The sequence below is a fragment of the Arachis stenosperma genome, chromosome 9, assembly GCF_014773155.1.
Source record: "Arachis stenosperma cultivar V10309 chromosome 9, arast.V10309.gnm1.PFL2, whole genome shotgun sequence".
In the NCBI taxonomy this organism is placed as follows: domain Eukaryota; kingdom Viridiplantae; phylum Streptophyta; class Magnoliopsida; order Fabales; family Fabaceae; genus Arachis; species Arachis stenosperma.
In genome coordinates, this window is record NC_080385.1 from 157978273 (window position 1) to 158039220 (window position 60948).

The window sequence follows — 60948 nt, forward strand, 5'->3', positions numbered from 1 at the left end:
TCAAAGAGAATCTTGAAAAATATAAAAGAGAACTTTAATTCGCCACTATTTTTTCTATGTACTATAGCAAGCACCATAAATAGTATCTATATATTCATCTACTTGTTTTATTAACAATCTTATTAAATATATAAAAAAAACGATTATCAAATCAACCATTCGTATAAAATATTTTTAAAAATATAAAATATAAAAAAATAAATTAATATATATTTATATATAAATATATAATAACTAATTTTATAATTAATTTTTAGTATGTATATAATATTATTATTTAATTAAGTGGCCTTACATTTAAATTTTAGAAATACTAAAATTATTTTGTATTTATATATATATATATATATATATATATATATATATATATATATATATAAAAGTCAAGTTTTATTTCTCTTTTTTTTTTTAATTTTCTTAATAGCTTTGTTAATAATATATTTTTTTTCTATTATATATATATATATATATATATATATATATATATATATATATATATATATATGAAAACAAGAATATTTCAAGTATACAACAATCTGCCTTATGCCAATGAGTTATAAGTTTATAACAGCGGCGATGAAGAGTAGCGGCGCTTTCTCTTTCTTTTCCCACCTTTTCTTTTTTGAAATCTCTTTATGAAGTGTGATTTCCTCTTTTTTCAGTTTTTTTTATTAGGAGTATTTTTAGAATAAAAATTAAAAATTTAGTAAAAAAATGATTTTAAAACTAAGTTAAATTTTTGGGACTATTTTGTAGAAAAAAAAGTCAAAAACAAAAATATTTTCAGTTTTTACTTTAGAGACAAAAATCGTACTTAACCCTTATTTTTATTGATATTATAATATGTAATTAAATATAATATAAAATTATTTTATAATGACAATGCATCAAATTTAGATTTATCATGCATATTGATTTATAACATTTTTTTAATTAAATAACCAACTAACAAAATAATCAAATATATAATAGATGAGTAATCAAATTTATATACAATAGTATAATAAAAAATTTATGAGAGTTAAATACATAATTCTAATAGAATGACTGATTATTTAGTATATATATATATATATATATATATATTATATGATTGAAATAAAAAAATTATATTTAAAGAAAAAAATATGCACTAAATTATATCTAAAGAAAAAAAATGTGCACTGATATTTTAATGTCTCACCAAAGTATTTAAGGCACTAAGATCTTTTTTAATTTTTTTGGACGGTAAAATTTGTTATTTTATAATCAATAATTATGGGTTTAAATTGATAAAAGCAAAAATATATATATATATATATATATATATATATATATATTAAGAATGTTATGTACACAAAAAAATTGTCACTAAATTACATTATATATTTGTATTTTGTCGATTTTTAGCAAATCGATGGTGGTTCGATATCTAGTGGTTTGGGAGCGAAACCTACTCCTCTGTGTGAGTACCAGTTTTCTAAAAGTGCATCAAAGTGTTCTTCGATTAGACAAGTGTTGAAAATAAAATAAAGAAAATTTGCAAATTGATAAACGAAATATAAAAATTAAAATTTTTAAAGAGTAAATGTACGGAAAGTAGAAAGGCTTGCATTGAGATTTAAAATGCTGAAAAATAAATTGAACGATAAGAATAGAAAATACTGTGAATAATAAAATTACTTGAAATGTGAAATTTACAGAAAAGTAAATTGAAAAAAATGAAGAAGATGAAATGAACCCTACAGAAAAGTTACTCGATTGCAGACTCGGAAAATCGCTGGGATGTGAGTGTGCTTGAGTGTTTTTCTGAATAAAAGTTTCAACCCCTATTCACTAATATTTCCTAGTATTTATAATCTATCTAACGTAACTGACAATTAATTACAATCAATTGCAAAATTAAAGCTTTGAATGTAATTACTCTTGGTAACCGTTCCCGCCGCTTGATTGTAATCGTTTCCCATGATTTTCTCACGTGATGAAAGTCATTAACTGCTTCACTATCATAACTCTTCGACTCACCTATCGAATGTCTCATTCAATTTACTTATCTCGAATCTCTTACTCGATTAGACTTATCCGATTCCAAAGTCAATCGAAATCCCAAATTGCGCCAGTCACTTACAACTTCACGCTTACGCGTACATCTTCTCGAGAAACTGCCTCTGACTTGCTCCGAATCAATTTACTCTTTATCGAATACATTTTTCGATCAACAAATTGCCCCATTGGATTAATGTGCTTGTATTCGATAATATTTATCGGAAGATAAAGCACTTAATCTAAAATTGAAAACGTCAGTTTTCAAATCAGTAATAATTATCTATTAAAACTCCCAATTAATACTGACCCACTCGGCACATCTCCTGAAACAGGCGCTTTCTCTTTCTACCACTTCATCTTCCCCACGAAGTTACCTCTATTCGCTTCATTTTCACAGTAACGGCTACAACATCATTTTAAATTCATCACTCTCATTCTCGCCCAAATCTTCCGAAACTCATTTTTCTTTGAAACTTCCTTATGCTGAGAATTTCCTCACCAAAAAATCTTCAATCTTCAATCTTCAATATCCCTTTTTTCTAACCATCAATAGCCAACTCCTCCTCTCAAGCTACTACCCAAGATAAGGGTAAAGGTCTTGCGGTTGTACCACCATCTCCACCAGCCCTTCGCATTTTCAATCAAGTCAATGATGAATTCATTGACGATCCCATTTGCAAAATAATGACACCAGAATCCTAATCCCCTTCACAATCGGCGCAAACACACATTGCTTCCTCGGCCCAATTGAACCTCTTGAGAGAGTAAACAAAAAACTTTCTTTCTTCCCAAGTGCTAAAGGAGAAGATTTGCTGATAAACCAGGCTTTTAATATCTCTCATTTCATCAGTCAAAAGTCTTTCAGGAATAATCCAAAATTCAATCCTCGAGGATATGATTTTACAGCTTGGTCCCAACGCCTTGAACCCACAAAAAGTGTTGACTGGGGTGCTTTGGGAATTCATGAACTACTAAGGCTCTCACATTTCTCACTCACAACCTATCCTTGGATGATTGGGGCCGTGAATTGCTTCTGGAACAGGACAACCAACAACTTCCATCTTCCTTGCAGAATGATCGGAATGTCTCTCCTTGATGTAGCTGTTATTACAAGACTCCCAATAAATTCTCCAGACTGTACCCCTGACATGCAACGCAAGCGTTAGTACAATATTGTTTTAACCAACTCCTATAGTGACTTCATTGCCCATAACATGGGTGCAGAAGGTACAAAAGTCACAGATAATGAACATGTAGCCTTCTTGTTTTACTGGTTAAACATAGTCCTATTCTGCTCTCGAAGCGTACAAATGTCGAAATTTTTCCTTCCATTAGCTACTCTTCTTCATGAAGGAAAATTTCTCAAGTTGGCCAAACTTCTTCTAGGACATATTTTTGAAGAGCTTGGCCAATTTGTTTGTGACCTCCGAGACAATAAGATAATCAGCACCAGAGGCCCTTTATGGCTTCTTCAATTATGGCTCAATGCCATTTTTAAAAATTTCATGACAAAACCTGAAGGTGCTAGAACTGACAAGCAGCACATTGAAGGCTTTCGATTATATAATTTCAAGCCCAATTTTCTGAACACCCAATCAAATGAAGACAGATTCTGGACTGTTTGTTCTATCTTCCACTCCTGCAAAGATTTTGAAAATGACCAACTCAATTTCACCCCATTTCTGCATCGCAATCGTGGCCCTGCCTGGCTAGATCATTTACTCTTTCCCAACACTAATGAGGAAAGTGAACTTGCAAATCGAAGTTGGGCAAACCTGCTGGCTGTTCAAGTAATTTCGATAGGGCTGCCTTTACATAAAAAGGAAAGATTCAAGATAAACCTATATGCTCCCCATTTGACAGCTAGACAATTGGGGTTTTCTCAAGCCATCCCAACACCACAGCCTCGAAACGATGACCCTTTTTGCCACATTGCTTTGACAACTCAAGAAGATTTTAATACCTGCCTCCAGAAAAATCAACAGCGTAGGGATATTCAATTTCTTAACCTACGAACGTAGTTCCTACATCACCAAATCTTGTTTCGAATGGTGGGCTGCTTACTATTCAAGGTACACACGTACCTTGGAAGAAATCCAACAAACTGCCATTCGAACCATCCATGTTGCTGAGAGTTCCCCAAAAAGGACTCACAAAAGAAAAGCTAATACTGCTCGACCACCACCATACAAAAGTAGAAGAACTGCTACCAGAACTTCTCGAAAGGTAACTACCTTTCTCACAACTTTTTTTTTTAACTTGGAATGTTCTTCAAATTGTATTTTCTTTACCATACTCAATTATGAATTTCTTACCAGTTAATACTGCCATCATCAACTGAGAGTTCTAATGATAGTGAACCAACCAATAAAGATACGCCTACTGTTTCTTCCTAATAGGAGGACATGGCTGATTCAGAACTTGGTCCTTAACCAATTCAGCAACAAAGATCAACTCTGGTAACACTTAACATTTATATCCGCATCTAATTTCATATTGAAATAGTTTTTTTTATTAACAATTACATACCTTTCATGTCAACTGATAACCACTGCTTATTTAATTACATCTTCTGTGATATTCAATCAGCCAATTCTCCAACAGCAACCTGATCAATGGCACTCTTCATCCCATGATTCCATTCAAGCCACAGAAAATATTCAACCACTTAACACTGTTTTTTCGCCTTCTCATGTAACACCAATAGTTGATTTGACGAAAGATCTCCCACAGCCTTCTCCGACTCAAACTCTTTAACTCGAGTCAACTTCACCCAACAACCAGGCTGCACTTTATGTAGAAAATCAAGCAGCTCTAGATTCCAATTTCCCTTCTCGAGTTGTTGAGACATCAAATTCAGACTCATCTAGGTCTAGGATCTTAGAAAGCCCTCCAAAACTGCCCAGTCCTACTTGCCGAGTTGACCTTCAAACTCTTCCTGGACCAAAAATTGGAACATCGAGTGCTTCTACCACCCCTACAAGTGCTACCTTGGCCAACTTGATTTCTGTTTTAAACCAAGTGATCTAAGAAAATGCAGTACCTGTGCCAGTGCCAATGCTCTCAAGATCTGCTACATCAAGGCCTTCATTTGAATTAAGCACTGATACTCGAAAGCAACTTCGATCGCTCATAAAGCTCTTAGATCATCCTCCTACCACATAGGTCAATGACACAATTCTTAACCAACTCCTGGCTGACCTCTTGAATTCTTCCTTTGAACTCCCGGCTAACACACCAAATTTTGCCTCGATACAAGAATTCAAGCAACTTCTCAACGAGAGCGTTGCTTCTCAATTTCAACTCCAGAAAATTGAAACTGAGGAAACTGAAATCAAAACTAATATTAAAAGTAGTTTTGCAGCCGCTCAACCAATTCAAACTTCCCGTGAGGAGTTTGATCTGAAAATTTTCCATGCTATTTCTGTTCAAGCTTTTCATGACAAAGAACAAGCAAAACTTGAAGCAGAACTGGCTCTAATCAATGAGAAGCTTGCCAAAGTATGCCAAACTCGAGCTCTTCTAGCCAAGCCTCTTGCAGCTGCTCAACAAGAACAACAACACCTCATTCAAGAACTTGTTTCGATTGACACCAAGCGGGAAGAATACGAAAAGCAACTTGAGAAAGTTCAATTTAACAAGTTCAAACAACTCAAGGCACTTTCGATTTTGGAAAACAAAAGGGCAAAGCTACGCTCTGATTTAACCAAACTAGTAGCTCCTTGAATTTCTTTTCATTTCAAATTTTACTTCTTGTAATGATTTCCATCTTTCCTGGACTTATGCATGTTGAATTTCTACTTTTGCCAACAATAGAAATGTTTTAAGTATTTCCCATTAATCGAGTTAACCACCGTCCCTGACTCAATATCTTTAATCTGATAAGCATTCCCAGAATACGTCCCTACAACTTGAAAAGGACCTTCCCAAGCAAGGGACCATTTTCCTAGAAACCTCGATTTCTTTTCCATAGGCAAAATAACTTTCAAGACTAATTCACCTATCCCAAAAGATTTTCCTTTGATTCAACGATTATAACTTCGTGCAATGCTTTCTTTTTGTTGAATAATATTATCTAGTGCCAAGATTCGTTCCGAATCTAATTCATTTAACTCATCAAACACTACATTCCAATAGTCATCAACTAGAAAATCATTCTGTTTTGATACTCTTAAAGTATTCAAATTAATTTCTAACGGTAACATTTCATCATAGCCATATACCAACTTATAAGGTGAAGTTCCCGTCGAACCTCTTGGCGAATTTCGATAAGCCCATAATACTTGACTTAAAGTTTCATGCCACGTTCGAGGCTTATTTCCGATATGCTTTTTGATCAAACTTATCAAGATCTTATTCGCTGCCTCCACTTGCCCATTAGCCTGCGCATAATAAGGAGTTGAAGTAACCATACTAATATTCCTCGAAGCCGCAAAATTTTTAATTTGCTGACCAGTAAACATAGTTCCTTGATTAGTACTTAATGTCTGAGAAATTCGAAATCAATGGATAATATGTTGCTCGACAAAGTCTATTATTTTGCTTTGACCAGCTTCTATTAGGGGAACTGCTTCAACCCATTTTGTGAAATAATCGATTGCTACTAAGATAAACTTGTGTTATTTTTATGAAGGGGGGTGAATCAACCCAATCAAATCTAAAGCCCAACCTCTAAATGGCCATGGCTTTATTATCGAATGCAGTTTAGCCGCTGGAATCTGTTGTACCGAACCATGTTTCTGACATTCTTGACATGCTTTCGCATAATCAATACAATCTTTTATCATAGATGGCCAATACACATGATTGCGATATAACACCCATCTCATCTTTTTCCCTGCCTGATGAGCTCCACATATTTCATTATGGACTTCACCTAAAGCAATGTTCTGGTGATTTCGACTTAGGCATCTTAACAAACTCCCATCAATCCCTTTTTTATACAATTCATAAGCCATTAAGACAAAATTCATTGCTTGTAACTTTATCTTTCTATCAACTACAATATTGGAATTTTTTAAATAATGAGAAATAGGCCTTCTCCAATCAGAATCCTCCCATTCATCTATACATAAAACTTCTCTTTTATTTGCCGGCACTAAGATTTGATGAATACTAGATAATTTCTTAATAGTTTCTGGACCGATCCGATACCTCGAAGCAATTTGGGCTAACTCATTAGCAATTTCATTATGAATCCTATTGATATGCACCAAAGACAATTTTCGAAAAGACGTTAATAATCCCCAAGCAGTTACTAAATATTTTTGTAACGTCTCATTATTACACTTAAACTCCTTCGATAACTACTTTAAAACCAACTATAAATCCCCCAAAATTTGAACCTCTGAAGCTCCTTTGCTAATTAAAATTTCAAGACCCAAAATTAAAGCCTCATATTCGGCCACATTATTAGAACAAGGATACTTCAATTCAAACAAAAATTCTAATGGAATACCTTTCGGCGAAACAACAAGGATTACAACCCCTACACCATGTTTATGCTTTGATCCGTCAAAATATAACTTCCAATAATTGATTTCCACATCAATTATATTTTCCCCCTGGTCATGCAGGTCTTTCGAATTATCCACAAGAAAGTCTGCAATGACCTGTCCTTTAACAGCCTTAGCCAGCACATACTGTAAATCGAACTTTGTTAATGCTAACATCCATTTTCCTAAACATCTCCTTAACATAGGAAAACTCAATATATATTTAACAAGATCAGTCTGTGTTATAACTTTTACCGATTTAGCAACCATATAACACTTTAATTTCATACAAGCATGATACAGAGACAAACACAACTTCTCGATCGGAGAATACCTCGTTACAATATCAGTCAAAACTCAACTAAGGTAATAAACTACCTGCTCATGCCCGTTTTCATCGTCTTGGGCTAACATACATCCTATAGTATCTTTAGACGCTGCAATATATAATTTCAAAGTCTCAGATGGACGAACATTCGCCATAATTGGGGCTTTAGACAAATAATTTTTAATCGAATCAAACGCCAACTGATGTTCCATTGTCCATTCAAATTGTGAGTTATTGTTCAACTTTACTAGAGGTGCAAATACTCTAGTTCGATCTGAAAGATTTGAAATAAATCTACAAAGATAATTTACCTTACCTAAAAAAGATTGTACTTCTTTCTTCAATTTGGGTGCTGACAACGACAATAACGCATCTGCTTTATTTTTGTCGATAGCAATCCCTTTTTTATGAACAACAGAAAATCCAAGAAATTTCTAGCCGATACACCAAAAGCACACTTCAAATGGTTCATTTTTAACCCTTTCTTTCTCATAGTAAGAAATGCTCTCTTTAAATGATCGATGTGTTGACTTACTGAAATCAATTTGACCATAACATCATCGATATATACTTCCATGAATTTCCCAATAAACTCATGGAAAATAGCATTCATTGCTCGCTGATATGTTGACCCAGCATTCTTCAAACCAAAAGGCATAACTACCCATTCATAAGTACCTAATGCCCCTGGACAACGAAAGGCAGTTTTCGCCACATCGTCTTCTGCAATGAAAATCTGGTTATATCCAGAGTAACCATCTATAAAACTAAGGATTTCATTTTATGTCGCAGAATCGATTAACATATCTGTGATAGGCATAAAATATTCATCTTTTGGAGTAGCATTATTCAAATCTCAAAAATTGATGCATACTCTTAACTTTCCATTCTTCTTCATAACAGGAACAATATTCGATACCCACTCAACATAACCTGTAATTCAAATAAATCTTGCTTTGATCAAGCGTTCTATCTCTTCTTTATTTTTCATATTAATTTCAGGAGTAAAACATCTTGGAGTCTGTTTCACAGGTCGAGCATTGGGTTTCAGTGCTAATCGATGTTCTACTAGGAAACGATCAAGACCAGTCATCTCATGATAATCCCAAGCAAAACAATCTTTAAACTCATGTAAAAGATTGAAGAGTTCAGTTCGAAAAGGATCAACAAGATCTTTACAAATATATGTAATTCGAACATCATCAGGAGTCCCTAGATTAATCTCCTCTAAAGGATCTTGAGACTTAAACCCTTTATAATAATCATCATCTTTTATTGAGTATTTTTCAAAACCCAATGGTTCTAAATCATAGATGCAATCAAAAGTGAAATCAATAGAATCATTAGAAACAGAAGAAACTTAATCATTAATTGAATCTTTATTACTTTTATTTTCTACACAATGAGCCTTTGCTATTAAATTGGCAGTCCGGCTTACATCGTTAGTTTCATTACGAGAAATAGGGAAATCAGAACTAAATTCGACTAAAGATGTCGAATCGAACATATTACAACTAATAAGATTACTAACCCTATCGGATTCAACTTCATCAGAAGAATCATTTTTATTTTCTAAAAACTGAAAATTATTTAGATAATTATGCAATGTTACCAGGTAATCGGAAACTTCCTCAACCCGGTCTATAGAGCAATTTCTTTAGGACCCTCAATTAAGACAGTCCCAACCCGTCGGTTTGAAGCCCAAGTCTGGATAACGCAACTTCATCGAAAGACCTTCCGAAATTAAATAGCACCCTTCACAATTATAAGGATTTAGTGATCGATCAATATTTAAGGGATTTAACTTACGACTATATATCCTGAAATCGACATGTATTTGTTCGACATACAGACTCGAATCTGCTTTGACAATTTCAGGTTTACCCTCTTTAGTCCACAGAAGCACGCTCTGATGCACAGTAGAAGGTACGACTCCCACGTCGTGAATCCAATCTCGCCCCAACAAGGCATTGTAACTTGCCTTCGATGGTACTACCACAAACACCGAATGTCTTTCTAATGACCCCACCTTTACAGTCAAGGTGACCAACCCTTTCGCTGGTGTAGAAGTCCCACTAAAATCAGTCACAACAATGTTAGTAGGAACCAGATAATCAGGATGCTTCCCTACTTTTCCCAACATCCTTTCAGGCAAAAGACTAATTGCTGCCCCTCCATCAATCAACACCTTGTTTATTTTAAATCCATTCAGTATGGCAATAATATGAAGTGGGCGTAAATGAGACATTTGCCTTTCAATAGGTAGAGGAAAGTATCTCGGCTCATCTTCAATTCAAATAAAGGAGAAAGCTCCCTCATCTTTCTGATCATAATCCTCATCGGGATTACTCTCACATTCTCCAAGGTATTCAGTTGGGATGATTGAAATCGTTCCAATCATGTCATCATCTCCTTCATCAAAATACTCTTCATCGACATCAACATCTTTACTTTTGTTGACCCCTGAGAACTGGGCCACAGCTTTGCCTTTTTCCAACTTTGCAGGCGATGGAATCTCCTTATGATAAGTCTCTCCATCAGAAGGAAAGACAATTTGAGAGTGCACAGAAGGCGTTGCCTCCTTGCTTATCTCCTTGCCTGTTTCTGGCTGAAGTTTCTTACTCTGATTGAAACTTCTCCTTCCATCTCTTCCTCTTGGATAACCCATGGCCCGGCCTCGATAGTATGAATATTGATTTCGAGAAGGTGCTCGATGCCCCCATTGAAGATTACATCGATACAAATGATCACGCCTCTGGAATTCCTGACAATTCCTAATCTACTGAACACCAATAGCCTGGGATCGGCTTAAAGGTGTAGTTACATCAAGCTGAGGGATCTTTGAACTTGAACCCTCCACACGTCGAATTGGCTGCCTCTGGCGTGCTTGCTCTTCCCTATGAGCCAATTCTTTCTTCATCCTTTCCTTTTCAAAGATTACTGTCGCTTCAGCATCAAAGACAGCATTGCACTGTGGACACAGAGATACGTCCCGGTCTTTGATCTTCTGCTAAACCAAGAAATCCAGTAAACCATCCCTTGTTTTGGGATATACAGATCTCACTTGTGACTCAAAATCATCCAGAGCCACATCAAAATTATAGGACATGCCAACCATGTTCACTCCTAGACAAGGTTTGACATAACTAGCATCAACTTCGAAGGGATCTACATCAACCTTCATCTCTTTCTTGCCATCATCGAATTTCAGCCATCCTTCCATTATTGCTTCTTGAATAAAGTCCCTGAAACGGACACAACTGTTAGTCGAATGACTTGTTGCTTAGTGAAATTTACAGTAAGACTTTCCTTTCAAATCTTTCATGGAAAGCAAAATTCTACCTTCAGGTAAAACTAATTGTTTATCTTTAAGCAACACATTGAAAATCTGATCAGATTTCGAAATATCAAAACTATATTTCTTTCCACTTTATAGTTTTGAATCATTCGACTTTTCACCACTCGGGAGTTTTTTCAGTAAAGAACAAACGTATGGAGGACATTTCTTAAGCTCGGCCAAATTGACTTCAGTTTTGAAATCACATTCCTCCTCTAAGGACTCCATGTTTACATAAGCAACCTTTTCCTTTCGAGTAAAAGGTTTACCCTTTGACCTATGCTCATTTCTATACTTTTCTTTTTCTTTTTTCATGAGTTCGGTTTGTCGAACCTTTTCAGCCAAATGGGCCAAATCAGAAATATGCACATTAAGCAATTTTCTGCGTATATAGAATCCTAGCCCCATGGTCGCTATTTTCACTAGCTCATTTTCGGGTAATGTCACATAGCATCTGCTTCTAGCATTTTTGAAACGTATTAAATAATCGTCAATGGTTTCACCATTTTCACGTTTCAAAGCCACTAAATTAGTAACTGCTACATTCATTTTCCCTCGATAAAACTGAGCGTGAAAAGCAGTTTCTAACTGATTTCATGTTGTGATTGAATTTGGCCTGAGATTTCAAAACCAAGTAAATACATTCTTCGTCAATGAAGAAGGAAAAAACTTCATTTTCAAATTTTCATCATTAGCTAGGTTCCCAATCTCGACCAAATAACAAGCAACATGTTCAGTAGTCGATTCCCCAACTTCGCCAGCAAATTTTGTGACTATTTTTTTATTCTTCACCCCTCTTGGCACTTCAGCCATTTGAACAATTTGGGAAAAAGCTGACACAAAATGTGGTCGTTTCATAAAACCAACATTCAACCCAACCCAATTTAATACTTCTTCCATAATTCTAGTAACTTGATAACGCTAACCGCCACGATTAGCACGTAATCTGGCTAAAACATCATCAACATTTTGACCTCGGGGAACCACGTAAGGATTTTCTTAATTTAAAACATTATTTTCATTTAGAAAAATATTTTCTGCTCCTTCGTTATTTCCCTTGGCATTATGCCTATCACCTTCATCATAATCGACAATTCGAGCAATTCTTTCGACTTGTCTAGCAAGACGCTCAAATTTTGATTCATGATCAACCATCATAGGATTCAGAATTGTAATCATTTGTTGGGTCAACAAATTAACCAAGTCATGATGACTTTCCTCCCCTTGTTGTCGATATACTGCCATCGAATTAGCAGCATTCGAAGTGGAGCCCACATTATAATCACAAGAATACTCTGAATGTTGTTGTGGGTTTTGAGTATTATTCACTCCATTTACATTCTCAAATTGGATAGGTGGAATGAAACTACCCACCGGCGGGGTGTAACTATGAGGAAGACCGTAAGGAGGCCACCCAGCGGTTAATGGAGGTTGATATGGTGGCACAGGACCGCGTGGACGAATATTACGTCCCACATTTCCAGTTTGAACAGTCGTAACTGCAATACTTTCAGTTCCGATTGCAGCCTCCGATCGTGAAGACACGTCGACCTGTTGCACAGATACTGGTATGCTTTCATTAGTGGATGAACCACCATTCACAATCGATATTTTATCAGCCATGTGAATGATTTTTTCACTCCATAATCACATACACTAAATAACACTGGAAAAAATTATTTCACACACTTCGATTTAAAAACTGTCCCACCGGGCGTGCCAATTTGTTTTGTTGATTTTTAGCAAATCGATGGTGGTTCGATATCTAGTGGTTTAGGAGCGAAACCTACTCCTCTGTGCGAGTACTAGTTTTCTAAAAGTGCATCAAAGTGTTCTTCGATTAGACAAGTGTTGAAAATAAAATAAAGAAAATTTGCAAATTGATAAACGAAATATAAAAATTAAAATTTTCAAAGAGTAAATGTACGGAAAGTAGAAAGACTTGCATTGAGATTTGAAATGCTGAAAAATAAATTGAACGATAAGAATAGAAAATACTGTGAATAATAAAATTACTTGAAATGTGAAATTTACAGAAAAGTAAATTGAAAGAAATGAAGAAGATGGAAGGAACCCTACAAAAAAGTTACTCGATAATCGCTGGGGTGTGAGTGTGCTTGAATGTTTTTCTAAATAAAAGTTTCAACCCTTATTCACTAATGTTTCCTAGTATTTATAATATATCTAACATAACTGACAATTAATTACAATCAATTGCAAAATTAAAGCTTTGAATGTAATTACTCTTGGTAACCATTTTTCGCCGCTTGATTGTAATCGTTTCCCATGATTTTCTCACGTGATGAAAGTCATTAACTGCTCCACTATCATGACTCTTCGACTCACGTATCGAATATCTCATTCGATTTACTTATCTCGAATCTCTTACTCGATTAGATTTATCCAATTCCAAAGTCAATCGAAATCCCAAATTGCGCCAGTCACTTACAACTTCATGCATACGCGTACATCTTCTCGAGAAACTGCCTTTGACTTGTTCCAAATCAATTTACTCTTTATCGAATACATTTTTCGATCAACAATTTGTTTATAAATATATGTGTTATTTAAGTATTTTTAATATGTATTTTATATTTTATATAGATAATTGATTTTTTTACATGTACATAATATAATTATTTTTCTTCTGATAAAATACATTTTTGTCCCTAATATTTATGATTTTTTTAAAAAAATATTTATAACATTTAATTTTATTCAACTTTGTCCTAAGGTGTTCAATTTTGTAAACTATTCTTTGACTTTAATTCTATCTAAAACAGTAAAGGCAAAACTGGAATTCTCTAGAGATAATTTTGACACAAATAAAAAATATTAAAAATAAAATTAAATAAGTAAAAAACATTAAGAACGTTCCAAATCAATTTACTCTTTATCGAATACATTTTTCGATCAACAATTTGTTTATAAATATATGTGTTATTTAAGTATTTTTAATATGTATTTTATATTTTATATAGATAATTGATTTTTTTACATGTACATAATATAATTATTTTTCTTCTGATAAAATACATTTTTGTCCCTAATATTTATGATTTTTTAAAAAAATATTTATAACATTTAATTTTATTCAACTTTGTCCTAAGGTGTTCAATTTTGTAAACTATTCTTTGACTTTAATTCTATCTAAAACAGTAAGGGAAAACTGGAATTCTCTAGAGATAATTTTGACACAAATAAAAAATATTAAAAATAAAATTAAATAAGTAAAAAATATTAAGAACATAATTAAATGTTAAGAGTATTTTTTTTTTACACTATCATATAATCTAGTAGGTTAAGAATTAATTCATGATAAATTGTTGCAGAAATTTAAACTTTTGACACTTATTTGATTGGACGAATAGACTAACAGTTTTACTAATCAAATTAATTACGTTAGGATATTTCTAAAAAAAATGACAAACTTAAAAAAAAAGTAATTATTTTATTAATTTTTATAATTTTACCAAATTTTTAATTAAATTCTTATATTTTTTAATACATTATTTTTACTTATAATTAAGTCTTTCTTAAGTTAAAAATAATTAGTTAACCAAAATATTGTATGGACAAAAACAAAACCCCTTTCTTTGCAGTCTCTGTGGAGACCAAAAAAGTTATGATTTCCAGTTGCCGGTTGACCCGAGTCCATCAAATAATAAAAAACGGGTAAATCCAACTCGATCCTACACAAGCAGAACGAAAGTCGCTTTTCGCCAAATTTGAATTCGGAGAAGCGCCAACACCAAACCCACCCCTAACACATCTCCGCCGTCCATCCAAATCTGAAACGAATCTCTCTCTCTCTTCTCTCTCGCTCTGTCTCTGGATGGATGAACGAAGATCGAAGAAATGAAATGGAGGGTGAAGTGTGAAGTGTGTGAAATTGAATTGTGAATTGCGAAGGAGGAAGGAAGGTTTGAAGAATGTCGGCGAAGGAGAAGCAAGTGGCGCAGATCTTCGAGAGGAAGAGGTGGATAATCGAGCAGGCTCGTCAGCAGTACTTTGCGTGGGAGCACCACCTTTACCCCAACCTCATCCTCCACGGAATTCCCCCTCCTCCCTGGCTTTCCAACTACTCACTTCCCAAAGGTGCCTATCACTCCTTCTTCGTGCACTTGCCATTTATCTTGCTATTCTAGATTTTACTCTGTTTCCCTTTTAGCGCACCTTATGTTTGTTTAAATGTTTTGTTGTTAAGTTCTGAACTCGTTTAGTGGATTCACTTAGTTCTAATAAGTGATATGCTGTTACAAACTGCAATTTGCTGTCCTCAATGGTAGTTCCCTCTCCTTAAAACTATAGATGTTCCCACTTACTTCACTTAGTAGGTTAACTTCGTTTTTTATTTTAAAACACAACTTCTCTCAGTTCTCACTTAGCTAATTTTCTTTTAGGAATTTTGTTCCTGATTTATTAGATTTTATTCCCCTTGCAGATTTGAACAAGGATGATCTTGTCTCTGAAGTTCTATTTTCTCAGCCACCGTTTGGGGTTCCTTTCTCTAGTCATCGTTACAGTCTATATAGCAATCTCGGTGTTGTATCAGAGGCTGCTCTGTATCAGAGTGGTTCACAGAATGAAGTCCATGCTCCGAGGGAAGACTATAACAAAGGAGACAGGCTTTCAAATTTGCTAGATTGCTCTGTCAACAATGATGGATGTGCCTCAAGTGGTCCTGCCGAACTGGATTCTTGTGCGATATCTCCTCAGAATCAAATGGAACCAAGAGTTTCAGATAGTTACCTTGACCCAGCTTTGTCACTGGCAAAGTTACAAAGATCTAAATCAAGGCAGAGGGCTCTCGAGCTACGTACCAGTGCTCAACCACCCAAACGCAGGTCAGAAGATGATAACAATGCTAGCATCTGTGCTGGGACAGTTACAGGTTCTGGATTTCCAAGAGTACAGGCAGACGGTAGTGAGGAGCCAGAATTGATCAAGGATTTTAATTCCAACATCCAAGGTTGTTCCACCAAAGAAGTAAGAAGTTACCGTCAGACTCAAACAAGTGACAAGCATAATTTCTCTCGTCGAATAACAAGATCTACGAGCATAGCTCAGAAATCTAACTCTTTCAATGTTGCTAACTCTTCGATTATGAAGGCAGATGGTGCACCTAATAAATTGGGTGAGCCATTGGAGCTAGTTGACCAACCTTTATTTACAAATGAAAGATGTGAAGCTAAGGAAATAATCCAACAAGAGCATCAAATGAAGGAAGCTAGAAGCAGTGCTTATCATACAACAAAATCCAGAAGTTCCAGACAGTCAAGATACAATAGTGAAATCATGAAGATTGACAGCACCATAGACAGAGGCAAAGGAGTCGAAGTTCATGGTTTGATGCAATCATTAGCTCCCGTTGAGTTAACCAATTTAAGCAAATCGTCTGATCACAACAATGGAGGTAGGACAAATATAGTCGAAGATGGCAATTTTTGCAATAATAAAGAAAGCCAAAGTTGTGCTAGGATAGATTCACTTAGAAATTCCACTTCATCACCCTCTGATGACCTTTTGATGACTGGTTGTCAGGGCAATTCTATTAATAAGTCAGTGCAATCATTTCAACCTTTAGTTTCACAGCATTCACAAGATTGTGCAGTGTCTGTTGTTGGTGCCTTGTGTAGTCAAAAGGATCCTGACTTTTGTGTTGTAAAATCAAAAGAAAGTTTGAGCAGAAGTGGTAGTGGAATGGTAAACCTAACCACAGATTCAAAGTCACAGAATCACATTGAAGATATATCAAAGCCTCTTAGCTCAAACTTTCGTAACCAAATTGGCAACTGCTCTGAGTTTGCTGGTGAGAAGTCTCAGAATCAACAGCTTCCTGAACTAGATGCTAGAAGGTTGTCTTCTAGTGACAAGGATTCTGTTTCCAATGCAGAAATGATCATGAATCCTGCAGAGAAAGAGAATATTGAATCTGCTTCTGGAAATACAACAGATGTGACTACTTTTGCAGCTGAAGGATTTTCAAGACCTGTGGGTGCTTCCAATTTAGATGGTGGGTCTTTACTTGTCAAGTCCCTATACTGTGAAACAGCTGTGGCTGGGAAAATTTTGGATGGCCAAGAAATTGTACCATCTGGTGCCATTCCCAATGGAGATATCAAGGACAGATCAAATGCAACTTTTGTCAAAGTTTATGCTGATTTGGATGGCTTAGTTGGAAAAGATCCTTCTTGTTTAGGCACTAGAGTCACTGTTGTTAGCCCTGGGGCTGGGATGGATGTTTCGGTCTTGGGGGTGCCTTCTGGTACTGTTATGTTGCCCAAGCAACTTAAATTTGATCATGTAGAAGAGTCAAGTATGAAAGGAATTTCTAGTCCTGATACTGAAGAAGGACAGAAGGATATGTCACCAGAAGAACCTCAGAATTTGTTGGAACCAGTGAATGAGCTTGATGACAAAATTTCTCCTGGTTGCCAAGTTAACTGTAAATCTTTGGAGAAGATGCATGTGCTGGAAACAGAGGAAACTCTGATCAGAGAAGGGCCTCAGATGGAATACTGTGCAAGCCACTTTGAGGAGGCAGATGTAGCTAGGAAAGCAAAGAATGTTGTGTCACCAAAGAAAAAGTTAACTGTAGTTCAGCAGGAATCCTGCATTCTTACTTCTTCCTTGATGAATTCTTCAAGTCCTTTGAAAGTTGCCTGTCAAAATTCATCAGGAAATTTGTCAAAGGAAGTTAAGGCATCAAAATCTGGTTCTGTAAGAAGTAAACTGGAATTTGATGAAAGTGATGTTGAGTTGGGTGATTCTTTTTCTGCAGTTGATACTGGAGATATTCTGCATAAATACACAGATGAAACAGTTTCAAACTTTACAGTTGGGATGTCATCTCCTGCTCTTATAGACCAAGTGATTGTTGAGGCCCCAAACAACATTTCCTTAAGCAAAAAAGTTGACTTATTGAGGCAGAAACGGCTCAGCGATGGAAAGAATACTATTTCAACTGAGCTCCAGATTTTTAAATCTTCCGAAGAGAGTTATGATGTGAATCATTTGTGCTCTCAGCATAAAAGAAGAAAGATGGAAATTGAAGGAGTGGAGTTTCTACCTTCCTCTTCAAAGTTTCTTGAAAAGCCACTTAATTCTATTGACCAAAAGTCTGTAGGTAGAGACCTGAGTACTGAAGAAGATAATCCTGAAGCTTTCCAAGATCAGCATTTGACATTTGATCAGGAGGATGGTACAGGACGTCCATATGTTTGTAACAGCCTATCAGAAGAGTTGCAATGTACCCAGCCCTGTGAAACAATGAAAGGGTCCTCAGTTAAAGTGAGCATAGCAGAGGTAAATATTATTTCTGTTTTACAATCTGAAAAGATTATATTGATTGTCTAAGTTGATACCACTGAATATTCCATGTCATTTTTATGTACAATCAGAGTAATGAACGTGTCATACAGTGGGGAGAGATTAGTTACTTAAAAATCCCAGATTCACAACTCAATATACAATACATGCACACCGGAATAGCAGATTAGCCTTGGTTACTAATTAAAAAAAAAAACATTGAGTTATATAGAATGATACAAATCTTATGACGTAATAATAGATCATATAGAATAACCGTTCATGTATATTTCTGTTTTATTACATCTTTCTTAATCAACTCTATTTCAATGGTTTTCCTGTTGGGCAGAAACTTCTTTTTGATGGAAGGCACAGAAGCACAGAGAAACTTATTTTGGAAGATAAGAGGGATGATTCATGGCATCCTCCGTTAAATGGTGGACAGGAAAGTGCCCAACGTCTAACCTGTGTTGAAGATGGCACCTCGGAAGGAAGAATTTATCTGGAAGGAAATGCTAGGTTCTCAAATGTTTATTCTGTTTCTCCAGCGATCGAATGCGCGGATTTGATTGACGCAGATGTTACTGTACCAGAGTTTGATGGGTTCATTATGCCGACCGATAATATACAGCCATGTACTACTGGAGATCAGATAGAATTCGAGAAAATGAATCCACTGAGCAACTCGGTAGATTATTCGTCCCTTGGTAAATCCAGATTCATGCATTCTCCATTTTGTTATTCTTCAACTCCTTGTAAGCTAGATACTATACTAGGCCTTTGTCGGTCTTTACCTAATGGCCTTTTGGAGGGGATGAATTTGAGGACTTCTCTTGCTCAAAACGATGAGAGTTCAAGGGCCTTCTCTGATTGCCTACCAAATAGTAAGGTTCAATACTCACCTTCAGTTCAAACTTTTTGGGATAAAATTAATTCCTATGGAAGTTCAGGGAAGCGCCAGAGTTTGAAACTGGAGCTTCCTTGCATTAGTGAAGAAAATGAAAATGTTGATGAGATTGCTGATACATCCCAAAAGGGCATTGGTTCAGAAGGAATGACTAGCTCAATTACACTGGAACCACTTGCTGATATTATGGATGGAGCAAAACCTTCTGCATCAGCTTTACAAGATGATATGTTAACCGCGGGAAGTATAGATTTTGTGGGCTCACAAGTGAATGTCAGTGGTACTCATAATAATGCAAGAAAGAAGCAAGATAGCAATAGGAAAAGATTCACGGGTAAGGGGAAGGAGAACCAGAGTGTTTCTCTTGGAGCAAATGGTGCCAAGAGAACTACAGAATCAGTTAGCAAGACCAGTAGGCCGAAGTTATCTGGAAAAGATAGTTTGAAACAAGGTTCCACTTTCTCTATAGGGAAGACTTCCTACAACAATATTGTCTCCAACGTCACTTCCTTCATTCCATTAGTTCAACAAAAACAATCAGCAGCAGTTGCTACAGGTAACCCTTTAAAAAAAACATTGCCTACACTTAAAGTGAAGTTATTTTCCTGTCACAAAACATTACCCGCTTCCAGATTGAAATTCATCATACAGGCTTAGGATTACCCATGAATATTGTTCCTTTCGTGATTTATGAAAATTTAGTTTTGCAATAATTTTAAGCTGTGTGACCATGCAGGCAAAAGGGATGTCAAAGTCAAGGCCCTGGAGGCTGCTGAAGCTGCAAAACGTATGGCCCAAAAGAAAGAGAATGAACGCAAGATGAAGAAGGAGGCATTAAGAATTGAGCGGGAAAAATTGGAGCAACATAACCAAAGGCAGCAAGAGCTGCAGAAGAAAAAGAAGGAGGAAGAACGGAAGAAAAAGGAAGCAGAAATGGCAGCAAAGAAGAGACAGAGAGAAGAAGAAGGGAAAAAGGAAAAAGAAAGGAAAAGGAAGCGTGTTAATGATGCAAAGAAGCAACATCATGAGCAAGAGAAGATACACGCTAAGAAAGAAGATAAACAAGTACAAATCCGAGCAGCAGTAAGAGCCTTCTTCTAATAATTTAGTTCTTACTATTTAATTTGTCTGCCTTTTATTACTGGTAATGCTGATGCATGGGGTGTCTGGTCTAGGGTGAACAAATCCGAGAAAGCAAGAAACTTATGGATGAGAAAGAAAATCATCAGAAATTGCAAATGGACATCAGTGAGGGTAATTTGGAGCTTGTTTCTGAAAGTGAACCTTTGAATACCAGGAATTCGACAAATGATAAAATAAAAGAATGCTGTCCTGCATATTCTGAAGCTATGAATGGTGATAATAAAGAAAAGGTACTATTAAGGCTCACTTTATTATAAGCCATAATCAGCATTTGGATTTTGTGTTGCGAAACAGTCACCCTGACACAAATATATTTATAGGTGACGAGCAATTTTATCAAAGCATCTGAAGATGATGCCTTCATCAACGAACACCCATTTCAAGAGCAATCATATGATATCTCTCCTTATAAAGAATCAGATGATGAAGATGAAGATGAGGATGACAAACCAAATAATAAGTTTATTCCTTCATGGGCAAGGTTTGTGATTGTTCTTGTTTTTGGTCTTTACTCTTCAACAAACTTCATTGCATCCTCTGTAAATGACATGCCTCGGTTTGGAAACCATCGTGCACTTGATTACATGGGGGGCACATACAGAGTCGTAATTTAAACAGAGAAGGAAAATAATAAATCATATAAAAGGTTTAAATAGTGTGAAGTTGATACCAAGAATATATCGATTGCTTTAACTCAATATACCTATTCTCGAATCATTGCTGTAGCTATGTGAAATTTATGGATTAATGACAGAATTTCATACGAAGCTTTGGGAAATCTTACATTTACTGAATCTGATTGCATTCTGCAGTAAGCATCGCTTGTCTCTAGCTGCTTCTTCCCAGAAAATGGACCCGGAAACGATATTTCCCCAGCGAAGTTTTTGTAATATAGCAGAAGGTAACTCTTCAATTTTTTTCCATTATTTTTATTGAGTTTTTCCCCCTCAACTTTATAAATGTATTTTTATGGAGTATCACTGAGGAAAGATGGAAATTTCTGTTTTGTAGTACTCCTTCCACGGAAGTTTCAGTCGTATTAGCAATTTATTGAAAATGCATTCCAGATGTAGCGATTCTTCAACTCATAATTATGGATTTTTGTTGAGGTATGCTATTTCTGGACGTTTATTAGTAGCATTGTATCTCATTTAAATCAATCGGCTAACTGAATATGGAAATTGATTCTCATGTGCGTGTGTGGCAGGGTTTCGAAGAGCTTCATTGAGCATAAAGTTGTAGCAGCTAATGATTTCTTCCATACCTTTTCATCTGTTGAGTAAAGATTAAAGATTGCCTACGGAAGATAGTACTTTTGTACAGTTTCATCGATCTGTATATATTAGTGAAATTTGTAACTTTTGCAGAGTTGCTGTCAGTAGCAACAATTTTTTAGCATAAAAATGCTAATATTTGATAATTAAAATGTGCTTTAAGTAGAAATTGTATAACATCCTCGACACTTTTTTAAAAAGAAATTGATAATTTGACATTTAGAGTAAATTATAATTTGCTATTATACGAGATAATTAGAAATTAATAATTTTATTTGATTTTAAATATATTGAATTTAATACCATGGTCATTAAAAGAATAAAATATCTAGAAATTTATGGGTTTATACTTTATATTTGTCGCCATGAAAATTTTTAGTATGGGTATACAAGTGAGTCTAAATTGCAAAACAAGCACGAAAAGCATGTCATAGACATTGTGGGATAAAAGTAAATGAGGATGGGGGAGGTTCTTAGACATACAATATTTTAAAAAATTCGAAATACATAAAAGATTCAAACTATAAAGTGCTTTATGGATGACAGAAATACAGAAGACATTTAAAAAATTCAATTAGAGTTCTAACATGAAACTTTTAAGATTATGACAATAATAAATGATAAATGATTTTAATTGCAAGAAGATTCATGATGAGATAAAAAAAAAAAACGAATTGGTCTCATATCCTTTAATTCCATCAGATTTTGAAGACATTATTAGAAAAAACTTACTTCAGCCAAGTTTTAAAAATAAGAGACTAACCCAAGTGAAAATGAAAAGTGTTAAAGAGTTATCTGAAGGAGAAAAAAAAATCTTTTAGCAAAATCAAAAGATAAAAATTAAAACATAATAAAAAAGGAGAGATGGTGGAAGAAAAATGATCAAATCAGAAGTGTAGTACAAGAAAAAAGGATATAAAAGGGGGAAGAAGAGCAAAACAGAAATTCTAAGTACAAGTGAAGATGATGTGTTCGAAAGTGAAACTACTAAAATATGTATAATAGGATCGCAATTTGATCTATCTTGTAGCAATGACGAGACTACAGTAAATTATATTAGACAAAATATAGGTGAGGAAAATGAAATCGAAAATCTGAATATAACGATAAGGAACGAAAAAAAAAAAAGAGAGAGCGATGTAACAATAGGAATTAGAAGAAAGAAGTTCAACAGGAGAGAAATATGATGAAAGTCTTTGATCGGTGGTCGGTTGCCGGACAGGTCGGATGGTTAAGGGATGGGGTGAGGACGTCTCGTTCGCGGTTGTGCTAATTCCGGATTTGATGCGTAGCCGAGCTCCCGTTGTGAAGGAAAAGAGGGGGGTGCCACCTGCAAAGACACTCCGACGCTCTAGTCAGCTAGTGTGCAGGCGGGGGTAAATGATGGGAGAAAAGATGACGTACCTCGGGGGAAGAGCCAATCTTCCCTTTATATACATGTCAGTAGTGGGCCCCTTATGGGGACAGGCCCATATTCTCAAGGACGTTGTCCTGTAGCCGCGTGTGAGCCGTACAGGACGCGTGTCCGGGTCGGTTGGAGGGCGCGTAACCGGGCCGGGTGGAGCTTGGGCCGGGTTGACCCGTGGGAATCCTGGGCCAGGCCGTAACAGTGCCCCCACGCGCCAATGGTAGTCGTGGGAGCTATCAATGGCTTCGTATTCTGCCTGATTGTTCGAAACGGGGAACTCGAACCTGATCGACTGCTCGTATACGACTCCAACCGGGCTTTCCAGGATGATCCCGGCACCTCCAGACGTCTGGTTGGAAGCTCCGTCCACGTGGAGCTTCCACCGTGTGCTCGCTTCTTCGGTTGGGTCCCCAGTTACTTCTACCAGAAAATCTGCCATCGCCTGTGCCTTGATGGCTTGCCGGGGTTCATACCGTATGTCGTATTGGGAGAGTTCGATGGACCAAGTCATCATTCTCCCCGCTAAGTCGGGTTTTTGAAGTACTTGCCGGATCCCTTGGTCCGTTCTTACGACAACCTGGTGACTTTGGAAGTATTGCTTTAACCTTCGTGAGGAGGTCAAGAGCGCCAGAGCTAGGTTTTCTAGTTTGCTGTATCTTAATTCTGCCCCTTGCAGGGCTCTGCTTATGAAATAGACCGGCTGTTGAGCCCTCCCTTCTTCCCGCACCAGAACTGCGGCCAGGGCTTCTCCTCTTATGGCAAGGTACAGGTATAGCGGCTCCCCGTCCTTTGGCTTCCCGAGTACAGGTGGTGCCGCCAGGATTTCCTTGAAGTGCTGAAAGGCTTCCTCACATGCGGGTGTCCACTCGAACGCCATCCCTTTCTTCATGAGGTTAAAGAATGGCAGGGCCTTTGCTGCCGATGCTCCGAGAAACCGGGATAACGAGGTCAGCCGCCCCGCCAATCTTTGGACGTCCTTGATACAACCTGGGCTCCTCATCTGGAGTACCGCCTGGCACTTCTCCGGGTTGGCTTCTACTCCTCTCTGAGTTATCATAAATCCTAAGAACTTGCCAGCTTCCATGGCGAAGGCACATTTGAGGGGGTTCAACCTCATGCCGTGTTGCCGGAGAGATGCGAATACGTTTTCCAGATCCTTTAAGAGGTCGTCTGGTCGCGTTGTTTTCGCGAGGACATCGTCGACGTAGACTTCCACCGTTTTGCCATAAGATCATGGAATATCTTGCTCATCAGTCTTTGGTATGTCACTCCTGCGTTTTTTAGGCCGAACGGCATCACCTTGTAGCAGAAGGTTTCCCCTGGCGTTATGAACGCCGTTTTGTCTTCATCTGGACGGTGCATCGGTATCTGGTTATAACCGGAGTAGGCGTCCATGAAGCTCAGGTAACGGTAGCCCGCCGCAGCGTCGACGAGCGCGTCTATGTTGGGGTGGGGGAAACAATCCTTTGGGCATGCCTTGTTAAGGTCAGAGTAGTCTACACACATTCTCTATTTGCCGTTGTGCTTTTTCACTAGAACAACATTTGAGAGCCACGTCGAGTAGTCTACTTCTCGTATGAAACCTGCTTCTAGGAGGCTGGCCGTCTGCCTGGCCACTTCCTCCGCCCTTTCTGTCGACATCTTTCTTCTGCGTTGTGTTACCGGGCGTGCTCCCGACCTGACGGCCAGATGGTGTGACATGATTTTCGGGTCTATACCCGGCATGTCGGCAGGTGTCCAGGCAAACAAGTCCCTATTGGCCCTTATCATTTCGATCAAGGGCTCCTTTAAATCTTGTGGGAGGTTCTTGTTGATGAACGTGAATTTCTCCTCCGTGTCGCCGATTATGAATTTTTCCAGGTCCCCTTCTGGTTCCGGTCTAGGTTTGTCGTCCACCCTGGCGTCCAGGTCAGCCAGGAACACACCGGACGCCTCCTTTGATTTCTTTCTCAGGGAGAGGCTGGCATTGTCGCAGGCGACCGCCGTCTCGAGATCCCCTCTTATGGACCCTATAGATCCATCATCAGTAACGAACTTCATAACTAGCAGCTTCGTGTTGATTATCGCTTCAACATCGTTTATCATCTTCCTTCCCAAGATGATGTTATAGGCGGTGGAATCTCGGAGGATCACGAACTCGGCCATCGTCGACCTTCGACCTTGGGTTTGTCCTACCGAGATCGGTAGGGATATTACTCCGTCAGGTTTAATGAAGTTGTCGCCCAATCCGATGACCCCGTGTTGGTGGGTCGTCAGATCGGCGTCCCTCAGCCCCAGTGCGTCGAATACGTTGCGGAACATGATGTTTGAATCAGCCCCTGTGTCGACAAGGATGCGTTTGACGAGGCCGGTTCCCACTCTGGCCGTGATGACCATGGGAGGGTTTTCCGGGGCGTCGTCGAACCATTTGTCTTCCGGACCGAAAGAAATGGACGGAGGCTTCTTAGAGTTTCGCACCAACGAGGAGGAGACCGCCAAGACCTTAGCATCTTTCTTGTGCGCCGATCGGGATTTTGGCGCGGTGTTTTTGGCTGTTACCACGTTTATCACAGTGAGGCCGTGGTCTCTATCTTCTGGTTCTTGTCGCCGCTTTGCCGAACGGGTTTTGGCTTCTTCGTCATGGTCGCGATAGCGTCTCCTCGGCTCTCTGATAAGATGGGAGAATGCTGCTAGCTTGCCTTCCCTTATCGCTTGTTCCAGTGCATCTTTCAGGTCAAAGCAGCCCTGCGTTTGGTGGCCGTAACCCTTGTGGTAGTCGCAATAGAGGTTCTTGTTCCCTCCCGTACGGTCCTTGAGTGGTCGGGGCTTCGGCAGGATCCCCTTCTCGGCTATTTGTTGATAAACTTCCATGATGGGAAGAGTGAGTGGTGTGTAGTTGGCGAATTTCCCGACCCGGGGGAACGACCTGGGAGCCTTGTTTGGCGCCTCCTCCCTGGTTTGTTCTTTCAGTCTTTCTCCGTTACCGGGTTGCCGGGATTGGGTGTAGCCGAACTGCCGTTTATTGGCAGCCACGACTCGGCTGACTTCCTCATCGTTTATATATTCTTTAGCTACCGTCTGGATCTCGTGCATCGTCCAAACCGGTTTCGTGGTGAGGTGTTTGCGAAAGTTTTCGTTGAGGAGGCCGTTCGTCAGACAAAGGTTGGCCACCGAATCGGTTAGGCCGTCGATTTCCAAGCACTCGTCGTTGAACCGATCCAGGTATTTTCTGGTCGACTCTCCCTGTCTCTGGGTTACCCCCAGAAGGTTTATCGGGTGCTTTGCCTTTGCTATTCGTGTTGTAAATTGGGCGAGGAATGCACGACTGATGTCCGAGAACCCGTGGATGGATCCCTGAGGTAAGCCGTTGAACCATCTGATCGCGGGTCCCCCGAGGGTTACCGGGAAAGCTCGGCACCTCACCTCGTCCCCTACTCCCTCTAGATTCATCCTTGCTTCAAAGGCCGTGAGGTGTTCTAGGGGGTCTTGAGTTCCATCGTACCTCATGTCCGTTGGTTTGTCGAAGTGCTTCGGCAACCGGACTTCGAGGATGGAATGGTGGAACGGGGTGGTGCCCATTATTACGGGTTGTCGTGTCCTGTTGGACCTCCCGTCTTCGCGACCTCGTGCTGTGCGGCGCGTCTCCCTGCCTCGGGAGTAAATTATCGTGTCATTCCGTCTCCTCGGAATTGGGGATTCTTCCCGGGTGCTCTCCGCTTCCGTTTGGGATGCGGAGGCGTGTCGCAGACGGCTTCGGTAAGAGTCTCTTTCTTGGCTTTCGGAGGATGGGGTGTAGCTGGGATCGGTAGTTCGTTCGCCACGCTCCTGGTCGGCCAATTGCCGCTCCAAGTTCTGGACCCTGTGACGTAGCTCTTGCATTATTATGGCGCTGTCGCCGCCCGTTCCTCCGAAGGGTCGCGTCCTCGTGTGTTGTTCGGTGTGTTGTCGGGGGGACCTTCGTCGTCCTCTTAGTGAGGCGACAGAGGCCGCCCCTTCCGCTCCGGCTCCTCGGCCTTGGTCTCCGGGACCCGGCACAACATCCATTGAGGCGTTTTCCCCACAGACGGCGCCAATGTTCGGTGGTCGGTTGCCGGACAGGCCGGATGGTTAAGGGATGGGGTGAGGACGCCTCGCTCGCGGTTGTGCTAATTCCGGATTTGATGCGTAGCCGAGCTCCCGTTGTGAAGGAAAAGAGGGGGGTGCCACCTGCAAAGACACTCCGACGCTCTAGTCAGCTAGTGTGCAGGCGGGGGTAAATGATGGGAGAAAAGATGACGTACCTCGGGGGAAGAGCCAATCTTCCCTTTATATACATGTCAGTAGTGGGCCCCTCATGGGGACAGGCCCATATTCTCAAGGACGTTGTCCTGTAGCCGCGTGTGAGCCGTACAGGACGCGTGTCCGGGTCGGTTGGAGGGCGCGTAACCGGGCCGGGTGGAGCTTGGGCCGGGTTGACCCGTGGGAATCCTGGGCCAGGCCGTAACAGTCTTGTACTGTCTTTCTTATGAAGTCATGTTGGTGTCTTCCGTAATATGTAGCCATATTTTATCTTTCTATCAGTGAATTGCAGAAATGTCAGACATTAATTTCGTTAGGATTTTTGTTTTTGTGTTGTTTATGATGTTGTGTCGGAGTATTTTTTGTATTAATTTCTGTTATAGTTTTTTTGAGCGTGACTTCTTGTGATCTCTTGATTTGTAGTCCTGGAAGCACCAAGAGCTGACCTAATCTCCCTTTTGGAGTCGAGAGTTTTACAAACAGTTGGGGAAAAAAAAAAGACACTGAAAAAATTTCATTCAACACCTTTGAATTTTAGAACTTTTTAATTTTAATACGGAGAGAGAGTTAATGTATAGCAGAGTTATGAAGGTATATGGTGTTTCACCAAGGTATGAGTATTGCGCAAGACAAATCGAACCATTCGATTGGAGGTACTAAAAACCCTGTGTACGATTTGTGTACGGGCAGAAAACCCTTGATCCGATTTCAGTATCCACGGAATTCTACTCCACACAAATCGGACACCATCCGATTTATGTCCCTCTCTCTCTCCAATGAAATCGGATGGTAACCGTGTATATCTCCCCAATACTCCATAGCTCCTTCATTTTGCACAATCTCTTCAGCTTCTGAGGCAGTTAGAGAACCCATAACATGGTACTGGTGAAAGTGCTGAGAAGAATTATAATATAGTATTAATGATTGTTGGGAAGCTTCAATTTGATTTCTTTAGGTACCAATTTTGTGTGTAATACCTTGGATTCTACACATTGGTTTTGGTTCCTCATGAGTGAAGAAGTTCACCAAAACTCCCCACAAGAACAGCAGCCATCTTTAAAGTGGTGAAAGCGGTTTGTATCTCGAACAATGATCTCCCTACTAGTAAACTTAGACACAAGTTTCATAAAATTGTGGCAATCGCCACAAATTCTTAGGTTTTTCATAATCCTTATTGGTATATCTATATCACTAGGTAAAGACATCAATCCATAGGAAACAGCAAGTTTCTCACTGTGATGCTTCAAAAGCGTCTGTTTCCTGTTCTCATCTACATCATGCAGATCATGGTTGGTATCAACCTTGTAATTTAGCTTCTTTAACTCCTCTACCAAATTATCCAAATAATCATAAATCATATTCATTTGTGGATGGTTTCTTTCACCAACGGTGAATGAATGAACCTTGTTCTTTATTTCAATCCAGCTCGAACCCCTCTCCTTTCGAAGATCACTCTCTCTCAGAAGCTTCCTTGCTCTGGCAACTTCCTCCCACTTTTTATTTGTTGCATAGATGTTTGCTAGCAAGACATGGTTTCCGGCATTGCTAGGTTCCATTTCAAATAGATGCTTGGCTGCAATCTCAGCAAACTCAATATTGCCATAATTTCTACATGAGGCTAAGAGTGAACCCCACATAGAAGCAGTTGCTTCAAATGGCATTCTCTGAATCAAGTCATATGCGTTGTGAACCAATCCTGCACGACCAAGAATATCAATCATACATGAATAGTGAAGGGCATTGGGTGAAAGATTGTGCTCTCTGACCATGAGTTCAAAGTACTTCTCTCCTTCTTTGTACAAACCCATATGGCTACATGCGTTTAATACAGATACGTAGGAAACTTCATCAGGAAGTAACCCTCTCTGCTGCATTTTTTCGAATATGATCCGGGCCTCTAGTGCACAAGCATGCTTAGCAAACCCTGAAATCATGGCATTCCATAAAACCTTACTTCTCAGCTCCACTCCTTGAAACACAAGGGAAGCTTCCCTTATGCAGCCGCATTTAGCATACATGTCTATAAGGGAGGAAGCAACATATACGTTTGAACCAAATCCAGATTTCCATGAGATAGCATGCACTTGTTTTCCTTCAATCAAGGTTGCCATACCTGCACAAGCACAGATAGCAGAAGAAACCATAAATGGGTCCTTATCAAAACCGATAAGCTGAGCATTACGAAAAAGCAGCAAGGCTTCCTCAAATAAACCATTTTTAACATATCCTGCTAACATTGAACTCCACGTAACAGCATTAGTTTCGGGCATACTCTCAAACACTCGGCTCGCGTCTTCAATTGAAGAGCACTTGGCATAGACATCAACTAAAGCAGTTCCAACAAAACAATTTGAATCTATGGCAGCCTTAATTGAAAAAGCATGCAGTTGCATGCATTCGAGAGTGGCACAATTCAAGGCACATGCGCATACAACACTGGAAATGGTAAACTCATTGAAAGGGGTTCCGTCTCTTTGCATTTGAATAAAAAGCAAGAGAGGTTCTTGATTCTCTGCATTCTGGGTAAGTGCTCCAATAATTGTGTTCCACGAAACCAAGCTTCTCACCGGCATTTCATCGAACACTTGGCGAGCATCATCAACTAAACCACATTTGGAGTACATGTTAATGATCATATTTGAAGTTAAAACGTCGAATTCCAATCCAATACGAATAGCATAAGCATGGCATGCCCTTCCAGCCATGGATGATCTTATTTTAGCATATAACTGCACAAGATAGTGCAGATTTGAAACACGAGTAGCATCCTTATCCGCAGCCACATGAAGAACTTGTTTCGATTCTAAGAAATCTGGTTTGGACTCGGCAAGAACTGTTAATTTCCTAAAATGGATGGCAGCATTGCTACAGAATCTCTGGCACCTTCTCACGGTTTTCATGTCATCATCAACGAGAATACAACGAGAAATAACGATTGTTTTTCTTCTTCTTTTTTTTTGGTCGTATTTTTTTCTTCTTCTATGCTTTGGGCTTAACTACTTAAATTTCACTCCATTGGGCCTTCTTTTCGGTCATATAATTGGGCCTTTCCGAGACCAAAAAAATGGACCTTTCTACTTATAATGAAGAAATTTACCAAGAAACCTGACTTCACATCCCAAATCTGAAATCCCAACAAAAACTGAGCTTTTTTTAAAAAAAAAAATTAATTTAGCTTGAAAAGTATTTTTAAAGAATTTATTAAAAAGGTAATAGTGAACCTTTTTAATATTTTGAATGTATTTAATATATTAAAAATATGAATTTAATTTTGATGCACTATCAGTATCAAATAATTTATATGTATGATGTATTTAATTACGTAATATCATATCAGTATAAATAATTATTTTTTATATTGACTATGTAAATTGTGTATATATCAAAATTAAACTAAAAAATATACATAATTATTTTTTAATATTTTTCAATTAGATTTTCTCTTTTATAATATTCTTAACGAGTATCTTTTTATCAGTTATATCTTTTATTAAAAAGTATGATTTTCTTTCCCCGCTCACTATCCCTCCCTTTCTACAAGTCTCAATAATTTAATTATGCAGCTCTGATTAGGAGCCAATCATTGCATATTATGAAAATGGCGGTTAAACAAAGTTCTGCTGTATCTTTCAAAATGTTTGTATTGATTGATCTAATATTGCACTTTATAGTTTATATCACTCCATAAACATTGACACACTCTGCTTACTCCATTCAATAAAACAAAGCAAAAGAAATCAAACCTAAAATCATCATAAAAGAAAATTATATACGGGTGTACCTAAGTGAACCTTTATTGACATTCTTCAATTGAAAATTAAGTTTAACCAATGAATAAGATATTTTGTGCAAATACCAATTTACATATATGGCACCATCGTTACATAATTTAATTTCATGCCAACCTGACAAATAGAAACAAAGGAAAGATACAACTATAAGCAATATATAATTATATATACACAAAAATCCAAAGAAAATGTGTGGTGTGTTTGTGTGGACCTCACATCAATCTGTAAAGTTGAGCAGACAAAAAAACCAACCAACCCATTCTCTATAAATAATCTTTAGTAGAATTCTCATAGTCAATACTCAATACGCAAGTTGGTTTGAATTCAATTAAGAAAGTCTTATCAATTTGATCAACCATATCTTAACTAAACCGAAACCTGAAGAAAACAAAGAAACAAAAATGAGATTGGAAAACTTTTAAGTGTATCAATATATTGGTATTCCAATTATTTTTAACTGTTTATTACTTTATTTTAATTATAAAAAATATATATAATATATATAACTAGGATTAAAAGTTAAAATTTAATAAAATATCCGGTATACTTAAAAGTTTTTTAATGAAATACTCCAATCTAATCTATTATTATCACCGCATAAGTGAATTTAGTCTCCAAAAAATTTTTCATTCTCTAAATTAATTGTTAAAATTTTTTTTTAATTAAATTCGTTCTTAAAAATTTTTTTAGCCTTTTCATTATTTTTATTGCTAACTGCATCAAAATTTGTTGACGTGATGACGTGATACATTAAAATCTAATTTAAATAAACAACTTAATTAAATTCATTTTGAAAAAATAACTTAAATAATAAATATAATGACTATATTAAAAATAGTTTATAAATAAGTTATTATGTATTTGAGTTTTTAATTCTAAAAGTGCTTATTTTATTATAAGAGAATTTATTTTTTTAACTTCTCTATAAGATCCTAAATAACTTTTTAGAAAGTTACAATTTAATTTTAAAAATTGTCCTAGGCATTAATATTATTACTTTTCATAAATAAAAAAATCAAAAAATTAATTTTAAAACTTTCCAAACACACCATAACAAACATCTAGCAGCTTTAATTGATTGTTAACATGATAAGTTTATAAAATTATATCAAATCAAATCTAAATTGAGAGATTTTAATACTTTAAGTTCGCCCCTCAATTAAGTTTTAATTTGACCTAATTTTATAAATTTATCATGCTAATAGTCAATTAAAACTCTTATGTAGTCACCAAAAAAAAAACTCTTATGTACGTGTTATAGTATCACTTAACGTATCACATTAATAAAATTTGACACTATCAACAAAAAAAATAATAGAAAGACTAACACAATTAATTTAAAATCTTTAAATAACAATTTTAATTAAAAAAATTCGAGAACTAATTTAAAAAAATGAATAATCTTAATCTTTTAAGAACAAATTTAACCATTTACCTTAAAATGATATCTCTCTCTTTCAAGTTTCAACCTAAATATCTTTTTCCTTTTTTATTTTGTATCGTATATATGTGATTTTTTTTTAGTTTAGATGCTAGGTAAAATATTTTACTGACAAAAGATACTTATTTTTGCTAAACTGCTTTATATATACTGTGTAGTAAAATGAAATCATATATATATGCCTTCCTTTTTATGATAAAAAGACAGATAAAGCTTGCAAGTTGCAATGAGAATGAAATGTCATACATCTCTTCATCGCTCTCAATCAGAGATGACTTCATTTCAATTTGGTTTCTTGATAAGATCCTTGGAGACGGTCCCTACAACATGACACCTTTGTCTACACGTGATGCATGAGACACAAAGACAAAAGAAAAGAAGGGAAAGAAAATGAAGAAATGGAATAACAATTAGATAGCTAAGGGAATATATAACTGAATATATATATATATATATATATATATAAAAGCATATGAAGAGTGAAAGACAAAACTCGGAAAAATATAGGAATGGAACCTATCGAATTTCCCCCATGATATCCAATCACATCACTAAGAAAATATTGAAAATGGCACCTTAAGTTAACCATAACATCAAGTGGAAAAGCATCAAAATGGACAATGGACTGTACAAGGAAATTCTCATATATTACAATCCCATTTCTTTTAGCTATTATTATAATTGATGAGTACGTTATTCTTTATTGGGAAATAAGAATATATTGTTTGTTTGTATCAATCACATGTAACTTTTTTATATTATAGATTTGGAAAACATTCACATTATAATACACTTAACTTTTAGTAGTATAAAATTTGTTTTATCTACAAAACTGAAATATAAGATACTCTTTTGAAAAAATAAAAAATTGCTAACAAGGATTTTTATTGAAGACAAAAAGCTTAAAATTTTCAATATTTTTGTAATACATCTAGTAAATAAAAAACTTCAAAAATTTCTGCTATAGATAAATTTAAAAAGGCAATACTCTTTTAAAAAAAATGGTACTACTTCAACTAACCATATTCCTTTTAATAAACGTATCTTAATATAGAATATTTTGTCTCACTGATTAATTAATAGAAAATTGCAAGGGGTTATGGACTTTCGGCATTGAACTTCTCAACTATGTTCCTTTGCTTTTGACCTTAGCTAGTAGTAGTGGAAAACCAATAGCAGTGGGACTTGTGAATCCATGTCCATTGACTGTTCTTGATTCCATGAACACCGTTTAATAATTATCAAAATATTGAGATGAGCACCAAAGCATAACTTTGTGGTAATTAAATCACAACTCTTATCCCCATCCACTATGTACTATAGTACTATGTCACAACCTATAAGTAAGGATGCTGACTCAAATATAAAAAGGTTTCAATAGTTAAAAAGCTACCACTCCAGGTTAATACTCTCTTTTAAATTTGAAAAAAAAAATTATAATAAAATATTATTTTTGATCTTTAACGTTTTGGTTTCTAAACGTCTTATTTTAATTTAAAAAAGTTTTAAGTGGGTTCAATGTTGTCTCATAATTAAATTTAACACAAACTATTTGCATATTGAAGAAGCAATAATATTCGATTTCAATATGTAAATAAAATCGATCCAGCAATGATCATTAGTATAAGTTTTTTCTTTGATTTTGAAAAGTTGATGATTGATTATTAGTGTTTGGAACTTTGTACAAAAGGGAAATTGAAAAAAAAGTGTGAAAGTTTTTGTTATATTTTTTCTAACACATGAAAAAATACATGATTTAACTAGTAATGTTATTAATGTCTATGACGTTCATTTCGTTAACTATTAGTGTCAAATTTAATATTAGAACAATATTAAACCTATTTAAAATCTTTTAAGATAAAAATATAATATTTAAAAAGTTAGAGATTAAATTAAAATTTAACCCAAATATTAAAAACTAAAATAATAATTTACCCAAAATAATAAGTGTGTTTAAGTAGTAGTCCTCACATGAACTCAAAAGTCTCTTCCAATAACTCGCAAGAGGAATGGAATATTGATGTGGATCTTATTCAATTCTTTACGTAATAATAATACAATTACTTTCATCTATTCTTTTAACGCAGAGTTTAATTAATATCCTCGATTGGAATCTTTCCCTTTTGTCTGTTTTTCCATTGTTGAAATTACAGTGTGATGGATAACAGACAAGAATGAATAGCTTCAAAAATGAAAAGATGCCACCGGCCAATTTAGATGAATGGGGCCATAGAAAGAGAAATGAACTATGTGGAGATGGAGAAGGCAAAAGCAATTAAAAAGAACAAAATATATGAAAAATAGTTAGCACATTTGATAAAAAATAAAATGATCTCGTATCATACAAAGTATGCTTAGATTCGAATAAAAAAACTAAAACTTTAATGGACCAGAAAAAAGAAAAAATAAAGAAGAAAATAGGCAAGGCAACTAAGGAGAAAACAAATGGTGGCAGCAGACAAGAGGGTTCAATTAGGATACAAAAGAAAAACATGGTGCCAACATATTGGCCCATAAATTTTTGTCCCTATGCTTACTTTGTCAATTAGAGACCACTATCATCCAACTAGCAAAGTTAGATAAGGCGTGAGAATGATGATTTGGTAGATTTCTAATTACACTTTTTTGGTTCTGAATCACTATTTTTTATTCAATTGGCATATTAATTTACTACTGTGACACTTAATATTTAAGGGGGTAGCAAGGCTAGCATGGAAAGGAGCAATGTCTTGTCAATAATGACAAATTCATATTTATAAATTATTCCATAGACGGTAATTGATTATGCGTGTGGAATAATTGGACCTATGAATTAGTGGATCATTTTGGAGTTTTGGTGAATGAAATAAGCAGTGCCAATAGCTTATCTAGTTAATGATATCATGCACCTCCTAAATGAACTTCCTTTTCTTGCTGATTTTAGGGTCATGTATCATTAGTGATGAAGAAAGCCCAATTATAAATTTGAATGTTATTATATATTATTTTGGTTCACAGTGACTAAAGTATTTATAAAGTGTCTACCTAATAGTTGGTTGGCGTTAAGTATTTTCAAGTTCAACCGGTAATTCACCTGAACTATTTTTATAAAGTTGTGAATTGTTATATAAAGTAAAAAAGGAGTGACAGAATGAAAGTAGCAAGCTCAAATAGACATGTCGAATTAACGAAACTAAAAGTTCATTGAGCTGTAAATCTGACAAGGAAGTTGGATTTATGAATGCTTGCCAAATCGTACATGATGTGACCACACAAAAGAGGATGAACGAGACTTCACACACTTCACAATCATTCTTTATCGATTTACATCATGTTAATCCTCCGTGTATTTATCCACACTTTTAATTAAATTTTCAAGGTTTATGCTAAGTTTTAATAAATCCACTCCAAATCTCCAATACCAATAATTAGAGAACAGCATTGCATAATCCCTCTTTTCAGAATGACATCACGCACACTTAATGTGTCACACTAATTAACTTTTTCCACCCCTGAAAATATACCCATTAGGCTTTAGCCAAAGCATGATAGTGGTCCTCCCCCCAACATTCCAATGGCCATAATTTAGATGCCATTTACATCCCAAATTACATTATCACCAAAATGACATAAAAAAGTTTAAAGGGTCAATCTAGCACCACAACCTTACAAAAGTGAGGAAAGATAAAAAAAGACAACAAGACATCACCTAACTTGGTTCATTGAGCACTGTCCTTTTCACCTTCATTTTGTGTTTTTCAACTTAGAGCTGTTAATCAAAGGATTGGAAATCTATCTATACTCATAAATCATAAGCTAGAGAATTTACAACAGGTAATGGTAAGGAATGGATCTGAAAGCCGCCAATTTCACTATACAATTCGCCACTTCTACAAAAAGTTGAACCCTATTCTAATATTCCCCTCTATTCTAGTATTACTTGATTAATAAATAATTGCACACAATTCTTACCAGTTACTACTAGCCAAGCTGCCCCACCCATTTCTCCTATTGTAATCGATATAGATCTAGACTTTGAAAGTGAGATCCTGAAATTCCATGGGTTCCACATGAGGATGATCATAAGTGATCTTTTGAAGAAGGGATCCATGGGCCTGAGCATCAAAGCTGGCATGGACACTGTAAAAAACATAGAAAAGTACAGCAAGAGCAGAAAAGAAGGCGAAGCGAAGATAGGATGGGCCATCAAGAGAACCAAGCAAGAAAACGTTGAGGAAGATTGAGAAGGATGGAATCCATGGCATGAGTGGGACACCCCAGAATTCTGGCTTCCTTGATTGAGGGACCATGCACTGAAACACTTGCAGAATTCCAACGGCAATCACAGCGCACCCACTTAGCAACCCTGCTTTGGCATTCCCTGTTGGTACGAACTTCCATATAAGAGTGAAGATTATGCTTGTCATGGAAAATGAGCAGAGGAAGGACATTGTAGGCCATGGATTCGTTGTTCCAATTGCCACGTATCGTCTGTAGATTACTGCGTTTGCCACCATGTAGAACACAAACAGTGTGCCTATGGAAACCAGGTTCAGCAGCACGTCTAGCTCTGTGAAAACTGCTATTGCCGCTGTGAATATCCCTGAAGAATATAACATAATATGCGAATTACTATAATGCGTATAATTGCAGTTTAGATAAGTCAAAATGCACTACTAGAAAGGCATATAAAATTATGGAAATCCATGATTAACTTTAAACTAGCTAGAGGGGTAAGGCTAATGATCGGTCAATGATTCCAATCAAGAAGAATATAATACTGGGTTCAATAGTGGACATGGAATCAATGGAGACCACTAATTATTATCATCCATTGGGAAAATGCATTATTGTTCTTTTCTCACGAGTTGAAATTAATAAGGGAGGGTTGTCAACTTGTCATTGTCCACATCCATGTACAGGATTGCAACAGTTGTCATAATCGTTCAATCCCTATCCGGTCAAGATACTGTTACCAAAATACATGATGATGATTTCATGGCGTGGGGACCATGCTCTATAACTCTACGACTACGAGGTATAGCAAAACATGGCAGTGCTATAGGTATTACAGCCCCCTTGCCTTGCCTTTACAGTATGGCAAAACCCAAAAGTAACGCCACTTTGAACCAACTATCCCATATCTCTCTTTATTCTCTCAATTTATATTATTAATGTACTTGTTTTCACTCGCATTTTCTTGGTAGCGTTATTTCCACACTACCACTCCTTCATTAGCATCTGATTGTATTAATTAAACATCAAATCATGCTTAACTTAAACCACATTATAATATTATACACTATGTGAAAAGAATGCTCTAACTCTAACCATCCATCAGAAAGGGACCAACCAAATATCCTGAATTGAATTATATGGCACCCAAAGATATAAGATAAAAACCCCAACATCGTTTGTTTAGACAAAATGACGTCCCATTCACATGATATTGATCTTATCACAAGCACAAGGCAACAAAATCATAACCACGCAAATCCCAGACCCAATTTCATGATAGTGGGTCCAACACAATCTCCACTCTCCCTCCGTAATAAGTAATCATCAACTCACATCCTCAAATGGGATCCACATCCATTCACGCACGCCACACAGACACGTCGATTAAATAAAATGAATCACAACATTATCACGATGATATGAAATTACGGCTTATTTAGTAGTAATAAGTATTAAGTATTAAGGGAAGGTAAAGAAAGAATACTGACCAAGAAAAGCGGAGGCGTTGACAGGGGTGTTAGTTTTAGGGTGGACCCTGGCGAACCAAGTGGGGACCACGCCAGACCGTCCGATGACGCACATGTAACGGGCCTGACCAAGCATTGCAACTAACAGCGACGTCAAGATCCCGAAGCTGGCCCCCACTCCTATCACCCGCGACACCCATTTCCCACTGAACGCCGCCGAAAACGGCGCTTCCGCATCGATCTGCGTGCACCATCATCACTCACCCTCCGTACCATTTCCAAAAAATATTATTAAATAAATAAAATAAATGATATTATTAACTACCAAGTCGTATGGGAGAAGTTTGGACATGGATGCTGCCATGAGGCAATAGAGAACAGTGACAATAGCCACCGACCCTGACACACCGATCGGTATGTCCTTCACTGGTTCCTTCACTTCTTCAGCCATCGTCGATACGGCGTCGTATCCAATGTAACTCATGTAAACCGCTGAAGCCCCCACGAACACACCCGAAGCACCGTGCGGAAAGAATCCTGACGGATACTTCTCCGGCTCACTCGGCTCCGTGAAATTCTTCCAGCTTCCTCTCCAAAACCCCATCACTATCACGAACGCTATGAACACAATGTGTAACGCCGTCAATATTATATTCACCACTGAGCTCTCCCTGGTGCTGTCATTTTCTCATAGTAATAATGTTAGAATACTGAATGAGTTGTGAATGAATGAATGAATGAAGGAATGAAGGAATTGAAGGAACCTGTAGCAGATGACGAGGGTCATGAGGAGAACGACGGCGACAGCCACCAGGTCTATCTGGTTGAAGCCCTTAGGGAGATACGGCACCGTCAGCCTCCACTTGCTGGAGGAGATGCCGATTGCGGTGCCGAGGTAAGACGTGAAACCTCTCGCAACGGCCGCATTCGACATCACGTAGTCCATCACGAGGTTCGCTCCAGTCAGGAACGCCGCGAATTCACCGAAGGTCACGCGGAGGTAGCTGAAGGCGCCGCCGGCCACTGGCATGTCGACGGCGAACTCTGTGTAGCAGAAGGCGGAGAGAAGAGCGCAGAGGCCTGCAATTGCGTAGGAGAGGACAACGGCGGGACCAGCGTAGAGGTGAGCGGCGCGTCCGGTGGTGACGAAGACGCCGGCGCCAACCATGCCGCCGACGCCGAGGGCGACGAGGTCGTACCAGCGGAGAGTGCGGCGCATGTGGGAGCCGGATCGGGCGCGGAGGCGGGTCATCTCATCGTATGAGGTGGAGACTGAGACGGCACGGGTAGCAAGGCGAGAAGGAGTGTGAGAGAGCGCGTGTAGATACGCGCTAAAACTGGAGAAGGAAGAAGACGCAGAAGCAGAAGTGGCATCGCCGCTTCCGCTGGCCATTGCGCTTTGTGTGAGTAACTGTTTCTCTGCCAATTAAGAAAAAAGAAAGATAGAGAGATAGTTAGTGTGTTAGTGACTTATTATTATTTGTAATGGGTGCGGTGAGAGAGGCGAGAGGGGATTTTATAAGCTGCAAAACTTTGCTTAGTAGTGGACTCAACTATTGCCCCATCCATCATCCATCATTATTCTTAATATTACCACATTATTCTAACAAAATATTTTATAGGAATATCTACTCTGATAACATTTACATTTTTAATTTTTAAATTAACAACAGTTGACCATCATTAGGCAAAGTAATTAATATGTACTTTGTGATGAATTTTAAAATGGAAAGTTTTTTGGAATCAAATAATGTGAGTTATACTTCATGCTACTAGTTTATTACAAAATTAAAACAACAATTATATCTGGATCATAGTATAATAATATGACAATTTGAACTCAAATTCTATCACACTCCTCCCCCTTAAAACGAATAGAAGAGGAAGCAGATACACAAACAAGTGAACAGAAAAAATCACACACTTAACTTAATCTACTAAATACTAATTAAAGCCGCTGTCATTAGATGCCAAAAGAAACATCAATCCAAATAAAGAAAATAAAATCAACAATAAATACTATTTATTTTGATAGGAAGAAAAAGAAAATGATGATGCGATTTTAAAGAGGCATCATAGCAATCGATATCATAATATCATCGATGAAATCTATGAACCCAAAAATATGTTGTCTCGCGTTGAGGAAGAACGTGACATATGTCCAGCAGGAAGATTGGCAGCATGTTTATTGGGGTTTCTGTTCTTAGAAAATGGAAGCCCAAAAGAGAATTCAGCAAATTAAATTTGTGGTTATTTTGAGTTTTACTTTCTATTATTTTTCAATCTACTCATGTGTGTTTTTAAATCATTAATAATCCATAAAATCTTAAAATCATATCAGATAAAGGTAGATATAATAATAATAATAATAATAATAATAATATGAGTGTGTTTGTATTACTAATTTCAACATTTTTTTCGTAACAAAATTGAAAAGATTTTAATGTACTAGTGTGTAATCTTTAAAAGAATCAGTATTTTTTAGAGGTAGAAACATGTTAGATCTTATTTTTAATAGGACAAATCTGTAGGCCTAAACGTACAATGTGTACAATAGGCTAAATCTTTGGTTTATGAATAAAATGAACATCACCTATACTATCCAAAATAACCATCCGGATACCAAGGATAATAAACACCTCATGTTATAAAAAACTAATTTTGGGTTCACCAAGGTCCGAATTCTTGACCTTTTGGATCTGAAGCTCTAATACCATGTCCTGAAACCACTCATCCCAAAAGCGTAACCTAATAGGACAATGTAACACTAATAATCATATCTCTAATACTTTCTAAACCTTCATTGTACACATTGTACGCTTAGGTCATTAGCTCCCTATACTTTTTCATTTTTTAATGTATATTAAGTTTGGTTTATTGTCAAATTTGATCTGATTTAAAATTTATCAATAGACCTATTTTTTAAAATAAATAATTAATTTTAAAGTATAATTTAGTTTTTTAAAATTATAAAATATAAAATAATAAATTTATAGACAATATTAATAAAAAAATTTAGATATAACATAAAAACTTATCGATAACTATCATTGATTAAAAAAATATAATGCATATGAATATAGCCTTGACTATTTTCAAAATATGTAATATATTAAATAAAAGTCTCTATCAATATCGACAACTGTAATAAACTAACTAAACCTAATATCAAATAAAAATTAATAACTACTAAAATCAAAACAAACTAAAGGAGATATTTGATAATAAATCGATGAGACTTGTTATACATATAAGCTTTTTTGGTATATAAGTCTATACAAATTAGTTTAAATCTAACAAAAATAACTCTAAATTTAAAGAGCGTGTAAATATGTGCTTTCTCAACTTTGAATAGCGCGAAATTAAAAATGGTTTTTCTTCAATGTTTGTATTCCACGTTCTTCCTCCTTTCCATTCTCCTTTTTCTTTGCGTTTCTCCTCATTTTTTTCGCATTCCTTCTTCTTTGCGTTTTCATCCTCATCGTGGTTCTTTTTATTGTTGCTGCATTTTTTTCCTCCTCATCTTTCTATTGATTTTACAACATTATGTATTTTTTTTATTAGATTTTTTCTTCCAAAAAGAATTATAAAGAAACGAAATAAGAAGATGAGGAAGAAGAAGCAATAGAAGATGAAGAGGAGAAAAATGAAGAGTTTTGAATTATGCAGAACTTATCAGAATAATAATATATTCAAATATCTTCGGGTTACACCCAAATATTTTCGGATTACACCCAAATTTGCTGCAAATAAAACAAAATGTTTCCTCTAATGCTGCATTTTTTTTCCTCTTTTTTTTCTTATTTATTTCTTTTTTTTAGTTAAATGAATGTAAGTTCATCCTCTTCTAAGTAATTTTGCAGCATTATGTGTTTCTTCTTTTTCTTTGTTTGATTTTTTTGTTTTAATTCTTGTTAAGAGAGTAAAACAAAAAGAAAATTGAGAAGGTAAAACAAAAAAGAAAAGATGAATAAGAAAAAAAGAAAAAGAAGATGGTGATGATGATGATGATAAAAAAAAGAAGCAATAAATTAAAAGATGAAGAGGAAGATGAGAACGAGTTTTGAATTATGCAGAACTTATCAGAATAAAAATACACCCAAATATCTTCGTATTACACCTAAATATATCTTTGTATTGCACCCAAATTTGTTGCAAATACAGAAAAATATTTTCCCAAATGCTACATTTTTTTCTTCTTTTTCTTTCTTTTAGTTAAATAAATGTAAGTTCATCCTCTTTCAAATAATTGTGTAGCATTATGTGTTTCTTCTTCTTTTTTATTTGATTTTTTGTTTTTGTTTTTGTTCTTATTAAGAGTGTAAAATAAAAAAAAAAGCTTGAGAAGGTAAAGCAAAAAGAAAAATATGAATAAGAAAAAAAGAAGAAGATGGTAAAGATGAAAAAAAAGAAACAATAGAAGATGAGAAAGAGGAAGAGGAAGAATTTTGAATTATATAGAACTTAATAGAATAAAAATACACCCAAATATCTTCGTGTTTCACCCAAATATATCCGTGTTACACCCAAATTTGCTGCAAATTCAGAAAAATATTTTCTCTAATACTACTTTTTTTTCTTCTGAATTGAACCACACATCAGCTACTTAATTAGATTCAAAACAATAAAAGGAGGAGAAGAAATTCCAATGAAAAATAAAAGAAGAGGAGGAGGAAGAGGTGGTGTTAAAAAGAAGAAGAAGAAGAAGAACATACAGTAACAACACAAAGCGCGTGAATATAAATGATTTATATAAAAAAACGCTTGTACGTGGAGAATAATTTTATTAACCCTCCGAATTTAAAAATAATTTAATCTTTTTGTTCCAAACACCTTAAAAAAAAAATCACATATACACATATTACATATCATTATATTTTTACACAATATAAATACAACAAATATTTTTTTTTATTAATACAAAAGAGAATATTCAAAATAAAATTGTGGTCATCATAATCTTAATATAAATTATATGATACTTTATAATATTTATATATTATAAAAATTTAACTTTGTTATTTTAACTACTCACATCATACCATGTCAATACTAATATTTTCATATTTAAAAGAAAATCTCTAACATGTATATTTAGTATATTTAGTAAAAGAAAATATTAGAAAGTTAATTTTGAATTTTAATCTTTTTTAGTTATACTTGTTGCGAAGCCAATTTCCTCCACAAATAAGAGATTTAATAGACTCTTGATTTAATCAAAAATGATATTTATCAATAACTCTTTTTTTAATATTAAATAAAAATTCCAAAATTACCTTTTGAAACAAGAATTGTCATTTTAGATAAAATCTTAAACTTTAAGCTATTATTTTTTTATCACTTTAAATCGCTGAAAAAACTTAAAATTGTCCTTAGAAATGTAAATACTCTCATCAAAATAAATCTCTAGTTAATTAGAAGAAGAAACATTAATATTTTAAAATTAATCAGATTAAAAAGAGAAGCATGTAGACCATTAATGTTAACTCCAATTATTGTCACACTATAATATTTTTCAGCATATTTAAAATGGAATCTAAATAAAATTAAGATATAAGAAGAAAACAAGGGATCAGAAGAGTATTATTGAAATGGATGGTTAGGAGAAGAGGAGAGTGAAGGAAAGGTGTGAAGAGGACCACTTGGATGCATGCATGGTTTAATTGCATATATATAAAATAATGCATAAAATGTGCAGGTAATAAATAATAAAGTTTCCGTGGCTTTAGCTTTTGAAAAAACCGAAACCGAATGGAACATTGACTGAGATCAACTCCAACTCGATCTCAATGACGCTAAATTCCTCTCTAACCTGAAAATGTGACATATATTTTGTATAAATAATATATACGTGCGTAGTGCTGATTCTATATATTGTAATCTCATTTTATTATGAAAATCGCTAGGGAGCTAATAAAATTTTTGTCTAATACGTACAATAGGCTATTTATTTAGTTTAATATAAATTAAAAAATAAATTTTTAAAATAAAATATTATTAATTTATCAAATAATATATTTATATTATTTAAAATAATCATCCGAATAACAAAAATAATAAACATTATATCATACTAAATTGAACATCCATAAACTTTTATTATACAGATTGTATAATACTCCGTTAACTCCCTATACTTCCTCTTTTATCATATATTTTGAAAGCTGAAAATTTCCATTTAGTCCAGTCTTGTTAAAAGTGAGGGGTGAGGGGCATATAATATAAAAAAGTGAGAAAAGAACCTTTATTTTTGTAGAGAGGAGTGAGAGTGAAGATAAAGATGATTAACGTGGAAGATTTTATTCGATAAATCATTTTTTATGGAGTGAGATTCTTAGTGTGTGTGCACCAATATTCACATTTTTTTCCCTTTCGCTTTAATTATTAAAAAAGTTTCATTACAATTAAATATTATTATTTTAAATTAGTATTTAACCAAAATAATTTAGTTTTTTTTCTCAAAAATAAATATTATTTTATTATTATAAAATAAAATTGTTTCTATTAGAAAATACAAAAAAAAATTGAATATTCTTAATTATTACTGAACGTAATTGAAAGATAAAAAATTTAAAAAAGAGTAAAGTAAGAATAAAAATAAATTATCAGCATCCATCAATCATCAAGTATAACTATTGAGTTTACTAGACTGTTGACTTTCTGTACTATCTCCAGCGCAGAAGTTATTAGTCATTTATATATAATAAATATATAATTTATATTTTAAAATATATATATAAATTAATAAAATTTATTTATTAAAAAATTAATATTTATATTGAACAAATAATAATAAAAAAAATGATGTCTCCAAAAGTTTTTCAATTATTATTAATTAACATTAACTACGAATTATATAAATATGTATATTTTTTTCCTTGATAAATATAGCATCATCATCTGATCAGAGAGCAGAGGCGTGTGTGAGTAAAGGCACTACTAATTAATAAGCGGTGGAAGAACGTATTGCAATTGCATATTCATTTATTATTAATTTATTATTATTGTCTCCCCTAACACATATACATTGTGCTGTTTTGACTTCAACCATTTTCTTGGGGTGATGGATTCACTAATGGATTTAAATAGCTCTTGCTCGTGTTTACATTGCTTTGAATTTTTGCTATTATTAGTTTCTACTCTGAATTTATTAACTATATATGTGGCCTCTGCTTTTGTTTCATATGTATATATATATATTGTATACCAAACTTCTGGAGGGAATTCAAGAAGCTTGTCGCATATGGGGATGATAATAAAATTTGATAGGTAAAAGCTAATAGTGATAAAAATGTTATATGTATATTTTATGCATATTTTTTTAAATATTATCCAATTTTGATATTAAAAATAAAAGATGATAGAAAAATGTTTACATTATAAAAGATCTAAAAGAAAAAAAAATATACAATAAAACAGTATAAATATCGTTTTTCCAAAGTGCATATATATATGAAAAAAAAAAAGACGAAGAGATGGTGGTGGAAAGGAATATTTTCCTTTTGCATGAGCGTGCTGGAAATCATGGTCATGTAGTAAACTGTAAAAGTGTAAAACAATTACATCTTTTGAAGCAAATGTATATATATTATATGTTAAAAGTGCGTTTGAAACTATATCTTTAACGCATGCCTCTTAGCCTAACTATTGTGTCATATAGATAAAGATATGGAAAAGGTAGGTGTGATACTCCAATCTTAATCAGCAACATTGATAACGTATACAAAAATTAATAATAATAATAATAATAATAATAATAATAATAATAATAATAATAATAATAATAATTTATATAAAAATCAGACCCAATAAAGATAAAAAGTTTAGGAATAACCTTCATCATATACCCAACATCTTTAAAAGAGGTACTTCTCCTAGTAAATAACTGTTTTTTCGAATCTCTCTAATTATCTCTATTACCTGACAAATTTCATAGATGAAGGAACAGTTATCTATGAATAAAGGTAGAACCACTTCTGATCTCCCACCTCCTCATAAAGACGGCAGAATTTTAAAACCAAACAAGTCGGACGCTGTTTAAAAGAATTCTAAAAATCAATATACTCTTGAAACAACAACATCAACAACAACAACAACAACAATAATAATAATAATAATAATAATAATAATAATAATAATAATAATAATAATGTGGGAATTATATTATGATTCATAAGTCAATGCATGGTGATGATCAAAAGATGTAATTGAATAACGGTGGAATGGAAGCATGCATGCATGACAAAGAATTGACGTTTAATTTGTATAGAGGTGATTGTTACCCAACAAATAATTTTATTGTTTGTGATTTATGGGTAATAAGTTTGGCATTTTCTTTTTAATTTCATGCATATGGCTTAATTTGTCGTAACTCAACTATGCTTAAAGTTTTAGACTTCAAATGAATATGCATGTTTAAGCATAATTATGCTCTCATCACAGATCAAACAATGCAACAACAGGAATTGAAAGTACCTTAATAGTATATATAGTTAAGGCATATTACAGGGTTCATCTATGCTATTACCATTATTCTATATTGAACAGAAGAGAAATAGTTTATTTGTACGAAATAAAAAAGGTTATGAAGGCATTAATTCCGGGGCATAAAGGCAGTGACTTCAATCGTACTATGCTACTAAATATGTATGGCATCATAATTTGGGAAGGGTGTGAGTAGATTCCAAAATTTCTAATATTTGCATGTTCATCGAAATGGGACAAAGAATAATGAAAGCTGTGGAGACTAACGATGACATCCATATCCCTCATTTGGTACCAACCAAGACAAAGAAAAGCTGATGGCAAACACTGCCACTAAAAATTGAATTGAATTGAATTCATTCACATGCATGATGAGGCCATCATGAAATTGAAGACTCATGAGAATTCTCACTCACCCAAATAAAGCATTCAATTCCCATTACAATATTATGCCGATTCCTATACGCTTCACAACCTGGGTTTCTTTTAATTTGCCTCCATCCAATACATCTTTTGTTTTCCTACTAGGTTCAGTTAATATATATGTCTTGACATGATAAGATTAAAGTAAAGACTCAAGTACATTTAGATGATGTGATAGATTTAATTAAGTAGATATTTAATTATTTTTAATTATTCACTTTATACAAAAATAATTACACGTATTAGGAACAAGAGACTAAACTGGAAAAATAATTTATGTATTATTGAGTGTAATCAAGTTGTCTATTTAAGTTGTCTAGAATAATATAATATAGAAGGGTATTTATAGGTGCTAATAGAATTGAAATAATAAAGACGTAATATCCTATAATAAATATTCAAATATGCTAAATAATACTAATTGATTCTAATTAATCCTAATTATATTCTAACAACACGTAAATTCTTATTTTATTAATTTTTATTTTAAATATCTTATTTTAATGAATATATTTTTAAATTTAAATTTTGTATATTTTCTATAAAAATTTTTCAATATTACTCTCCAAAATGAGATATGAGAATTACTATTGTATGCTGTTTTAGCTTTTTGGTTTGGAGCAACCTTAGTTTACATCTTTAAATTATACTTGATGTAGATAAACATTTAGTTTTTGGCTTTTTGCTATGTAAATATCTCACTATTCGAAATATAAATTTTCTAGTCATCATCAGGTATTTTCAACCCACCTTCACAAATTGAATACACACGATTAAGCAACAATGTGAGAGTACTAAAATAATATTAAAATGTTACAAATAATGTGAATTCTATCCATTATATTCCTCTTTTAGATAAAGAATAACTTACTTTTAATTAACTAACAAGCTATAACTTAAATGTCATAGTTTTTTCATATTTACCTAGAGGTCGCGAGTTCGAATCTCACTCCTATCTTTAAAAAAAAAATTATAAGAATTACATGAGAAATCTTATTTTATAATTTTTTTAATTTTTTTAAACCACACATATATTAATCAGATCTAACAATATGAAAAAAAAAATAAAACTGAAAAACTAAAGAAAGCAAATAAAAAGAAAAACCAAAATGTTGAACTAGTTTTTCCATTGAAGGCAAAATGCATGCATAGGGTATGTAGAGAATGGTGTGATTTTGTACGTATGAAATTAGTTTTCCCAGGAATAGGATTACGAACAAGAAAAAGAGTATAAAAATCAAATGCTACCATTTAGGAAGGAAAAAAAAACGGTACAAGAAATGGCATATATTCCACACTCCTTCTCATTACTAATGTTTTATGAAACTCATAACTATGTATATGTTTATCAGGTTTAGTAGTAGAACACACATTTAAAATTAAAAATTAGATAAAGTTAATTGAGTCAGGATAAATTTTATCGTTTTTAATGGAGTTAATATAAAAATCGTGTGATTTGTAGATATAAAGTTCAAGTATTTATTTAAAACTTGATATTATTTTGCTTCTAGGATTTTCTTTATTTTTTATTTTTTGTCTTGGCTTCTAGTTTATTTAGTATTTGATATATCGAAGCTATTCAGAGATCCAACATCTTGTTGCTCGTAATATTTTTTTTTTGCTCATTATTTAACACTTAACAATGGATCATACCTGTAGTAGTGTTGTTTTTCAGCCCTGAAAAAATAAAAGTTTAGCAAAATATTATAGCATTAATTTTATTTTGGGTATCATAAATGGGCCCAATATCTATGGGTCGAACCTTGGTAGCTGTTTAATTGAATTTACCAAGAAAACAAAAAACCTTCCTTATGCTCTTGGGTCGACAAATGAATAAGTGTCAGTAGTCAGTACCACTTAAGTTCTTCAAACAAAATGGCTAATTGTGGTTTGGGTTGGGCTTTGTCCTAGCCCACAACCAAATCCAAAAAAATAATTGCTCAATGGTAATTCATTTGGCAAACACGTTAGAGGAGAAGAAACACGTTTAGACTTTTTTAAAGTTTCTATTTTTGGTTTGGCAAATTTTTTATTCATGAACGCAGAAGTAATTTTATATTCAAAATCACGTTTACAACTTTTGAGCTTATTCGTTTCACCAATTGGCTTTTAGCCATCAACATTCCATCTTTATTTACCTTTAACTAACTTTATCCTTTGTAAATGTTATTTTATTACTTATGAAATTTTTATTATTTCTGTTTATATGAAGTTTCTTTTTCTATTATTTATTATGTTTATTCCTTGTTAATTATTTAGTTGACATTATACATTTTTGTAATTGTGATTTTTTTGTATTATTTTTTATTATCTTTTTATAATATAATTTATTGATCTTATTAGGCAAAGTAAATTAAACAAAAAATTAATCATAAATAATAATAATAGTAAAAAATTATAGCCTAAAAGAGTATTAAGAGTACTAAAAAATATACTATATAAAAAATATCATAAAATTTTTTTGATTTATTTCAATCACTACCAAAATAAATATTTAATTTTTTATTATTCTTAGTACTCTCTAAAATTTATATTTTGTTAGTTTTAATTAAAAATATATTTTGCCAATTTTTATATGTTATTTTTATTTTAGTATATAAATATTAATTTTTTTATAAAATTAATTAATTAATAAGATTTATCTAAATATTTAAATTAAAATGATAAGATAATATACAAAATTATTTAAGTTGATGTCTATTTTAGTAATTTTTTATTTAAAAGTGATTTTTAGTAGTGTAATTCAAATAACAATTATTTTACTATAATTCATTTTAATATAAAGATTATCAACTTTAACACAAACTTACTTTTCATCAAAATTAAGTTTACAAAATCAATTTTATACAAATTTTCGTTTGAAAACTGTAATCCAAACACACAAAGTAGTAGATAGAAACATTTAAAATATTATGTATGTGAATATGTATGTAGTGTAAGTGAATTTATAATGTTATAGTACTTAGGATTGAGAATTATCTCATCTATCTGACAAAATAAATTATGTCAAAATACTATAAAAAAATAAAATAAATAAAAATTTATATAGAGATGTCTTTATATAAAATTAATAGTTAAAAATTGTTCAATAACAATTTAATCAAACGTATTAAATTATTTAATATTTTTTAATTATTAACTTTATAAGAAAACAACTATTTGTAAATATCTCTATATTTAGTGTGGTCTATAATATCTAATTCTCTATGAGCAAAAAAACGAAAAGGTTGTGTTGAAGATTGGCGAAAACCAAAATGTCTTGAAAAGAAAGATAGCGGCTCATGATGAGTGGTGATTGCGGAAGAAGACGTGTGATTCAAAGGTTCAGGTAAAGCTAAGGTCCTCCATATATTCCGGGATTTAGTTAAAGGTCAAAGAGGCTGCTTTCTTATTACAAACTTTTAAATTCTTCATTCTTCTTGTTTTCCTTTAAATACACGTATGACGCATGGATTTTCTTTCATTCTTTGGATTTATGCATGCTTTGTACACCTATTCCTTGGTTACTTATACATGACATTGTGCAATATTTATTATATTCTCCATTGTGTTGTCTTTTAGTATTCCAACCTACAATTTGAAGCATTTGAGGAAAGCCAGCCACTTGAAGCACATCATTTTGGCGGCAACCCTTCATGATGAAGTGATCCCTTTCTAAATAATAGAACCTTAAACCAACCTAACATAAAGTGTTATAGCTTTTGTATTTGCGTGGACTAATTGCCATTAATTAATGTTAAAATAGCTAACAATTTTAAGCTAAATACTTAGAACATTGTTTAAAAGAGGAGTACAGTGTTAGAGGCCAGCAACTTTTGTGATTTGTAGCCATTAAGTAACTATCAATAATATTTTTAATGGTGTAAGATTACTCACTTTTATTTTGCTGGTTACATATTCGCTAAAATTTAATAAAATTGCTGTCCCCTAAACTTTTCCTATTTAAAATGTGTACTAAAAGTGTTTGATACAGGTTGTGAGATGAATTAGAGACTTACAGATCAAGACAGTTGTCGGATCGTCTTCTTGGAACAGTAGAAGACAATACCACACTCTGGCGCTCAAGTTTTAAAAAATATAAGAGATGTAAAATAAATGACCTATCTAAAATAACTTTTGACTTTTTTATATAACTGGTAGTAGTTATTTTATCTTATTTTATTTGGTTAAGATAAAAAAATATTTAAATTTAAATGTTGGTCAAAGATCGTAAGACTAGACCATTAAAAGAAGTTAAATCTTTAATAATCGGATTAGATTTTGATGTGAGATCCGGGAGTGAGAACGGTAACAAAATGTTTTTACAAGTGAAATTAGCATGGCATAGATTCATACTCTACTTCCTTAGTTCCTAGTTCCTACCCTATTTTAATTTAAGGGAAGAATTAAATTGCTCATATTACCTAATGATTTTGTCCATTCTACACATGAAAATGGTGGGTGCCGAATTTTGTGTAGGATGGTTTGTAATAATAGTCAAATTCTCTTTTGAGAACTAGTACTACTAATAGGGGGTATAAATTCCTAATTCATGTAAGAATAGTTCAACTATCCTAAATTGATATGACCGAATCTCAATCAAAATCGTCTTCGCTATTTTCACCACTTAGCTCTCATCATATCAATATGAATATCACCTCTTTCTGTCTCCATCAACTACTTTGCCATTTCACTTCACCAATCACATATATAAACCACGCTCAAATATCTGCAGTACATATAACAGTGTACCCACTACCCACATTCATTCAAATCATAGAGAAACGGATAATAAAAGTAGACATTGAAGCAGAGTTAACTTTATATAAAATTTATGGACAAAAATTGTTACGTGAGTTAATAAATTTGATTAAATTATCATGACGATTTTCAATTATCAAGTTATGAGAGATAATGACCCACTATTATAAACGGATAAAACTGTGTTTTGACATGAAAAATTTGATGATATAAAAAGTAAAGATCTAATAAACAATTTGTTCATATCCGAGACTTACATACTTAGCAAGGCTGCACTACACACACACACACACACACATATATATATATATATATATATATATATATATAATGTTAGAAATCAGTATTTTTGTTAAATTTTAGCTAGTATTTAATTATTAAAAAAAATTAAATAATTTTACATTATTAGATACAATCTTATATCATTAAAAATATCATTGATAACTAATTAATGGCTAAAAATCACAAAATCTGTTGGTCCTCTAAATTTTTTTTATATATATTATTAAATTTCCTAATTCCTATCCTTAACAACACTAATTGATGCACATGTATCTAAGTTAGTGACATTCTCCACAGTAAAACTAAAATCACGTGTTGAAGTGCAAACATTAATTAATTAATCATGATGTTCTGTTATGTGTAATTAATCAATTAATTAAGTGCAACAAAGTAGATTTTTGGGTGGAGGAAGTAGTAATTGGAAAAAAAGAAAAGACGGCAGAAATGAATGACGTGGCACTTCGATCTTATCCGGAACCGATATGCCCACGAGGAAAATTCCAAGTGGGTGGTGCCACGTGGCAACAGTTGTTCAATGCTTTCGGTTGAGAAGGGGCTTTCTAGAGCGAATCGAAGAGGTGGGACCTCTGCCTCGTCAGCATGTGGCTTTCAAAGCGTGACACATGTTTTGACACGTCATCTTTGCAGATCGAATCACACTCTCTTTCCTCACCTAACTACCTTTTCTTACACCCTCTTCTTTTTTCTTTTTTTTTCCCTCATATTAATCCGTGGATAAATACAATGATATTGTCCGAACTAATTTAAAAATTTTAATATAAAAAATAATTTTATAAATTTGTTTATAATTTTATTTTGACATAAAATAAAATATAAAAAAACATAATAATATTTATAATATATTATAAAATTATTTTCTAGTAATTTATAGTATATTTAATAAAAAATTATTATATATTTTTATTAATTAAAATTATTTTTTTATTTTAAAAAAATCAAAAAAACAAATCATAAATTATTGATTATTTGAAAAGCTTAGATATACAGTATTTTTAAGAAATATAAGATACAAATATCAAATATCAAAATAGAATGATAGTTAAAGTAAATTATGATAAAAAAAAATAAAATAATTTTTTTAATAATGTAAATTATTAAAAAATGGGTATTTTTTATTATTGTTGTTACTACTAATTTTTTTAATCTCACTATATAAAGTTGATTACATTGTATATATTAAACCCATTTCTAAGTCCGGTCCAACGCTGATAAATCCGACCCAAATAAAATAAAATAGAATGAAAGAAGACAGAATAGAATAAATTTTATATATAGAAATAATAATTCATCTAACATTTTTCAAACTTAAAACTGTATATCCCAAGTTCATGAACAACGAGTCATGGTTGTACGGATAGAAAGTGACATACTTTTAGTTTACGAACTTCACAGTCACTTGTGTAGCTCACATTATTAACGAGACAAATAATCTATCTTATAGTAACAATCAACATGACAATGAATTTATCGAATAGTATACAATTTGTAATACAATGTTTACTTACTAAGTAGTTTAACTTTCTTTTCTTTGTGTTATAATTATCCTTTGATGTTAATTTTAATTTAACTCTTTATTATATATATATTATACACTAAATTTATTGACTCTCCATACTTTCTCTATATATAAAATTACAAGACAAATTGGGGGAGTGTGTCATTTTTGGTATTGAAAATTAGATGCCAAATCCTTTTTTTTTTAAATGAATTTGGTGAACAATTAGTAATCAATATCCACCCAACTTTAAAAAGATTAATACAATAATAAAAATGATTTGTATTGTCTTATCTATGGAAACATCAAAGCTATATTACAATACAAAAGTTATTGAATTTAGCAAACCTTTTGCGGGTGTACAGAAATGATTTTAAGGATTTTTTAGAAAAAAAAAATTAGCAAGTAAGAGTCAGATAATAATCAATAAACTATAACATATACCTTTATAGTTTCATATTTTTTAATCTCTCTTTTTTCTGATTTGCGGTTGTTAATTGTTGTCTATTTTTAGTTGTGAAATTAACATTATTATTTCTCTAATTTTTAGGTGCAGGTCTTCTCTTTCTCTCTTTCTCTCTCTTTCTTTTTTGGGATAAATCAACTCTCTCTCTATATATATATATAAAAGGAATGGTGTTAGTCAAACCGACACCTAAAAATTATTCCATAGGCATTAGTCCAACTCAATATGTTTGTTAAAAGTTAAAATAAATGGAGCATCTAACTGCAGAATCTATTGATCCTTTCTTGAATAACTTATCCGAAATCTACAGTTAAATGATTAGCAATATGTTTGTTTAATTGTTTCTATATATTTAAGTTGAAAACCGTACCGAAGGATTTAACATCTAAACCTTATTAATCTTAGTAAAATTTAATGGTCACCAGAAAAAAAAAATTATAGTATATATAAAAACAGCATCTCATCAATATTTGTATTTAAAAAAAATATTTGAACCCAATTGTTTTTGCGTAAAAAAAACACTAAAATAAACTTTATATTCTCTCTTTATTAGAGCTAGCAGAATATATCTTATTCATCGCAGGTAGGATAAAAATCGTATTAGGTATATAATGAAAGAAGTGAAATTTAAACTCGTAACTTTTTTTATATAATGACTTGCAATAAATGAAAATCACTAAACTAATTACTTAATTTAGTAATCTAAGGCATTAGTTTTTTATTTTTTATTTTATTAATATGTATGAAATTTAGAATAATTAAATTTTATATTTGTTTTGAAAAAATTTGATATTTTTACAGATAAAGCAAGGTAGGGTAGGATTTAGAATTTTAGGGTGCGGATAGAATTAGGGTTGAAAAATTCTCAACTCGTAAATAGTAGGGTTGGCAAAACTCCCCAAGACGCGGGGATCCCTGCGGGGACTGCTCCGAATGAAAATCCGACTGTAGAAAATTTTTTTCGCGAAAATGAGAACGGGGGACACGATTCCTCCGAGGCAGGCGTGGGGACGCGAGCTGGATCTCCGCCCCGTCTCCATTAATCCCCGAAATTCATAAATCTATTGAATTGCCCTTAATAGTTGAATTATTCTAATCCTCATTTGCATGACCCTTCTTCAATTAAGAGATTCTTAACGCTGTTCATACTCCATCCAACCTCTCTGCAATTACTCCCTCGCCACTCTCTCTTCTCGTCGCATTGTCACACCTCTCACCGTGCTATCATCCTCACTGCGTCGTGCTCTCTATTTGCGGTATTCCTTTTTGTAACTCTAATGTCGTGTCCATTCTCCTCTTTATTCACGCGTCTCCCACCTCGTCCATTGCTTTGTCTTCTGACTCGCCGTTGCGTCTCTCCCTCACTGCGTCATTTCGAAAGAAGTCACCATATTGTTGTTTAGACTTTTGTATAAAATTTTGTTGTTTTTGTATAGAATGAATACTTGCAGCTCTATTCATATGGAAATTAATAATTAGTTGAAACTATCATATAGATAGAAAATAGGGTCCCCATATAAAATAAGGCTCTATAAAAAATAAGGATAGAAAGCAATATTCTTTCACAACAGAAAATAAATGCAGAGACAAAAACAAATCTGAGAACAAAAATAGAAATAAGGATACATCTTCCACTCCCACCCTATCCCATTAACATTTTTAATAGATAAGATAAGATAAAATGTTAATAAAATTTTTAACTTCCAAATAAAATTAAAGTAAAGCAGAAATCCTACCCTACTTATTATAAGCCCTACGCCCATTTTCCCAGGCTTCCCCCTCTTTTTGTTTGCTATGCATGCATCTAACATATATAATTAATTTCGGATCAAACTTCTGCAGAATGAGAAATTAATGTTAGTAAAGTAAGAAACTAAAAGTCTTATTGCTTTTTAAAATAAAAGGACTTATATATAATAGAAGTTTTAAATTTAATAATAATTAATTTTTTACATGATAACTTCATAATTTTTTTATTAACTTCACATAGCTAGCTAGATGGACATTTGTATGTCACCGTCCAAAACATAGTAAAAGGAGATATTTCCCATGCGCGATTATTTTATTTCAACAAAAAACATTTTTGTTAGAAAAGTTAAATTTAGAAATTGCAACAGGTGTTATAATCTAATGTTGATGACAATTGACTGTTCAATTAAGTTTCCTACCAGTCTCATTCTGAATGCAAGTGAAGTCAAAAACTCAAATTGCATGAACACAACTACCATGGAAAGCATGACAACTGTGATAATCACAAATAACGAGAATAAACTAATTAACGGTTACTTTAACACACATGCTGTTTTTTTTTTTATGTTATGTTCATATCACGGAACTGTAATAAAGGAATAGGGCCCTCAAAAACGGATTTCAGGTGACAAGCATTTTGAATGCAATGTTGCTTATGTGAAGGGCCTAATAACACAGACAAGTTCATCATGAACCTAATAAAGAGAAAAATACTTTCAATAGTCCTTATATTCTAAATTTAATTAAATTAGTTTAACATAATAAAAGTTAATTATAATTAATTATTTTAAATTTTATTATTTATTTTAGTTGAATTTAATTTATAAAAAATCTTATTGTTTCAAGTCTTAACATTATATATACATTGTTATTCAATTAGTTAGGGCAACGTTATTAGCTATGATTTAGTACTGTGATCTAATAACTAATAAACTAATGATTACGTTATTCGCAATAAACATGGATTTAGTTTTAATTTAAATTTATTTTTTTAATTTTATTATTGTGTTTTATAAAATACGAAATGATTAAGAATTTAAGATTGTCGTTAGTTATAATTTTTAAAAAGATCGGTATTTTGAAAGTAATTAAGGTGGAGTTTTCAAAATTTAAAAGTCTAACATAATTTTATATATTAACTAATTTTTAAATTAATATTTAAATTTATATTTTTATAGTATTTTTTAATTTTAAAAGCTATTTTATTAAACATAATTGTTGCTATTTATATTTATTAAAAGTCATTTTTAATTTGATTTACTAAATATAAATACTATATTTTTTAAAAATTATCTTTTAAAAGTTAGCTTTTATAAATTATTTTAAAAAAGTAAAAATTTTATAAACTGAGTTAGAGTGCGAATAGAATTATAACGTGGAGATTCTCAAATTGCAAATGGAGTAACATTGAGTTTTAAAAAAAAATATTAATTATCAGGTAGAGTTTAAAATTGAGTCTAAATTTTAAATTTTACCATCCTATCCATTGTGACGCTTAGTAAAAAGTACCTGAAATTGTATAGAATATGTGCTGAAAATTAAAAAAAAAACCTCCATTCTTATTTTGTTGATTATTTTTTTAATTAAGAAAAAAACAAAAATATTAACATTCAACAATGCAACACAACTTGAAAATAAAAGCAAATAAAAAAAACCCTTAAACACTATAACATAATAAAATTATACATTATATTTTTAATTTGTTTATAATACTTTTTATTAGTTAATAAAATAATTAAATATGTGAATATATTATATCCACAAAATAAAAATTAAATACGGATAAATATTTTGAATATTATTCAAATTTGTTCATTTAATAAAAATAATAATAATTAAAAATCTTAATTTTTCATTTTTTTTAATGTTTATTAAAAGTCCTAATTCATTCTTTAATTACCTTCTTAATATATAAATAAATAAAAATGTATATTATTTTTAAATTATCAAAATAAAAATATTCAAAATTTTATTTATTCAAAAATTAATAAAATAAGTAAAAAAATAGAGTTGGTAATGTTAATTATTTTTTATTAAAGAAATTACAAAAATAGAAAAAGAAGGAAAGAAGGGCAAAAACGTGTTGGTATTGAAGATCCCTTAAGAGTATGAGTTGGTCCCACCCAGCACAACAGATTTTCCCTAACCCAACCTAAAATATAAATTAGGCGAATTTAATTAATTAATTTGGTGAGAGGTTTATATAAATATGAGAGGCGCGTTTTCTTAAAACCCCCATCAAACAGAAGCGAAATCTCCAAGATAGCGAGTTTCTCTTATTATTTTCTTTTTTCTTTTTCATTTTCTCGCTACAGTCAGCGAAAACAAACAACAAACAGTTGGAACACGCAACACATCACAACGACGCCAGACTTGTTTTTCCTCTTTTTCAATTCTGACTCGAAATAAACGACAAACCTGAGCATGTTTCAGGAGACCGCCGCCGTGGCCACTCGGTGGGGGACTGAAGCGGTGGAGGTGCGGATGAATCACTGGACTAGGGAGCAGGATAAGGTCTTCGAGAGAGCCTTGCTTTTCGTGCCGGAGGACTTACCGGACCGCTGGGACAAGATCGCCGAGCAGGTTCCCGGCAAGTCAGCCGTCGATGTCAGGGACCGCTACGAGGCTTTGGTCCGCGACGTCTACGAAATCGACTCGGGCCGAGTCGAGGTGCCGAGTTACTCGGATGACTCGGCGGGTAGTGGCGGCGGCGGTGGTGGTGGTGGTGGAGGGTTGTCTTCTTGGGACTCAGCTAATCAGATCTCGTTCGGGTCAAAACCTAGGAATAGCGACAACGAGAGGAAGAAAGGTACTCCTTGGACGGAAGAGGAACACAGGTATTTCCGCAATTTTAGTTGAATTTGATTCTCGGCTTTTTCTTTTTTCTTATTTAGGGGTTTAGGTTTTGTTTTCTTCATCATTGAGTAATGAAATTATTCAAACCAATTTTGGTTTTGTTTTGGTCCCGAAAAACTCTGTTTTTCTTTTTCCCTCTTTTAAAAGGAAATTGATTTTTGTTTTATTTTGATTCTTCATTGTAATTTTGAGCATGGAAAATTTGGTTTTCATGCTGAAAAATTCAAATTTTTGAGCTGCACTTTAGTGGCGGCGCCTTTATTTGTGACAAATTCCTCTTTTAATTCTCCCCTAATTATTATTTTGTATTATCTTATTATTTATTTATTGTTGTGTTTGTGATTAGGTTGTTTTTGATTGGGCTAAAGAAATTTGGGAAGGGAGATTGGAGAAGCATTTCAAGGAATGTGGTTGTTACAAGAACACCTACTCAAGTAGCTAGCCATGCCCAAAAGTACTTTTTACGCCAGAATTCGGGGAAGAAAGAGAGGAAGAGATCAAGCATCCATGACATAACCACGGTGGATAGCAACTCTGTGCCTGTGCCTGTTGATCAGAATTGGGTTGCTCCTCCACAGCAAGAGATGCAGCAACAGCAACAGCAACATCACCAGCACTTTAATCCGCACAATCATGTGGGTGCTGGTGGGTTTGGGTATTCAAACTACGGTGGCTTTTGAATATAGTTTTAGTGTTTTGTATATAGTTTTAGGTTTTCATTCATAACTTCTTATTTGTAAAGGTTATCGTTTTCTAGTTGACACTGTCATATTAGGATAGTATTATTGCTAATTGTATTTATATATTAGTTTAGATTCCGTTTAAATTCCTTTGTGAATCTTAAGATATAGTAAGGGGTTAGTTGAAACTAATAGACACTTTTAGGAACGAATACAACTGCAATTGAAAATTCTTTGTTTGATTGTTTCTGTCCAATTCACTTATTGCTGTATAATCTCCGATCCAGGCATTCATGATTCATCATCGTTGGTTATTAGTTGATGTTGTTGTTATATAGTATTTTATGATCATAATAATGTCATCCACAGTTTTTCTGATTTTGAGGTTGCCGGATATCTCTTTTTTCCATGGTATATGCTATAGACCATCCATCCCATTGTACCCAGACCAAAATACAAGAGAGGACTACCCATGGTTTTGTAAATTACGGCAAAGGTCTTAATCCTATTTCTCGTACAGAAGTATGAAAATCCATAATTAAAAGACAATGAAATACGGGCCATTTATTTGAAAGAAAGAAAATAAAAAAAAACATATACAGAATTTTGCATATTGGCTTGTTCTTAGGGATAATAACATTTTTGGGAAGTTATCCAAATTTGATAACTTCTTATTTATAAATAATTATTATTATACTGCTTGCCGCTAAGATATTGTTCTAGTTCTCCTTGAAAATATGTTAACCATTTATGTTTTCTTTATATTATCCTCTTATTTCTCTTCCAAAGACGTCTTTTTTTAATTATTTTAATCGAGGTATTCACTGCTAGAAAGAGTAGGGATAGAGTTTCTTCTAACTTTCTCAGAACATAATAATTAGAAATGACATTGACAACGACAACAGACATGAAAGATTTCCATAGGATCAAACTTCATCAAGCTTGCCGTATGCACACTGCAACAAGCCTAGCAGTATTATCATCATTGAAGTAACGAGAACTAAACAAGAAACACTAATCCATAGAAAGAACCAAGTCCAATGAGAGTCAACTGAATTTGCTTTTTTTCCATACTAATTTGCTAACTTAATTTCCCACAGGTAACTCAGAACTTAAAAGCCTCCTCACAAATTTAGTTTAGAAAGTAGAGGAAGTAGTGTTAGAAAAATATTGGTATAAAATATATATTTTTTTTCTTAAAGTCGGTCAAAATTTTTAAAAATACTTTTAGATTTTATTTTATTCTAAATTAAAACAATATTACACTTGTAGTACATAGTCGATCTCAAGTCCGGATAAAGGAGGAGGGATGTGTTAGATTTTCGACAACCAACATAAAAACGTAGTTAAA

At 33.9% G+C, this 60948-nt stretch overlaps 4 protein-coding genes across 4 annotated transcripts; 2 read left to right on the plus strand and 2 right to left on the minus strand.

The window, feature by feature from the left end:
- Positions 1–14940: 14940 nt before the first annotated feature.
- Positions 14941–21971, plus strand: LOC130948195 (uncharacterized). Its single transcript, XM_057876906.1, has 9 exons — positions 14941–15283; positions 15630–18493; positions 18846–19959; positions 20140–20486; positions 20579–20776; positions 20867–21027; positions 21359–21447; positions 21558–21655; positions 21754–21971. Exons 1-8 carry the CDS (start codon positions 15118–15120, stop codon positions 21587–21589), a joined length of 4971 nt encoding a protein of 1656 aa, XP_057732889.1. The 5' UTR covers positions 14941–15117; the 3' UTR covers positions 21590–21655; positions 21754–21971.
- Positions 21972–28056: 6085 nt separating this feature from the next.
- Positions 28057–30385, minus strand: LOC130950273 (pentatricopeptide repeat-containing protein At5g04780, mitochondrial). The gene has a single exon (XM_057878789.1). It carries the CDS (start codon positions 30383–30385, stop codon positions 28508–28510), a length of 1878 nt encoding a protein of 625 aa, XP_057734772.1. The 3' UTR covers positions 28057–28507.
- A 5551-nt stretch (positions 30386–35936) lies between these two features.
- LOC130947961 (cationic amino acid transporter 7, chloroplastic-like) lies at positions 35937–39871 on the minus strand. The gene is made up of 4 exons (XM_057876675.1): positions 39166–39871; positions 38727–39078; positions 38423–38642; positions 35937–37299 (listed from the first exon to the last, which is right to left on the minus strand). Exons 1-4 carry the CDS (start codon positions 39792–39794, stop codon positions 36725–36727), a joined length of 1776 nt encoding a protein of 591 aa, XP_057732658.1. The 5' UTR covers positions 39795–39871; the 3' UTR covers positions 35937–36724.
- An 18437-nt stretch (positions 39872–58308) lies between these two features.
- On the plus strand, positions 58309–59846 carry LOC130947731 (transcription factor DIVARICATA). Its single transcript, XM_057876431.1, has 2 exons — positions 58309–58898; positions 59264–59846. Exons 1-2 carry the CDS (start codon positions 58486–58488, stop codon positions 59595–59597), a joined length of 747 nt encoding a protein of 248 aa, XP_057732414.1. The 5' UTR covers positions 58309–58485; the 3' UTR covers positions 59598–59846.
- Positions 59847–60948: the final 1102 nt, after the last annotated feature.

Coding starts and splice junctions, on each gene's coding strand:
- LOC130948195 (XM_057876906.1), top strand. CDS start 15,118: ATGTCGGCGAAGGAGAAGCAAGTGGCGCAGATCTTCGAGAGGAAGAGG. Junction 15,284..15,629: donor CAACTACTCACTTCCCAAAG/GTGCCTATCACT, acceptor TTCCCCTTGCAG/ATTTGAACAAGGATGATCTT. Junction 20,777..20,866: donor ATGGTGATAATAAAGAAAAG/GTACTATTAAGG, acceptor ATATATTTATAG/GTGACGAGCAATTTTATCAA.
- LOC130950273 (XM_057878789.1), bottom strand. CDS start 30,385: ATGAAAACCGTGAGAAGGTGCCAGAGATTCTGTAGCAATGCTGCCATC.
- LOC130947961 (XM_057876675.1), bottom strand. CDS start 39,794: ATGGCCAGCGGAAGCGGCGATGCCACTTCTGCTTCTGCGTCTTCTTCC. Junction 38,643..38,726: donor AACTTCTCCCATACGACTTG/GTAGTTAATAAT, acceptor TGGTGCACGCAG/ATCGATGCGGAAGCGCCGTT. Junction 37,300..38,422: donor CAACGCCTCCGCTTTTCTTG/GTCAGTATTCTT, acceptor TATATTCTTCAG/GGATATTCACAGCGGCAATA.
- LOC130947731 (XM_057876431.1), top strand. CDS start 58,486: ATGTTTCAGGAGACCGCCGCCGTGGCCACTCGGTGGGGGACTGAAGCG. Junction 58,899..59,263: donor TGGACGGAAGAGGAACACAG/GTATTTCCGCAA, acceptor GTTTGTGATTAG/GTTGTTTTTGATTGGGCTAA.